This window comes from Panicum virgatum, chromosome 9K (genome assembly GCF_016808335.1).
Source record: "Panicum virgatum strain AP13 chromosome 9K, P.virgatum_v5, whole genome shotgun sequence".
NCBI classification, from domain to species: Eukaryota; Viridiplantae; Streptophyta; class Magnoliopsida; order Poales; family Poaceae; genus Panicum; species Panicum virgatum.
In genome coordinates, this window is record NC_053144.1 from 54960207 (window position 1) to 55023017 (window position 62811).

Consider the following 62811-nt stretch of genomic DNA (forward strand, 5'->3'; position numbering starts at 1 on the left):
TAACGCGCTTACGTGGTTAGTTTCCTGCAGAAGAACGTAGAGACAGATATAAATATCCATTTCTGGACCCTTCATGCCAGCACACACGAACGGCCCCCATGTGTCCTACGCCACACGGGTAACGCATATGCAGTTTCCCACATATTCACACATACATTACCATCCACTATAGAGATGGCACCCAGACGTTCGACGCTGAGTGGGCAGCGCTGCATACGTCATAACAACGTATTCACTTCCCGTACACTCGCCTTACGGGACATCCAAGGGTAGACGTGTCCCAAGGGTCATGGTCATGGCCAACCGCATGACAGGTTTACATCTCGTAACATTGCCTTACGAAATGGCCGTGATCACAATCACACAGCATGAAATCCACACTCCATATCAGGCGGCAGATAGCGACAGGCTCGTTTGAATTGAGCCTTATCACCTCCTCGTATGCTCATCATATGGGACCCGCGCACGTATGAAACACGTGGGCTATTAAAAAGGACTACCAGAATGCTTACCTTGCTTACCTCAGCGTAGGTGCGTCGTTACAGAAGTAAGGTTTAACAAAAAGTAAAAGCTGGAAGTGCTGGAATAAAATAGATACTTAGTTGCCACCTAACTTATATAACATATTTAGGGCATACGAACTATCTATCTTATTCCTTAGCGCATCTAGCGTCAACTTTTCGAAAAACCCGAAATCGTTGCAAGGTAAGAGTTACTTAACGTAATTAAGTACACCAGTAATCACCCCAGTGCAATTTAGAGCTCTGATGCCAGCTGTAGCAGCACCGTCCAAATTAAACCGGCTTAAATGCACTAACCATCATCTTAATACTTAATCAAGTCACTGTGCACTTAAAACGGTGTAACCTGACAGGCTGTCGGGTAAAATCCCGATTAAACTACTGTACTCCAGGATCACAATTGCACTTAGACCCGTACGAAGACGAGCACAGGTGATACCAGCATACAGAAATCTTCAATTTAATTTACAACACTGGTTTTACATAAAAGGTTCGAATACAAACGACAGAGTTTAAAACACAGTGGAAGTTTAAAACTGAGTTCGAAATACAATACGATAACCACGACGACGATACAAGGTGAGCTCCACATCCTGCCCACCGATGTGATGCCAACCTGCCCAATCTTCACTGGGAAGACGGGGCCCAGTCGACGGTCCAACCCGGAGGAAGCGGCTGTCCAATCCAGGACGCACATACCTCCTCGAAGTCAGCGGGAACGCAACCTGCTCAAGAGGGTTACAACAACAACCCTAAGTATGCTAATACTCAGCAAGGCTTACCCGACTTTGGGTATACTTAGCCCCTTACCTCGACATGCAAAGCTTTTTAGCTCTGGAGTTCTTTTGCTGAAAGGCTACTAGCAGTGAGTCCTTACTTTCAATATTTTAGCTCCATTTAGTATAGCGAGTATTAACTATATTCGCCTAACATCTAGAGCACACATAGTAGATCAGATTAAAGTCTTCAAACAACAGGTGCAACATTCCACCGCTACCTTCAATACTTATTCCACTTCTTACTACGATGTGACGCAGTGACCAAGGTTCTCTTAACCGAGAGAGACGGCGAATCGATCCGATTTAACCTTGCAAGGTGGACCTAACTCACACGACACGCGTAAACCCCGTCGGGCCACACACGTCAACTGTTCCCATCATCACCCCGACGTCTGAATCACGCCTGCCAAAACCCGGGTGAAGGGTCCCTCACGGCGAACTCCCAGAGAACCTGGAGGCGACATACAATCCAACACCCGCCATCATCCCACTCCCAGAATAGCAGGTCGCGATTCAAAGTATCGTTGCAAATCAGGTAATTAGCTTACCGGTTTCGACTACCTCCTACTTCCGGCATGTGGTTAGTACTGTTCAAACTCAGTCATCAGGGCCAACAACGGTACGGTCCTCAATCGACACAGGCGGGAGTTCATTTTCTCATCTAATCCATAGCAATATTTCAACTCATTCCTGCCCAGTCTCCAATCTTTTTACTCATCAGCGCATTTCAAAGCCAAAGCTAAGGAATCAAGATCCTAAAACTCGCGAGTGACAGTAATCACTCGACTTCTACCGAAATCCTACTTAGCAGAGCATTTCTATCGACACCTGCATACTAGTATAGGCCCACGGTACCTAGGGAAAACATGCATACTATGGTTCCATTCAACTACTAGAACATAAATGCACAGTACTTAAATAAACATTGAATAATTTAAATTATGGTTATGCTCCGGGGCTTGCCTTGTAGGTCAGCGGGGTTAACGAAAACCTTTGGAGCGGGCTCAACGGCGTCCTCCTGCTGCTCTCCTGCTCGTGACTCCTGGACCGGCTCAGCAACTAGCTCGTGGACAGCTTTGTTCGCGGCGTCTACACGAATAAAATATGCTATGCAACCGTTAGGACACAGAGCAATGCATAAGAGCTTATGATGCGAATCCAAAGTTCAAACATTTAGCCTGAAGTGTTTCCTTCCAAAACAACTACTACTAACTTGCTTAGAGCAGCAAGGAGTGAGACAGAACTAGCTTTGCTAAAGTTACACATGCATGAAATAAACAACTAACAACAACTACATAAAGAAAAGAGTAGCTAGGAGCAAAGATATAAGTAAAAACCTAACTTGTATACAAGCTCTAGCAACAAGAATTTACCAGCTTAACGTGATAACGATAAAGCATGCCACAGAATTTTTCCAACATTAAATGCTGCTAACAAAGCATTAAATAACCCTTAGCATGGTAAAAGGAACATAAAAAGATCTACCCAAAAGTGCATAGCAATAGGTCATGAAACTTTTACATTGGGCTACACATGAAAGGAGAAAGCCACTGCGAATTTTTCATAATTTTTAGAGCCATGGAACTACCGACAATAATTAAACAAGGTTTAAAGCAAACTGAATTTTCATCACAGCAAAAGTGATAATTCATAGGCACAAGTATTTTTCCTCAGAAGCTTGTGATTTTAGAAACCTAGCAAAATTTATTTTGTATTTTTAGCATTTTTCTACGAATTTCTATGCAATTACGACGTTTCAGCCGAGATAAATTAAAGAAAACACAAAAGATAAAAGGGGGGCTGACAGCCGGGCCCCACTTGCCAGTGGGCGCCGGCCCAGCTCGCCCCCTCCTCTGCTCTGCCCCGCGTGGGCTGTGGCCGGCATGGCGGCCTGCATCGCTGCAGCGGCGGCTTCCGGGCCCTCCCGCGGCTCGCCGGCGGCGCGGCCTGGCCCGCCCGCGGCCCAGGCAGCCCGGCAGGGCCGGCGCCCGCGGCGGCGCGGCAGGCCATGCACGCGACGCGGCTCGCGGCGGCGCAGGCGCAAGGCGTCGGCGGTGCGCGGCCGTTCCGGCCCGGCCGGCGGCGGAGGCGGGTTAGGCGGCGGGGGTAGCGGTCTACGGCGGCTTGCGGCTGCGGGGCGCGCGGCGGTGGCCCGCGAGCTGGCGCAGGGAGGCCCGGCGGCGTGCGCGCAGAGGCGGTGGCGCGGCCACGGCGGCGCGGCGGCGCTGCGGCTGCGATAGCGCCGGAATCGGAAGGGGAAACGGACGGGGAGCAAGAGGAGGTCGCGGGGGATCTCACCGGGGGCTCGTTTTGGGTGGGGAAAGGCCGGAGGTGGGTCGTCGACGGAGAGGCGAAGCTCTGGCATGGAGCTTCAAGGGTGGATGGCGTTCTGCAAGCTCGATTCGGTCGGGGTAGGGCACGGTCGCGTTCGTTGAGGGATGGACGATCTTCGGGGCGAGGTGTAGTGGCTTGGAGCGCGATGAATCGAAGCGGGGTGGCGAGGAACGGCCGGTACGACGAGCGACGGCGGCTTCGCTCGGTTCTGCCCGCTCGAGCTCGACCTAGCTCCGAGGAAGGAGAAGGGAGGAACGGAACGAGAAGCTTCGAGGCGTCCGCGTGGCTAAGAGCTGCGCTCCACGCCGAGGTCGGGCGCGATTGCCGACGCGTGGCGTCGCTCGCCGACGGCCAACGGCGGTATGGGCGTCGGGGGCGTCAGAGTGCTGAGCAGGAGTTCCTCTGTTCACTCGTTTAAATGATTTTAGCCCGAGTTTGACCAGTTGAAACTCCAAATTTCATATGGGAACATGAAATTTAGCCAAAATAAAAGTTGTAGAGAAAAAGGAGATCTACAACTTTCGTTTTGGGCGAAAGTTGATTTGGAGCTCGGATCGATGACAAAAACGAGATCGAAAACGGCTAAGACCAAGATTAAAACGCGGACTCGGTTATCGCTAATGACGCGCTTAAGCCAAGATTAGCGATTAAACACGTGGTTAGAGAGTACGATTAACACAGGGGTGTTACAGATATGAGCATTTAAGTTCAATAGAGCATGGCTCAATATGCATGAAGCACAATCTATCTAATCACTCTTATAGAGTTGTTTGTTCATATTGATCGTGAGGAACATTCTCTTAAGAGTGTTAACTCCACGTGAGACTACAAAAGATAGACTTGCAAACATGTTAGTCTCAAAATCGCAAGCCATATGATGAACTCCCCCTAAATGTGTGAATTTAGTGTTTGAATCACCAAGCAAATGTATGCATATTGATTTTGACATAATTGGGAAGTTTACCCTATAGCTTGTATTCATAGTACACATATGAAATACATATCTCATGAAGTTCATGTACCATGAAGGGTGACTTTGTGTAGCTTTCTACACTCTTATCAAACCATGTAGGTTGATTATGGGTTAGAATCATGACACAGCAACCCACCATATATAACACTAGGAGATGCAATATAAGCAAACATTCTAGCAAAAGCAATAGAGCTACATGATACTTGAATTGAAATATAGCTTCCATTACCTTATGGGGGACTTGGGCAACAAATGTCCAAATATTGAGCTTAGCTTGTTTTGGCTTGAACCTTCACTTCAACTAGTAAGCTAAGCCTCCAAATCCCCCGTAGCCGTTCTTGGCTTTAAGTTTCTTTTGGAACCCACACCATTTGAGGCCTTTTCATGTTAGTGATGATGTCCTTGGGCACCCAAATGGAGTGGTTCCAACTCCTTTCGTTCTTCCCAACCTTGTGAGCAACTACCTTGTCATTGGTCTTCTTTTTTATCACATAGGAGGTGCTATTGCTTTTGTTCCTTCGGTTGGGCTTGGTGTAGATGAGAGAACTCTTGATTGTGATCTTCTTCTTGTTCTTCTCATCCGGAAGATTCTTCCTTGATTGATGACACTTGTTGGACTTGTGGCCTTCTTTGTGGCACTTTGAGCAAGTCACGGTTGACCTCTTCTCAAACTTCTTCACCATGTCTTCACGGTTATCTTGAGAAGGTTGGACATTGCTCTCTATGTCTTTGCCCTTCAATCTATACAAGTCTTTCATGAGCCTTTCCACTTCTTACTTAAGCTCATCATTTTCCTTGGCAATAAGATCATCACATGATTCTATAATAATATTCTCATAGAATTTCTCATTGCAAGGGTTAGAGCTAGAATCATCAATTAAATTAATGCAAGAAGTTGAAGCATCTACCCTAGAGATAGGAATTGCACAAGGGATAGTTTGCTTCATTTCCAAAGAGTCATTAGTATCATTAATGCTTTCAAATTTTAATTTGAGCTCTTCATGCTCCTTGCTAAGTAATTTAAATTTGCACATCAAATTTTCAAAATTTGTAGTAAGAGAAGCATTTAGATTATTGAGAGCATTAAGGTTTTTAATAACTTTTGATTGCTTCTTAATGACTTTTTGGTGCTAGTGAACAAGGTCAAAAAATTCATCAATTGAAGGAGAGTCGGAGTCATCATCACTTACATCCCTATCCATACCTTTTGCCATGAAACAAGTGTTGGATGATGATCCTATGCGAGTGGTGAATTTCTTGTTTGATTCATCACTTGAACTTGCACTTGATTCTTCAACACCGCTTACCCATTCACCAAATACGGCATATGTTTCATGCTTGGGCTTCTTCTCCTTCTTTTGCTTGTTCTTCTTGAACTTCTTCTCAACCTTCATAAGTTGATGGTGAGGACCATCTTTGAGGAAGACCATATACCCCATTGAGTTGATTTCCTTCATGCATTTGTCCATCTTCTTTACTTGCTTGTAGAGGTTGGGGTTCATTGGCTCTTTTTCATCATTTGAGGAGTTTCTTGCATCCTCTTCTTCCTCATCACTTAAACTACCTTTAATGGGCATCTTCTTTAACATGTTGAGATGTTTGCATGCAAGTGCGCTATGTGTTGGTGAAGAAGATGACGCTTTTGCCTTGATGTCATTTCGTAGCTCATGGGCGATCACCTTGTTGAGGACTTGATTTGGTGTCATTGTGTCTAGCTCTTTCTCATATAGAATTGTGGTCACCAAATCATTGTCCGGCCTTCGGAGTGAGTGAAGGATCTTGCGAATGGTTCCAAATCTTCAATTTGCTTCACGCCTAAGGAATTAACCTCATTCACAAGAGTATTCAATCGTGAGTACATAGATTCGACATTCTCATCATCAAGTTGCTTAAAGCTATTAAGCTTATCAATAAGAACATGATATTTTTCGTTGGCAACATCCTCCGTGCTCTGATGGTTCTCAATGATAGTCTTCCATACCTTTTGACCATTTTCATAAGAATAAACACGATTGAACACATTGTCACTAAGAGAAGACAAGATTATGCATTTGGCGGTGACATCATTTTGCTTCTCTTGTTGACTATTATTTTTTACCTCTTCACTCACTACTCTCTAAACGTTTAGCCCCGTCGCTTGGAGATGAGCTTGCATCAAAACCTTCCATCGTTGGAAGCCAGTGCCGTCGAACCGTGGAGCACCGCCTACCGACCTAATAAGTCAGTAAACACAAATTTGCCAATGGAATTGGTTTTCTTTGTGAGAGAAGTGAGAACCTGGCTCTGATACCAATTGAAAGCGATCGGATGCTCTAGCCTAAGAGGGAGAGGGGGTGAATTAGGCACAATTAAAACCTTAACCTATAACTCCAACTAGTTTGCACAAAACTTAAACTAAAACAAGCTATTTAGATGTGCAACTACAGTTCACCTTAGTGTGCAACTTTCATCTCAAAAGAGTTTTACAACCTATAGCCAATCCAAACAAGATACTACACTAAGAAAGTAAAGGCATACAAGTTGCAATAAGAAAAATAGAAGCTTAAAAAGAGGGATGAGAGGAAGCAAACTCTCGACACAAGAATTTATCCCGTGGTTCGGTTTACCACAAAGGCGCCCCTACGTCCACGTTGTTGAACCACTCACTAAGAGTATCGCTTCCCGGCAATCAAGTCTCTTCCGTGAACACAATCACGGTCACCTTGACCCCGATCTTCACTAAGGGAGATTGCCCACGAAGGAGGGGTCTCCGTCCCCCGCATAATGTCGTCGACGTCGCTCCACACCAACCCGGAGGGTCGTTGACTTGCCGGCGAGCCACAAATTGCTCCAAGGGGCTGGCGCACCGTAATACAAGTGTGGTTCACTCTAGAACTAACCACAAGGATCTCAACCTTGCTTGTTCACTCACTCAAGAGCTAATCTAGCACTCACACTTTACAAAGCTAGTGCTAAAACTTAAGGATATGATCAATGAGCTCTTGTATGGCTTGGAGATGTTTTTGGATGTGTGTGTATGACTTTTAGCAACTCCAGCAATCTTCAAATAGCCGGGGGAGCACATATATATATAGGCCACCAACTCAAACTAGCCGTTTGTAGCCGTTAGCAGCTTTTCTGCGTGGGCATCGGAAATTCCGGTGCTTCTACATCGGTTCTTCCGGTCACTCACAGGCTGAAACTAGCCGTTGGCTTCTCTGAAGCTTCTACAGCTGAGTTGGCACCCATCGGTTGAACCGATGCTATGGTGTCGGTTCAACCGGTGACTCTTGATTATCTTGTAGTCGTTGTCCTTGCTGACGTCATTACACCGATGCTATGCTCCGAAGCACCATCGGTTCAACCGGTGCTAAAAGCTTGGCTCCTGCGGGCTTGACATTGTCTCTGGAACATAGTACATCCAATGCACCGATGTCTAGCTTGATGCCGTCGGTTCAACCGGTGACCTGGTTATCTTGACTTAGTCTTCGCTTGATCTCCTTTTGGTGCTCAGACTTGCACCGATGTCAGGGCGCCATAACTTTCGACAACCAACGGATGCACCGATGCTATGGGCATCGGTTCTTCCGGTGCTACTGATTTCAGTAGAACTCGTCCAATTCAGCGTTTATTTGAGTTCTTTCTTCGTGTTTTGCTTTGCATGATCTTTTTACTTCATCCCTGGGATATAGAAATGTTCACTTAACTAAATCATTAGTCCCATTAATTGTGTTGTCATACGATCACCACAATCACTCGAAATAATATAAATGGTGTCACTAAAATCACTCGAAATAGCATAAATGGTGTCATATTTTATAAATAGTGACATGTTCTTTGCAAGCGCCCCCGTCGGAGGCCGCCCCGGTCCCGACGGCCAGTGCACGCATCGCCGTCGGCCATCCCGGCCCCGGCGACCACCTTCCACCGCCGGCGGCAGGTCCAGCCCCGGCGTCCACCGCATTCGCCTCCTCGCTCCAGATCCAATGGCTAATCGCGAGCTGGAGAATGAGTCCGAGTGTGACGGCTCCCCACCGACGGATCTGCCTCCGTTGGCAGCGGCCGCGGTGGCGGCGGATCTGGCATTTGCGCAGGCTTCTGGATCCCGGTCACCCGGCGCACAGCATCTGGTGTCGCCCACCCCCCATGCCGGATCTGCTTCGACGGGAGGAGTTTCTGACTCTACTCCTGACTGGCTCCACTTCTCGGCATCTTCGAGTGATGAAGACTCGCCGCGGTCGTTTTTGGCTCACCAGAAAGGCAAGCAGGTCGCGTCCCCGCAGGTGGAGGAGCGTCACACGCTGGGTTCCAGCGGCTTCGTGGCTGACGCCCGGCGTGCTCCATCTAGATTCATGGCAGATGCTCGGCGCTGCTCCTCGCCCTCGGAGGTGGTCGTCGCCCGTACGCCTCCAACCGTCGATACTGCCGCTGAGGTGGACGGCTGGGTCGAGGTTCGCCGACGTTGGCGCCGGCAGGTCCGTCAACCTCGTACCCCTCCCCGACCCTGCCGCTGAGGTGGACGGCTGGGTCGAGGTTCGCCGACGTTGGCGCCGGCAGGTCCGTCAACCTCGTACCCCTCCCCGACCCGTGCTGGCGGATCTGGTTGGTCGCTGCTTCAACTATCTGGCAAGGGACCATGTTGCGGCCGTCTGCAGATTTCCGTCCCGTTGCCTAAAATGTGGCTGGGAGGGGCATCAGGCGAGGTTCTGCAAGCGCGGTCGGGCTCTCAGGGGTGGGGTGCGGTGGCCTCTTCCCGCCCGCCTGGCGGCATCCCATCCCCGTCCTCTACAGCCTTCGGTCGCCGCAATCTCGCATGGTGCGGGACCTTCTCGGCGTGGTCGCTCTCCAGCATCTGACTCTACGCGGTCGGCGCGGTCGCAGTCTACCGGTCGCGCGCTCTCACTGCCGGAGATCTGCGTCCCTTCCCCGTTTCGTGATGAGGGTCCCCCTGCGTGGGAGACACTGCCATCGCCGGCTTCTTCCCCCAAGCCATTGGGAGATCCTTCACGCCGCCCACGGTCCGAACTCTGCTTCATTCCGCATTCGCAGGAGGTCGATGATGCTGAGGCAAGGCTCTCTTCCTGTGCCCTGGTCGCTATCGTGGGGGGGCACCCGCCCTTCGGTCTCGCCACTGCAAGTCGGTATGCTACTTGAAGAATTCTTTTCTGTCCAGCCTGGGGATTATGAGGTCTTTTGCTTTGAACCGGAGGATTTCCTGGTGGAATTCACAATGGCTGCTGCTGCAGATAGAATCCTACATGCTCATTATCCTACGGAAGCTCTGTTTCAGTTGATCTGGAAGAGATGGCGTAGACAGGCTACGACTTCCTTGGAATCTTTGCGATTCAGGATTTTAATCGAGTTTCGCGGGATCCCAGCACATGCCAGAAGCATATCCACTGCCAGAGTTTTGCTGGACACTTCTTGCTCAGACCTGGTCGAGGCACCGCCTGAATTGGTCGGGAATGATGGTAAGAAATTCTTCGTTTGCGCATGGTGTATCCATCCTGATTTGGTGCCACAAGAGAAAAAACTGTTTATTCAGGAACCGCCTGAGCCGTATGTGGAGTCTGGACTGTTTCTTCGCCCACATGAAATCATTCATTCAAAACACGATGGCCTGTGGTATCGAGTTCATATACGCATTGTTGAAATTCAGGACTGGAACCTATCCAGTGACTCCTCTGATGATGGCACACCGCCGGATAATTTTGATAGTGACGAGGATGAGTATCCTGGCTTTGAACAAAGGAGCCGCTACAAGCCTTGGCCGAAAAGAACAAGATTTGATGATGCTGCTGGCTCTGGTGGTGGTCCTCAGCTTGGACCAGGATGGGGACTGCCTTTCTTGGGGCACCCACTCAGTCAGCTATTCATTTGGTCGCGGAGGATTTTAACAGGACTACTTTTTGGGAACAACTGGCTTACTCCACTGAGCCACTAAGGTTGCCACTTCGCTTTGGTCGTGGGAAATCGGAGCGCCATGGCTGCTTGTGCAAACACACCCACAGCCTCCCCCCCCCCCCCCCCGCTCTTGCTGGATCCTGCGGCCACGCGCATCACCTCTAATGATCCTGGCCCTTCGCTGAGAGCATTTGAGCCAATGTTACTTGATGTCTTTGGACAGAGGGTTCCGCTGACTTCTAGAGTTGGACAGGATGGTGACGACAACGTCTGGTCGCACCCCCCCCCCTCCTTGCCTGTGTTTGAGGATCGATGGGATCCAATGCTGACTGAAGCGGCCATGAATGTCGCGGGGGCGCTGCGAGGCTCTGCATCGCCTCGGCTTTCTCCTAATGGTCATTCTGCATCAATTGACGTGGTGGACCAGGCTGTGGGTTCACTTCATCTTTCTGGAACATCGGTCGCATTGGAGTCGGTACGTTTTGATGTACATGGCTCTGTCCCTGGTATACGCTCCCCTTCCCCTGAATTTCGCAATGTTACGATCACTAGGGGGACGCGGGCAACCTTGCCGCTTCACATATTCGCTGACGCCTCAATAAACGATAATGCCGCTGAATTTGCATGATGTGTGCAGGGCTGCGCCGCCTCCGGTGATCGCGGCCTCACCACCAAGACATCGATCAAAGCAGCCACAACAGGGGACCGCCATCAGGTGCAACGAAAGGCTGGCGAAAAAGTCGCGTCACCGTGCTACAAAGCCGGCATTACAAGCACAAAATGTGATGATGAAGAAGCTTGGCCTAACGTCGGACAGTCATCCGCCAGATGCCTCTTGATATCAACAGTTCACGGATACCTTCTCTTCCACCCTAACTATCTCGCATTGCCAAGCCCTTGATGCTTTGCTACCCAAGGGTATGGGCTCTTTGGCAACGGAGGTGGCCGCACCAGTGATGGTGCCCTGAGCCTTTTATTGGTCGGTTCCCTGGTCTCTAACTAGTTAACCATGTCTAGTGAAAACTGTTTGATTTGGAATGTGCGGGGTCTAAACTCTCGGGCCCGACGCTGCGTGGTTCGTGAACTAATTGGCCAAGAAAATGGCTCCCTAATTGCTCTTCAAGAAACCAAACTTGATGCTTGCACTGATCGCTTGGCACTGGAAACGTGTGGTGCAGATTTTGATTTCTTTTCTCTGCCGGCGCATAATACTTGCGGAGGTATCCTCCTTGCCTGGAGAAGGGACGTTTGGTCGGTGACAAGCCCGATTATTCGGTCGTTCAGTCTAACTGCTAAGGTCACTCTAGCACATAATGGTGAATCATGGTGGCAAACCTGTGTATATGGTCCACAGACGGATCCCGAGAAAATTCTCTTTCTGGAGGAACTCAAGCAGGTTCGTACCATTTGCTCAGGTACCTGGCTACTATGCGGCGATTTTAACCTCATATATCAAGCACAAGACAAAAATAATGCTAGGCTTAACCGGTGCTTGATGACTAGTTTCCGCCAATTCATCAATGACGTTGAAATTCAAGAACTGCACCTTTATGGTCGTAGCTTTACTTGGTCGAACGAACGTGATAACCCGACTCTTGAGCGCCTGGACCGGGTCTTTGCTTCTGAGGATTGGGTGTCAACATTCCCTGATCATTATCTTTCGGCCCTGGGTTCTGAGTGCTCAGATCATGCGCCGTTGCTCCTCAAAACTGACTGCGCTCTGCCGCACTTCAAACGGTTCCGCTTTGAGAACTTCTGGCCTCACTGTGATGGTTACATGCAAGTTGTTGAGGAGGCCTGGAACGCCCCTTTGCCGTGGCAGGCGACAGATGTTGACGCCTTCAGGTGTCTGGACCAAAAATTTCGCAACACAGCCAAGGCACTAAAGAGCTGGAGTGCCAAACATGTTGGATCCGTCAGGTTGCAGTTAGCCATCGCTAAGGAAATAGTGTACCGATTGGACTGCGCTCAAGATTTCAGAATTCTTGCGCCTCATGAGCTGACCCTTAGACGCAAGGCCAAGTTGTGCTCTTTGGAGCTTGCCTCTCTGCAAAGAACTATGATTCGGCAGAGATCACGTATCTCCTATCTCCTACTTAGCTGAGGGTGATGCAAACACTCGGTTCTTTCATCTCCAAGCTTGTCACAGAAATCGCAAAAATCACATATGCAAGTTGGCAACAAATGAAGCGGTCCTTTTCAAAAATGAAGAAATGGCCGAGGCAGTGTTCAATCACTTTGTTAACATCATGGGGACAGCGGGCGAGCAAAGGAACTCAGTTAACTTTGAGGCACTGAATCTCCCATCAGTACACAATGTGAACCTTGACTTTTGTTTCAATGAACATGAAATTTGGCAAGCAATTGTTGACATGCCCACAGATAAGGCTCCGGGTCCGGACGGATTGGGATGTTTTTCAGAACAGCCTGGCCGATCATCAAGCATGACATCATGAGGGCCTTTCATGCTCTTTGGTCGCTAGATGGTCGCAGCTTCTATCTTGTTAACCAAGCTTACATGGTGCTGTTACGAAAGAAGCAGGACGCGTCTGCTATTGGCGACTATCGCCCCATCAGTTTAATTCACAGCTTCGCTAAACTTTTCACCAAGGTCCTTGCCCGCCGTCTCGCGCCTCTTATGAAGGACATTGTCAAGAACAATCAGAGTGCCTTCATCAGGACCAGGCTCATACACGAGAATTACAAAGCGGTGCAATCAACGACGAAGCTGTTACACCGCAACAAAGTGCCAAGCTCGCTGATCAAAATTGACATCGCCAAAGCATTCGACACGATAAACTGGAGTTTTCTTCTTAGTTTATTGCACCACCTTGGTTTCTCCAGGCGTTGGATTGATTGGATATCGATCATGCTGCCTTCGGCCAGTACCAAAGTGGTCCTGAATGGTTTGCCGGGCAGAAGAATATGTCATGCCAGGGGTTTGCGTCAGGGGGATCCTCTATCACCGCTACTTTTCGTCATTGTCATGGAGGTGATGAATGCCCTTGTGAAATTGGCTGATGATAGGGCTATCTTGCGGCCGCTCCACCACAAGATTAAAGAAAGAATGTGGCTATATGCTGTTGACGTCGTCATCTTTCTTACACCAGACCGGCAGGATCTGGGTCTACTAAGGATGATATTGAGTATCTTCGCAGGGGCCTCGGGGCTCACTACTAATTTAGCTAAGTGCTTGATTTCACCTATCCACTGTGACCTGGAGGCAACCGTCGCCCTACTCATTTCCCAGGCAAGATTGATCCATTTCCCATATGTTATTTGGGCATTCCACTCAGTCCGAGGAAACTCAGCAAATCTACACTTCAACCACTCATTGACAAGGTCGCGAATAGGCTGCCCACATGGAAGGCAAATATGTTATCAAAGGCAGGAAGAGCTGTCCTCATAAAAACTACACTTTCTTCGATACCCACTCATGTGGCTCTTGCTGTCAACTTATCTCCATGGGTAATTAAATGCATTGATGGCATTAGAAGGGGATTCTTATGGCAGGGAACTGGCTCAGCCAAGGGGGGGGGGGGGGGGGCACTGTTTAATTGCATGGCCACGAGTCTGCAGACCCACAGAGTTGGGAGGCCTTGGGATCTTGGATCTGCGTTTGTTTGGTTATGCTCTACGCATGAGGTGGCTTTGGTTGCAAAGGACTGATATCTCGAGGTGGTGGCTGCACCTCTCTACTGATGAAGACCAAATTGTTTAGGCAATGTTTCAGGAATCCATTTTTGTTGAGCTAGGGGATGGACACAAGGCGCTGTTCTGGTCTGATCGTTGGCTGCAAGGGCAGTCGTTGATGGATATTGCTCCCTGCCTATGTAATGCTGTTACTAGTAGGGTGAGAAAGGTGCGGACAGTGGCTCAGGCTTTACAAGGAGATCAGTGGATTGGAGACATCACTGGGGCACTGACGGTTCAGGTTCTGCTGGAATACCTCCAAGTTTGGGATCGAACGAGAGAGGTCGCTCTGACAGCAGATCGTGAGGATCAGAATTGTTGGAGGTGGACGTCCGACAAGATTTTCTCTACCTCTTCGGCCTATAGGGCTTTTTTCGTGGGTCAGCATCCTACAGAGGGGGCTCCACTACTTTGCAAATCGCGTGCCCCAGCAAAATGCAAGTTCTTCATCTGGCTTGTCATTCATGATAGGTGTTGGACAGCAGCCAGACGCAAAAGGCTTGGTTTGCAGGACGATGATTCATGTGTGTTTTGCACACAAATGGCCGAAACGATTGATCACCTGTTGATTGGGTGCTCTCTCTCACGCGAGGTCTGGTTTAAGGTGTTCCATAAGATAGGTTGGGACTTGATTACACCAACTTTTCAATCTGACAGGTTAGTGGTCTGGTGGGCCGATGCAAGGAAGCAAATTCAGAAAGATGACAGATGGGGCTTTGACTCTCTTGTGGTGTTAGTTTGCTGGATACTCTGGAAAGAGAGGAACGACAGAACATTTGATCACCGTACGAGGACGGTCCAGGAGCTGTTTGTCTCTATAGTAGAGGAGCTTGGCGCTTGGCTACAAGCGGGATTTAAACATCTTGAGTCGCTGCTAGTAGTTTTTGGTGGGCACGGGGGTCGCACAACATTTACAATGTAATCGTGTCCAAGCGCTTTTGGCCTTCCGAGGGGTTCTTATCTATGGAACCCCTTAACTGTTGTATTTTAACTCTCTCTCCTCTTAATGAAATATCTGCTCAGGCACGGTCGCGAAAAAAAAGGACTGGCGACCGCAATGAACCTCGTGCCTTATGTCGTGGCCCCACCTTCTCTATATTTGGCACTGCGCCACAGGAGCCCACCAGCTGTTTATCGGGCTGGGCGTCTCCGATCATGACGCGAGTTAAGGGCCCAGTTCGCTGTTGGGCCGACTGGTGGAGATCAATAGTAACATGAGCATCCTTAGCCTTAAGATGATGTTCAATCCATGTTTACTTAGCAAAACTTTGGGGGGATTATTGCAGCTAGTTTGGCAACTCCAGTCTGGGCGATCGAGTTGTACTCGATGCTAGATGAGAAGGACGAGACAGCAGCGTCCCTGAAAATTTTGGTTCGCGAGCCCTATGGATGCAATCACCACATCATGCTAAACCACTAACACTAGTGCAACAATACAACAGTGCTGATCTCTCTTAGGCTCGAGGTTTTGCTAGCTCAGCTCGCTTACGGCTCACCGATCACTCGAGATCAATCGAGTTGGTCTTCCTGGGCCTTGATCGATCGAACCAGATCTTCTCTGGTTCCTGTGCCACAACACATTTCCGTTCCTGTGTGCGGCTTCCGGCCGGCGACGAGCTGCTGACATGGCGGTGCGGGAGAGGGGCGAGCGGAAGGGGAGACCATGCCGGCAGCCGACGGATGCGTGCCGTTGGGCGGGCGCGAGAGCCCTGTGGGCGCGCGTACGCCGGAGCGGCGCCGAGAACGGGACGGAATGAAGGAAGCGGAGGCGGCGTGGAAGACGACGACGGGGCAGTGCTCGGTTCTACGGGAGGAGGCAAGGACGACGCCCATGGCTGGTACGGTGCCCGTTTTCCACCGCACGAGTCGAGCGCAGCTGCGACGCGCACTCCGTGGGCGACATGGTGTCGACCTCCCATTCGCGAACAGTGGCAAACAGCAAGTAGAGTCCCCTGTTGGCCACTCTCTCTCTCTCTCTAGGGGCCGGACTGTCCGTGCCCGACCCGGACTGGAAGTACGAGGGCACTCAGGCCAGAAAGTCCGATCCCTCTCGCACTTCTCGCTCTGCAAGCTCGGTACGGTACGGTGAATGGACACGAGCATGGCGTCGGACACCTACAAATACTGGGACCATGTGGGGCATCCCAAGACACAAGCTAAGCTATCCTGCATCGGACAACGTAGGGTAGCCAGAGAAATGGCGCCCAGGAGCCTTGCCCTCCTCGCCGCCCTCCTCGTCGCCGCCACCTCCGCCGCTGGCCAGGTGCGCGGCCTCATGCTGGCGCCGCTGGGCCCTGGGCGTGAGTCCCCTGGTTGGCTACGAAATCATCCACGGCAGAGTGCCGTGCCGCAACGGGAGCTCCATCGACGGAAAAGCGGGCCCGCCGTTCCCTTGTATGTGGACTTGCTATATATATGTATATATACATCTCTTTACATATATATATATAGAGAGAGAGAATAGAGAGAGAGAGAAGATTTATCTTCTCCTGGCCAACGATCTTATCATCTTTCCTCTACCTCACGGCCAGACGCCACCGTGGAGCTGGTGTGCCGCACCGTCAGGGTGCTCAACATGACGACGGACGCCGCCGGCCGCTTCGGCGTCTACACGGTCAAGATCCCCAACATCAACAACGTGCTCCACGACGCGCTCCACCGCCGGTGCAAGGTGGTGGTGCTCGCCCCGCTGGCCGCCTGCAACGAGTCCCTGGCCGGCGTCGCCGGGAGGCTGACCGCGACGCTGGAGCACCCGTCGCCACCGCCCGTCGGCCTCGGGATCGGCTACACGCTCGTCTTCACCGCCGGGCCCTTCTCCGTAGTCTAGATCGTGATCCTCGATCGGCTGGATCGGAGATGCTGCATGCACGCATGTCTGGCCATAGCTACGAATAAATTCGATCGAAGTAGTACCTTTGAATTATCGCAACTCAGGACATGTACAAAGTACGTAATAAATAACCTATCCGGCCGTACTGTGTGGCGTGCTACCAAGCACAGCACGTGTACTGCTCGAAGGATAGATGTTCGAGACAATGATAAGAACTATTTGAAAAGCTAGCAACTCATAGCTCAGATCGAATAAGAATGGTGATGAGGGTTTGAGCATCCCTGGCCTTAGTAGGATGATGTTCAATCTATGTTTAGTTAGCAGAACTTTGGGAGGATTATTGCAGCTAGTTTGGCAACTCCGATCCAGTCTGGGCGATCGAGTTGTACTCGATGCTAGATGAGAAGGCCGAGACAACGGTGTCCCTGAAAATTTGGGTTCGCGCGAGCCCCATGGATGCAATCACCATCATGCTAAACCACTAGTGCAACAATACAACGGTGGTGCTCAAAAAGAAGGACCAGAAAATGGGGCGGCAACGCCTGCTGTCACGGTGGAGCAAGCACTTGCCGACATCGCTTACTCTGGCCTCAAAATTAGAGGCACCGTTCTCGCGATTTCCGTGGTGCAGAGCTAGTCCAGATCGGCGCGACCGGTTCCAAAAGGCGCAAAAAAGTTCAGATTCACTGAAGAGGTCTTGATCACAAAAACAGGTTTTTGCCGTAGTGCAGTGACACTATTGTTGTTCACATTAACTTTTGATGATGCCGACAAGCTGAGAATTTCCTAGCCAAACAGCTGGTTTCATTCACCTGATCAAGCGGAGGTAGGGTCGATCTCTAGCATATAAATAAGGTGCCTCTGAAGCTCAGGTGCTGCAACAAGCAGTCGAGCAAGCAAGCTCTCAAAGGCAGCCAAAACCATCGCGCGCGCCACATTCCAGCTCCGATCCGGCTAGCGCAATGGCACCTAGAGCGGCCGTTCTCCTCCTCGCCGTCGCCTTGGCCGCCGCGGCGTGCGTGGCCGCCTCCGCCCAGACCAGGCCCGGCAGGCTCGTCGTTTCCGGCGTCGTGCCGTGCAACACCGGCATGCTGATCGACGTCGCTACTTCCCCGGCATTCCCAGGTAACCCTCTGAGCAGATGTTGTGTATAACGAAGTACTCGTACCTGACGGCGTTTTCCTCCCGTGCAGACGCGAAGGTGGAGCTGCGGTGCGGCGGCGGCGTGGTGGCGCGGGCGACGACGCGCCGCGACGGGTCGTTCGAGATGGAGGCGGACGCCGTTGCCGGCGCGCTGGGGGCGCTCGTGGGCGCCTGCCAGCTGGTGGTCGACACGCCGCTGGCCAAGTGCAACGCGACGCTGCTGGCGGCCGGGGCGCTGGTGTCCAGCCTGCAGGGCCCGCTGGCAGGGATGCTCGGCGGCGTCTTCCGCTTTGCCCCCGCCGGCTTCTCCTTCCGCATGAACTGATGTGACCACGATGACCTCGCTCGAGGAAACCGGATGATGGATGATGCATGTGCATCTATAAAAGACTAAAACAAATAAGAATAAGTAAAAACAAACTTTTACTTGTGTGCTAGTGGAATGGTGGTTATTGATCAGTATAGATACCTTAACTCTTAAACTGAAAATAAACGAACACCTACAAGCAATACGAGTGAAATGGAATCATCTGCTCAGGCACCCGTACTTCTGTTTCCTTTTTTTGGGGGGGGGGGGGGGGGGGGGGGGGTGGGGGGATTGGTTAATTCCATTAACTCATTGACTCAGTGATATCACTGGCTACCAGGTTCTCAACGCCTGGAGGCATGCCTTCCCAGTGTAGGACGGCATCCGGAGAACACTTACAACCTTGCGTCGCCAATGCGCGCACCACCTTATTACATTCTCTAGGACATGAACTTAAAGCAAAAGACAAATTCACGAGACATTTAGCTTCATAAGCTAGACCTCCTATGTGGGCTAAAGCAAACGAGTTTGTCTCCAGCGCCGTCTTGGCCAGCAATGAGTCTGTCTCCACAATCACCCTGCTCATACCCTTTTCAGCTGCCTTCCTGATGCCCGCCTGGCAAGCAAGGAGCTCAGCATGGAGCGCGTCCATCAGGTGCAGGCAGGACCCTGCTCCGGCGAGGACTACCTCTCCTTCCTCATTCCTGATTACATATCCCCAACCACCTTGAGCTGTGTTTGGGTGAAAAGCCCCATCACAGTTTATCTTGTACTCCCTCCGTTTCAAATTATAAGTCATTTCAAAAATCTTGGAGAGTCAAAAATTTTTAAGTTTGACTAAATTTATATAACAAGATAATAACATTTATGATACCAATTAAGTATAATTATATTCTTTGTTAGCTATATTTTCATATTGCACCTATTTGATGTCATAAATCTTTATATTTTTCTCTATAATTTTGGTCAAACTTTGAGATAGTTTGACTCTTCAAGATTCTTGGAATGACTTATAATTTGAAACAGAAGAGGTAGGTACCTTCTGTTTCTGATGCTTTGTCAGCAATCTTCAAGAACGTTAATAGGGACTTGAGTTCAGTCGATATTTCATTTACCCTTTTTTTTTCTTTTTTGAGAGGAATTAATAAATTCCATAAAACCGAAGATGCGGCGATACCAGTTTTGGGTGGGCTAGTTTTACCATATGGATTCGGCCCAACGGCTTCAGTCTGGGCCCAGCAGGATAGAACCCATGTTAGACCTCCACGTGAAATGGAACAGCGTTAAGCGGCAGAGAGAAAGAGAGAGATTGAGAGAGAGCTCTGCAGTGTGAAACAGAGTCCGGCCAGAGGAGAAATCTCTGTTCCATCTGATGTAAACTTTCTACGGGCGCACTACTATCTTTATTTTGAATCGTACATGTGTTATCTTAATTGTTTATCGAAGTTATATTTCTATAAATCTATTTTTAAATAGAGTAGCCTGCTTTAAATTATTTTTATGTAGGAAAAAGTCATGTCACATAGATTTCTTAATCATTTTCATGCCAGTTACTATCGATTGCATGAAATCAATCCACCAGTAACCTACTATCCACTATATTTTACTCCCTCCGTTTTAGAAGGTTGGTAGTTTTGACTTTTTCTAGGTTCACGGCTTTTCTACGGTAAATAAATGGAGGAAATATTTAGTAACCTTTGAGGGAGAAAATTGGAATAATCATTACGAGGGTGACAATCTTCTCCAATTGCTTGACAGTCATATGTTAGTTTTCTATGATAACTATTTGTAATTAATATGTTCATTTGGAATGATATTGTTAGCAATTTGCGAAAACTGGCGTGAAAAATAAAAGGTATACTTTTCAAACTATTGATTACCGCTTGAGGAAGCCATTCATTTCTCCTGGACCCAAGCATAACTTTCTTGTTTGGTCTGAGAAATAAAATAAAAGTTATTCTATTGTGTCAAGAGAAGTCTGTTTGAATCCACCAGCTAATTGTTACATAACTAATTTTAGCCGGTGGATCCAAATAGGATGGGTTAATACACAGTTAAAGTTCTTATAACTAACTAGATATTAACTATAACCTTTATAAAGTTAGCTGGACACCATCCAGTATAAATTCCAGCTAGCTAACTAGTGAATTAGCTGGGTGGATCCAGATACATCAAAACTAATTTGAATATTGAATGAATTGAAGTTGCTCCACGAAGCTTACTCGATTCCTGGAATCAAACATTTCACTAGATCGATCAATGGTACACCAACTATTAGTTTTCTAACGATTCCTTGATGCATTATTTGCACAGACGACTACCAGCACGTTCTCGAATAGGATTGAACTAATAATCTTTCACCATCGCGGACCTGACTTTTCAGCATCTATTCTTTAGGATCTATGCTTTGGGTTCCCTGTACGCACCGAGAGTAGTGGTGAAGGAAGGTGACAAAGGTTTGAGCATGCCGGAGATAACGCCATACGAAATTATTGGCCCAAGTGGGAGCTTCTCTCTCACCCGAAACGGTACGGCGGCTCTAGAGCGTGACCAAACTATTCGCGACATCAGACAGGGACGTCGGCCTCCGCCGCTCCCATCTTCTTGGCACTGTACGGCACGTGAACTGGACGGATTCCCCGGGGACGCCGGGCGTCGAGGTGGACGGAGCGGTCGGCGTGCCGCCACTGCTAGTAGCACACCACGCACGCCCTCCCCAATTAGTATCTCCATGACCACCCATTATCATCAAGACCATGCCTGCGGCCTGCCCACCTCATCCTTTTTTTTTCCCCACAACGAGGGATAACCCGGATTTCATTAATGAAAACGAAATCACAGAATATATGGTAAAACATCAGAGTATGGATCTGTTTGGAGGAGCTAAAATCAAATGCTAAACTTTAGCATATATTAGTATTTGTACAATGGTAAAAATTTTAAGTCTTGGCTAAAGTTTAACGTCCACCCTATTCAACATTTCTGTTTGGAGAAGCTAGTACTAAAATTTAGTATTTTTTTCTTCAGAAAAATAGATTTTTTTACCCATCAGCATTTGGATCCGACCTTAACACGTAAAGGACCCACGTACTACTACGGCCTATCGAAGCTCCTGTTAGCAGCTCAGCACAGAGGGCCGCAGCTGTACCGGAGCTGTTAGAAGCGACGGCGAACAAAACAATGAAAAATAGAAAGATCAAACCGTAGAAAAACACGAAGATTTAACGTGGAAAACCCCTCCAATGCGAAGGGTAAAAACCACGGGCGCCAGCCAGCAAGAACTTCACTATATCGGGTGTTTGTGTACAACGCCTAGCGGCGGCTTACAAGAGGAATAATAGGATTGATATTCTCCGGTGAAGCCTATGAGTTAGATATATAGGAGAGTCACGTGGTCTCCTCAACTTCTACTAGCAATGTGGGATTAAAAGTTTGCACCACATGGGCCTTAATGGGGCAAGCCCAAATTCCAACACTCTCCCATCAGAATTTGGATCACAATATAACATACTCCACCTTGAGACAAATTCCTTCTTGTAGCATATCAAAATCATCACCTGAACACAACAAAGAACAGAACTTCTGGCGCCAAATAGCCTCTTGGGCTAAACTGTCAAACCAACTAAGCTTGAGCAAAGCTCAAACTTAGCTACAGGAACTGGTTTAGTCATCATATCAGCTGGATTATCATGAGTACTGATCTTGCATACCTTCAATTTACCTTGTGAAATAACATCACGAACATAATGGTACTTGACATCAATATGATTTGTCCTTTCATAAAACATCTGATCTTTAGTGAGGCAAATAGCACTTTGACTGTCACAGAATAGATCAATGCAAGAACCAACTCCACACAGCTCAGTAAACAAACCTTTCAGCCAAACTGCCTCCTTGCACGCTTCAGCAATAGCCATATATTCTGCTTCTGTGGTAGACATAGTAACAACAGGCTGCAAAGTAGCCTTCCAACTCACAGCACAACTGCTAACAGTGAACACATAACCTGTGAGTGACCTGCGCCTATCCAAATCAGCAGCATAATCTGAATCCACATAACCAATGAGTCCCTGATCAGTTCTCCCAAACTTCAAACAAGAATCTGCTGTTCCTCTGAGGTACCTGAAAATCCACTGAACTGCCTTCCAGTGTTCTTTACCAGGATTAGACATGTATCTGCTAACCAAACTCATAGCATATGATAAATCTGGGCGAGAGCAAACCATGGCATACATCAAAGAACCAACAGCACTAGAATATGGAACTTTTGACATGTATCCAACATCCTCCTCAGAACTAGGGCACTGAACAGCTGACAATTTAAAGTGAGGTGCAATAGGAGTACTAACTGGCTTTGAATCATGCATATTGAAACGCTGAAGAACCTTGTTAATGTAATTATGCTGACTAAGAAATAATAAACCAGATTTTCTGTCTCTAGTAATCTCCATACCTAGAATTTTCTTAGCAACACCAAGATCCTTCATATCAAATTCACTACTCAACAATTTCTTTACTGTAGTGATTTCTTTTCTGCTCTTGGCAGCAATAAGCATGTCATCAACATATAACAGCAAGTATATAGGTGATTCCTCAACAATCTTAATGTAAACACAGCTATCATATTCAGATCTTTTAAAACCATGTAACAACATAAATAAATCAAACCTCTTATACCACTGACGAGGAGACTGTTTCAAACCATACAAGGATTTCTTTAATTTGCAAACATAATTCTCTTTGTTTGGCACTATGAATCCTTCTTGCTGATCCATGTAAATTTCCTCCTCAAGCTCTCCATGTAAAAATGCAGTCTTCACATCTAACTGCTCAAGCTCAAGATCATGCATAGCAACAATACTAAAGAAAGTCCGAATTGAGCTATGCTTCACAACTGGAGAGAACACATCATTATAGTCAACACCAGGAATCTGACTGAAACCTTTTGCAACTAACCTTGCCTTAAATCTTGGAGGCTCACTAGAAGACAAACCCTCCTTTCTCTTGAAGATCCATTTGCAGCGAACAGTCTTCTTTTTCTCAGGCAAGCTTACAATCTCCCATGTGCCATTCTTCTCAAGAGACTGCATCTCCTCATGCATAGCTGAGATCCACTTCTCCTTATCAACTGAATCAATGGCTTCAGAATATGTTGCTGGCTCACTAGCATCCTCCACCTGTTCAGCACAACTCAAAGCATAATAAGTCAGATTACACTCCTCAATTAAACGGTTTGGAGGTCCACAACTCCTCTTTGATCTGCGAAGAGCAATAGGTAAATCTACATCCTCCTCATGCTGCAAATCAGACTGTGAAACTGGAGGTGAGTGCTGAACAGTATCAGGAACACTATCTGAAACATCATTACCAACAACTTCATTTTCCTGGTCATCCATAAGCTCCACCTGCACACTAACTTGTGACTGCAATTTCTCAACTAAAGCATCATCTGTGGACAAACTGTCAGTAAACATCACAGATTCATTGAAAACAACACTTCTGCTCATAAAAGTCTTTCTAGTTTCAGGATTCCACAATTTATATCCTTTGACTCCCGAACCATAACCAAGAAACAGACATTTAATAGCTCTAGGCTCTAATTTTCCATTATCAACATGAGCATAAGCAGTGCAGCCAAAAACTCTCAAGTGTGAATAATCTGCAGGTGTACCAGACCATACCTCAATAGGAGTCTTCTTGTTGAGTGGAATAGAAGGCGATCTGTTGATCAAATAACATGCTGTATTAGCAGCCTCAGCCCAAAAACGCTTGTTCATATGGGCATTGGACAGCATGCAACGAGCCTTCGAGATGATAGTCCTGTTCATACGCTCGGCCACACCATTCTGCTGAGGAGTGTATGGTATGGTGTGATGCCTAACAATGCCTTCTTTTCTGCAATAATCATCAAAAGCATCCGAACAGAACTCTCCACCATTATCAGTTCGAAGCACCTTGACCTTCTTCTCAGTTTGCCTTTCTATCATAACTTTCCATTCTATAAAAGCAGCAAAAGTATCATCTTTGCTTTTCAGAAAATAAGGCTAGACTCTTCTAGAGTAATCATCAATAATGGTAAGCATATAACGAGCACCACCATATGAAGGCTTACGTGAAGAACCCCACAAATCAGCATGAACATAATCAAGTGTACCTTTTGTGGTATGAACAGAGGTATTGAATTTGACCCTCTTATGCTTACCAAAAACACAATGCTCACAGAACTTCTTGCCACTCAGAATGCAGCCATCCAGCAGGTTTCTCTTCATCAATTCTGCCATACCGAGTTCACTCATGTGTCCAAGACGCATATGCCAAAGGTCAGTCTTACTAGGTTCAGCATTAGCAACATTAGCAGCAGAAACAGAACCATGCAAAGTACAACCTCTGAGAACATATAAATTTGAAGGATTGAGATCACCCAGCAAACATACAAGAGAACCTTTAGATACCTTCACAACTCCACCTGAACCGGTGTATTTGAGTCCTTCTTTATCAAGTGTGCTCAACGAGATCAGATTTCTTTTCATCCCTGGTATGTGCCTTACATTCTTCAGTATGCGAATCATGCCATCATGGGTCTTGATCTGAACAGAGCCAATGCCAATAATCTCACACGGGTTATCATCTCCCATGCGCACAAAATCACCGTTCTGCAAAGACTCATAGGAACTGAACCAATCTCTATTAGTGCAGATATGAAAAGAACATGCAGAATCAAGAATCCACTCATCATGACCAGCAACACAACCAGCAAAGACAACCAAACAATCTGACTCAGAGTTTTCACCAGCAGAAGCAACACTAGCCTTACCATCAGATTTATTTTTCTTCTTCTCCTTATTCTGCAATTTCCAGCAATCCTCAATCATATGAGATTTCTTCTTGCAATACTTACAGAATTTCTTCTTGGGACCTTTGGACTGGGAGCGGCCTCTACCGTCATTGCTCTTGCCACGATCGTTGTTATCACTTGAGGATCTTTGCTCTGATCTGCCTCTGACATGCAAAGCGTCGCCCCTAGAGGGCGAGCCATATGTCTGCACCATGCCTTTCATCTTCTCCTTAGACTGGAGTGCCTCACAAACTTCCGCAAGGGTTAGTTCATCACGGCTTAATAGTATGGTGTCACGGAAACTTGCATAAGAACTTGGCAAAGAGCATAATAAAAGAAGACCTAAGTCCTCATCTTCATACTTAACCTCCATCGACCCTAGGTCAGCAACGATCTCCTTGAAGACAGATAGGTGACCCATCACCGAATCACCCTCCTGCATCTTAAGCGTGTACAGCTTCAACTTCATATGCAATTTACTGGTAAGATCCTTCGACATGCAGATCGATTCCAGTTTTAGCCACAATTCTGCAGCAGTCTTTTCCTGCAGCACTTCTTGTAGAATATCATTAGATAGATGAAGCTGAATAAGAGAAAGAGCCTTACGGTCCTTGCGCTTCTCCTCATCGGTCCACTCATCCTTCTTTTTCTTCCCGAATTTTTCCAGCGCCTCATCAAGATCATTGGTTTGCGCCAGAATAGCTCTCATCTTGACTTGCCACAGCGAGAACCTTGTCTTGTAGTCCAACATCGGTAGATCATACTCCATCGACGCCATCACGAAACCCAAACTTGAAACCACGGCTCTGGTACCACTTGTTAGAAGCGACGGCGAACAAAACGATGAAAAATAGAAAGATCAAACCGCAGAAAGACATGAAGATTTAACGTGGAAAACCCCTCCAATGCGAAGGGTAAAAACCACGGGCGCCAGCCAGCAAGAACTTCACTATATCGGGTGTTTGTGTACAACGCCTAGCGGCGGCTTACAAGAGGAATAATAGGATTGATATTCTCCGGTGAAGTCTATGGGTTAGATATATAGGAGAGTCACGTGGTCTCCTCAACTTCTACTAGCAATGTGGGATTAAAAGTTTGCACCACATGGGCCTTAATGGGCCAAGCCCAAATTCCAACACTCTCCCATCAGAATTTGGATCACAATATAACAGGAGCCACAACGCGAGCCACGGGAGTTCACTCCCCCACCACCAGGCCACCAGCTCGGCTCTACGGCCAGAAAATCTCACTCTCGAGCATGCCCCTCGGCCAGTCGGCCGTCGCCGCCCGTAGTTTGCTCGAGATTTTCTCGGTTAGGCCAATGCAAGTTGGCCGCGGCCGGGCCGGTCGCTTGCATGCACGCCCGACGCGGGCAGCAGCGTGTGCCGTTCGACCACTGAAAGCACGCGCGCGCCCGGCGAAGCTGACCCCTACGTGCAGTGAACCTGAACCTACTGCTAGCTAGCTACTCCTACGGTGAGGAACCACGCCCGCACGCAGCAGCAGCAGCAATTTGCTGGCCTCGCGCGCCTATAAATTGCGGATCCGTGCAGCAGCTTGAGCTACACCTCCTCGATCGGCTCAGCGCAGCATCAACAACAGCCTGTCGCTCCGTACACAGCCGGCCGAGAGACGTCGAGTGTACTAGCGAAGTGCAGCCCGCAACACAATGGCGCCGAAGAGCCCTGTCCTCGCCGCGCTGCTCCTCGTCGCCGTCGCCGCCGGCCAGGTGCCCCGCTGCGCGGGGTTGGGGTTGGGGGCGAGCGGCTCCACCAACGCCAGCGTCGTCATCTCCGGCGTGGTGCCATGCTCCACGGGGAAAAACATCAACGTGGCAACGACACCGGCGCCGTTCCCTAGTGAGGCCGCCTACCGATCTCGAACGATCATCTCTTTCTAGCTCGTGTGCACTAACGATCTTATATATATTTCCCTTGTTTCTTGGTCCTAGCGCAGACGCAGCCATGCAGCTCGTGTGCAACGGCAGGGCGGTGACCGGCGTGACCACGGACGGGAGCGGGAGCTTCGTCATGAGCATCCCCGATGCCAGCAAGGACATGCTCACCGCTCTAATGGGCAACCAGTGCAACGTGGTCGTGACCACCCCGCTGGTCGCCTGCGACGCTTCCTTGGCCGGCGTCGCCGGGACGCTGACGTCGCCGCTGAAGTTCCTGGGCATCAGCACCAGTAGCGGCAGCGGCCTCGATCTCGGCGGGATCATCGGCCTCATCGGCCAGATCATCTCCGGCCTCGTTGGCGGCATCCTCAACCTCGCCCCCCAGGCCTTCTCGCTCGTCTAGACGACCTTAATTAATTCGATCAGCTGGAGCTGCAGGTCTGGGCGTCTCTGGCCGTGGCCATGTCCATCTATCGACGCCGCGAAATAATTATCGTAAATCACTAAGCATAAATTAAATCAATACGTGCAGCAGGCATGATATATACGTTCAGCTCGCCTGCTTTACATACTTTGTGTCGCCACAGCATCGATCACATGTAGTGTTACGTGCTATATATATACAGTAGCCACGCCTACCCGCACCACGCAATGCAAGCATGCTTCTAAGAAGCACTTAATTACATCCATATATATATTGTGAAACTTGTATTTGTCGCCTCGTCTCGTGTACGTGAGAATCAAACCTATGTTTGTTCCCAAGTAATTATATATATATATATATATATATATATATATATATATATATATATATATATATATATATATATCTGTGTTGCTTTCTGCATCGAGATGGTATTGTTGAAGCTTTTCCTTTGAGAATGAGAGGGCATTGTTGACCTTGGTCGGGGAACCCAAATTTGGAACCGTGGTCTATTTCTTTTGTAGTCGGCATTCTTGCCAGTCTCAGTTCCGTAAGGGACCTGTATCAACCTCCTCTAGGATGGGGATAGCGTTTTTGAAGCTGCACCGGCGTCCGGGCTCGCGGCCGCCAAATCGAGCGGAGTAGCAAGAGTCCGCTAAGCCCGAGCCAGCCCCACCTCGCCATCGCCATGAGTCCCCCTGCGTGCGCGCTCCATCCCGCTGCAGCCGGGCCGCCGCACCTCCGCTAAGTTGTGCCACCTCCGCCCCGCCGAGCTCGAGGCTGCTGGAGCTCGAGGCATGATGGTGAGGGAGGAGGAGGAAGGACCCACGCCCCGCCAGAAAGGCATGGCCAACGAGAGAGAAAGAGGGGGGAGGTGGATCCGGCTGCCACTAGAGTGTTTGCATTGGGGCGGAGCTGAGGCGGTAGCGGCGGAGGACCCGGAGAGAGAGAGAGAGAGAGAGAGAGAGGCGACACTGCGTGGAGGAGCCGTGGAGTAGCGGAGAAGCAGGGGAGGGAGGGGAGGAGGGAGGCGTGAAGAGAGAGGGCGAGCGAGAGAGACAACCGGAGGCGGAGGGGAAAAGAAAAGGAGAGAAGAAAAGAGAGAAAAAAGGAAAGAAAAAAAGAAGAAGAAAAGGACAGGAAGAGAAAAAAGAAATGCGTTTGATGAATGAGACGATAGCTGGAGATGGTTGAATAAAATATATGATAGTTGGTATAGAAGATGAGATATAAAGTATGGATGAGTGCGGAAGAACTTGGTATACAGGAAAGAATCTCAACGAGAGAACAGAATACATTCCTTCTAGAAGATGGAAATTGCGGACAACCTAAAGAGCCGAGGTGCCACGTAAGCACACATGATGATGAGGCATTGGATCTAATTAATAATGAATAGAGGTGAAATATTAGCTTCTTCGTGACCACCGATGCATAGACCGACATGGCACTCACAAACCGAACCCTCACTACTGGAGAAGCCGATTCAGGAAGGAGAGAGAGGAATTGAATCGTAATTGAGAGTCGACTCTCAGTTGAATAAAGAACTGGCGTTGTGAGGAGAGACTCCGAGCAAATCAAGAAAACAATCATTTTTTATGCTGTAGTGGGTCCTATTGCCGATTACTTAATCGACGAAACAAGCGGAGAGAGAAGAACTGCATGAGTCGAATCATGCCAGTTTCATCATCATGCAACTCTCTCGGTCCGTACGGCTTCCAACATGATAAAAATCTTCGGGACATACCTATCGAGGGCTGTAATTAATTTTAATTCATCTAATCATGTGCCCAATTAAACGCTCGCACACCAATGCATGAATTAAATAATATGGCTACATATGAAAAAAAATCTTGCATTGGGAGGGATATTCGATTAATCAAATGATAACACTCTAAATTTATATGGTGTGGCATTCTTGGGCCTTGCTACGGTACACCCTCTTACCTCTCAGGAGGTAGGATGTAAATTAAATCTAGACCGTTAATTTTATAGAGAAAAATTCAATTAAAAAATAAAGAAAAAGCTGTTACGGCGTTAGCCTTCCTAAAATCGCGGCGTTTGTAAAACAAACTGCATGTATGCATGCATTTGAGGGGGATCTCGGTAAGTATGTTAGGTTGGCTTCCATATAATATTCGTTGTTTGCCAAAACCCACACATGCCTGCCTAGTTAAGGAGCTTATTAATTTTTTTCTATTCTACACATTGTCACAGCTAATAAATTGTCACGTTACACATCGTGAGATCTAAATGTTAAAACTCATTCATGTCGCATTACGAAATAACACCACCTATGTCTCGTTACGAAAAATAATGTTACAACACAACCATGTCATATTTAGAAGAAAAAAATGCAAACGTTACATGCAATCTGCTTATGGGTATATGTGACGGCACATCACGTGAAAAAAACAGAAATCTATAGATTTCAACTAAACATGCATGCAAGATAGATCTAATTTTATATTTTCTAATTTGAAATAATCTGCTTATGGGTATATGTGACGACGTGGAAAAAAACAGAAATCTATAGATTTCAACTAAACATGCATGCAAGATAGATCTAATTTTATATTTTCTAATTATAAATATATAAAATAGATAATAAAACTATTACCTCTTAAAGGGTAATATAACATTAAATCAACGGTCCACAGTTATTTCGGTGTACCATAGCAAAACCCGGCATTCTTAGGTCAATCTCAGTGGAAGTTTCATGGATACGATTACATAGAGTGACACATCATCTAAAACTATTTGAAACTAGGATGAAACATCCCTCCCTCAATGCATAGTTTCACGGATTGTTGTTTCCTAGGTTACATGCAAGACACAACCTATCTAGATAACCGTGTACACACGATAAACTCATTTCACCTCTCTCTTTATTAATACACTGACACATCATCAAAAATGCTGATATGGCAGCCTATTTAATGCTCATGAAACTTCCAATAAGAATGACCTTAGAGAAACAACGCACGTCTTCCACGCGTATGCTTCAACTTGCATTGTCAGAGTACCGGTGCTACTCTACATTCCGGCACGCGCCACGGCCACGGGCCACGCCCGCAGGCAGCAGCGTGCTGGGCGTGGACCATCTGGCCGGAACGGACGCATGGTCGTCAGCCCGCACGCGCGCCGGCGAGCAAGGCAGGCGGTTTGGCGGATTGCGGACGCGAGAGAGACGAGTGAGGGCGACGGGTCGGGGCCTCCGGCGACACACGGGAACGGGATATGGGGCGGCAACTTGCATCGTTGCGCGTGGGGATCGTGCCGATCGAGTGATAGATTGCTCAGCTGTGATGAGCACAGCAACCTTCCGCCGCCGTTCCACGCACGGGCACGGCGACGGACCCCCTCCATGCATGGGCTCAAAATTAATCCAAGTTAGGTCAGCGGGCCCAGGCTGCTGGGCATACGAGATTTTTTTTATTAAAAAAAACAGGATTTCCAGGTGAGGCAAGTAAACTAATTTAGAGCTTCATTCACGACACCCGAATTCACTCCATTCCAACAGCTACTGATCTGAATTTCTCCAGGTAACATACTATACACACACACGCTGGCGCCTGCAGGACCGCCCGTCACTCGTTGGCTTCGACGTCGTCGTCCTTCTTGACGGGCTCGAACCGGCCGTGGCCGCGCCCGTGGCCGTGCTGGTGCAGGACGGAGTGTAGCTCGACGGGTGTGGCGGAAATGGACTTGATGATGCTCCCGAGCCCGTCCCGCGGCGACGACGACGGCGGCGCGCCCGACGGCTTGGGCAGGCTGAGCCCCTTGTGCAGCCGCCCCCGCCGCTGCGCCATCTCCACCTGCCCCGTCGTCACCAGCTGCGCCAACCCTTCCTCCTCGTCCCCGGCCTCGCCGTCGCCGCCGCCCTTGCGCGGCGCCGGCGTCGCCTTCCGGTACGCCATGTACAGCACCAGCTGCGCCGTGCCCAGGACGAAGCCGATGGCGTTGGGGATCTGCATGCATGCCGCGCGGTGTCAGGTTCAGATCAGGTGTTATTTGCGGACCTGGAAATGTGAATTATGTATAGGGACCGAGACGGGGTGGTGGCACGTACGCCGATGAAGTAGTCCTTGACGAGCACGGAGTAGACGCTCCAGACGCCGCCGTTGAGGAAGAGGAAGAAGGAGAGGGAGAAGGGCATGTACTCCACGCTCCGGGTCTTCACCACTGTCCGCTGCACACGCATCACCCGAAGCCATGATCAGTTCGTTCCCCCCCCCCCCCCCACGGGCCATGCACCCGACTGAAAAACTACGCACTACCCCTGTACATTTCACATGCCAGTCGATCGTCGTCACAACTCTGTAGTCTGTATATGTCTGCTAATAATCCCTGCTGCATAATGGTCCTGTTTGGTTACTCGTGCTAATGAACAGTGATTCGTGCTAATCTCTATATATGGGCAACTAAATGAAGTCTATTTGCAAAAATTTTTCACGAATGAGTACAACTTTTCGCGATGAATCTACAGTAATGCTGCAGTAACCATCCTCTAATCACGCGGTCAAAGACCTCATTAGATTCTTCAGGGTTCCTAGCGCGGTTGTGAAGTTAGTTTTGCAAATTGACTTTATTTAATATATTTAATTAATGGTCAAAGTTGCTACAATTTCTAGCGTAGCACAAACCAAAGACAGCATTGCTGCACATAATCCGGTACGGCTGGGCAGAGAGGAGCCAGTGGAATTTCCGGGTCCCATAAAGTCACCAAGGCATATCAAGGAAACCGGACACATCATACTCCTACAGACTGGAGTAGTTTCCTACTGGCCTTGAGGGTAGGTGGATTATAAGCAAGAGGTCAGGTTCAAGGAGTCAAGGACGTCTGAATTCGTGCTAGATAGGCATTACTGCTTGTGGTGCGGCTATAAATCGAAGAAAATGACATCGGACCAAACACTCCACAATGACAGACAAGTCAGGAAAGTCGGTGCAAAGTGTTTCAGTGGTATTTGGGTGAAAGCTTAGCATTCTAAGGTAGGCATGCTCTAGAAAAGGTGTCTACGTGTGCCATCTCACCAGAGACAGAGAAAAGATAAGCTTGCAGTTCTTACCAAGAGAGAGTCATCTCCAGTCAAAAGAAACAGTGACACCGGAGCACGTTGCTACCAAAAGTGTGAAACAAGTTCGTGCGTGCGGGTAGTGCAGCATTGAACTTGCTCGCTTCTCAGCTAAAAGCTAAGCTTTCCCCCAAGAATTAGAAACTAGTAAAAGGGAGTTGGCTAGTGCGATGCTACACTCTCTATTTGACAATCGAGTAGTAGTTGGGCAGGAAGCGATGAGGAGTGATGATCTCGGTCTGAGCAACTGACCATTGCGCCCAGCGGCGCGGCGTACATCCCGATGGTGAGCGCGGCGCACAGCACCCCCACGGCGAGCAGCCGGGCGCCGCCGTGCAGCGCCGCCAGCGTCACCACGACGACCGCCGCGAGGAAGCCGACGTTCACAGCCAGCACCAGCTTCACCATCTTGGCCTAAAAAAAGAAGTCAGTGACCCAACCGCAGGGTGAAGTATGGGCGAATGATGAAACGAACCTTGGTCTCCCTGGGCGCGTAGATGAGGTAGAGCGTGACGTAGGCGGCCTCGAGCGCAGCGCCGGCGCCGTTGACGGTGACGACGAGGAGGCCGCCGGGCTTGAGCAGGCCGTAGAAGGTCCAGAGCGAGGTGCTGAGCAGGGTGGTGACGTAGGGCAGCCACCGGAAGTCCTCCGTGCTCCCGTTCCTCACGATCCGCCGGAACGTCGCGCTGAAGGAATATGATCCAGCAGTTCATCGGAACACAAGCGAAAACCCCCTGATCAGTATTCATCCAGTGTGTGCGCTGCTGCCTCCACGCATATATGCATCTTGCACTAAACAGATACTAGAACAGAGCCGCATGGAATTCACTCACATCGGCGACGCGAAGACGAGGATGGAGATCACGTTCCCTGCGAAGAAAGCACGAGACGAGACCATCAGGCATCAGAGTGGACGAACGGAACTGCTGGTTGGTTGATGCCAACAAAGGACGCGGCGATCGATCCGGTTGGAGGAGATGAATAGAGAAAGCCAGAACGCGATGCCCTGGTGACGGCGATGAGCGGCGAACTGACCTATGATCCCGACGACGAAGCTCGGATCCGCGGCCATTGCACCCTCCAACCCTATTCTTCCGCTACGACTGACGGGGGAGGGACTGGACGAGAGGTTCTCGAGGATCGCCAAGACCAAGACGACGCCGGACACCGCCCTCAGGGTATGTATGTGCAACCGCCACACGGTTTGCGCAGGGTATATGTAACTGCTCCTCCACGGTTGCGCTGCGCTCTCCACGCCGGAGGCTCAAGAGATATTCTGGCGGCGAAAAGGCGTGTCCGCGAGGGGCCAACCGGCAGGCAGCCGGACCGGACCCAAGGGGCGGGCGCCCGTGCCCGTGCCGTGGGCGGCGAAATCCATCTCGAACACTCGCTCGGGATTTCCACCTGCTCCCAAACCTCGCACCGACCACGTGCTCGTTCGCTGCTCATACGTGCCAGCCGCAGGGACTAGTGGCTCGCCGCAGCTGGTAGCCTGATGGCGGATGCGATGCTGATGGCTCCGGCTCGTGGTTCAGCAGCAGCAGCAGCAGCAGGAGGAGGAGGTACGGCGTCCGGTGAGGCGAAGCGAGCCGCGGTGTCCAGGTAGAATCCGAGCACTGGTGAGATGAACAGGCCGGATCGGAGCTTAGCTAACCGAAAGGCGATAGATGGACAGCGACGCCCGCCGTGGCCCGCGGTGGAGGCGGATCTCGTGGCCGGGGGGTGGGGCCGGACGGGGAGACGGAGACGCCCCCGACGCCATGCCGGCCACCGTGAGGCGGTCTAGAGCCGACACGTCGCGCCGCGCTGGTGGTGACGCGGAGGCAGCTCGTGCGCTGGCGGCACGGCGCAAGAAAAAAAAAGGAATCGCTGGAAATTCTTGCGATCGCTGCTGGTCGGGGAGAAAGCGAGACCTGGTGACGTCGCCGCCGTCGTGGTCCGCGACGCGACGCCGTCGATTGGTGCGGCAGCGGCAGCAGCGCGTGCCCCGTTGCGGCTGCTGCGGATGCGGATTTACTGCACCTATCGGTACGTACCCATAGGAAATCAACGGACTGCGTATGGATCCTGTTTTAGGATTGGTGAACAAAACAATCACTAATTTCGGCTGTAGGTGAAACAGAGGACAGCAATTAGGGACTATGAAGTCAACCTCTGACTTCAACCAGTTTTGCAAACAGTAGGTTAGTAACTCGATGTGGGGTCCTTCAGTGTAAAAGCTTCACGTTCCTCCTTCCATCGGAAGGAAACGATTGCAAGAACAACAAGCGTTGCCGGACATCAATGAGGTTATGAAAGACTCTGCTAATTTAGAAGCTACACAACAACGGATTAAAACACCAGCCAATATAGAATCCTACTAAGTCCAAAAATCTAATACCATAAATCTTAAACCCTAAACATTAAAATCTAAATTCAAAATTCTAAACCATAAACCCAAAACACTAAATTCCAAGCCAATCCTAACCCTAAACTTTAACTCCTAAATCCAAAACCCAAAACCCAAAACCCCCTAACTCCAAAATACTAAATCCTAACTCTAAACTCTAAATCCTAGACCCTAAATCTAACCCATAAAATCCTGAACCCTAAATCCTAAACACTAAATCATAAGCCATAAAATCTAATTCTAAATTGTAAATTCTAAATCCTAGACCCTAGAATCCTGAACCATAAACACTAAATGCTAAACCCAAAATCCAACCCTAAAACCCGAACCCTAAGAGCTAAATCCCAAATCCTAAACCCTAAACTCTAACCCAAAATCCTAAATCTAAATTCTAAACGCTAAATGTTAAATTTCTAACTCTAAACCCTAAACTAAATAGTAGAATTTACATAGACCCGTACAAGGAAAAAACTACAACCTACCAAACCAAACCAACCATACCACCTAACAATAACCATGACGGAATTGAAACTGACCTGAGCCATTGAACGGAAGCGAGTGTGAACAGATGTGAAATGGGATACACATAACCCACCAACAAAATCTAAATATATAGGTGCAAACAGTAATCCAATGGTGCCCCGAGACATGCTCCAAGATTCGCAATGTATATCCAACGGCCGTCCCGTTGGGTGGCTAGGAACCTCTAGGTTCAGCAGAACGTTTGGCGCTGCCGGAGCAGGGACAGGGCCAGGCCCAGGGCAGTTGGAATGTTGGATGGAAGGGGCGGCGTATCAGGCGAGCGGTTTCTCGCTGTTCTGTTTTGTTTCTTGCCTCCGCTCGGCGCCTCCGCGGATGACACCGGGTGAGGTGATGGAAGTCGAGGTGGTGTTCTGTTCTCGGCTCGTCTCTGTTGGATCTTGCATCCGGGCAGGGCCTTTCCCGTGCCTCGGTGTCCCTGCTTCCATTGGGCACTTACGTGTCGTCGGCGTCGGCGATCGACACGGTAGCGGCACTTGAATAACTAGCCACAGCCCACGGCAGCAGTGTTTGCTAGTAGTAGTGCCTGTCCTCTTCTCGATGGAGACGCTCCGTTTAAAGTGGCCGGGGTGTGCGTCTGACGTGACGTTTCGTTCCTTCCATTTCTATAGTCCCCGGACCTTGATTCATGGGGACTGAGGCCCTGTTCGGGACCGTGGCCTGAGTAAGCGCGATGCGTACAAGCGAAACGCGGCTCCAACCTCGCTTGTCGCTTTTTGGTGGCCGCACGTTGAAACCGCAGTTTTTTCTGCGACGCGTGACTCTGCAACGCGCGTTGGACGCCGGGAGTTTGGCGGGTGTATTCCGCATTTTTTTTGGCTCAAACCCTAAATTCTCTGCGGTAGCGAGGTGATTTTAGTCACTGACGTGTGTAGGTCCGGCCTCTGCACCTCTGAAATGCTGAATTGCTGATGCCACAAAAGAACCTAAGATTCTGTTTGGTTCCAACAATTTATTTTTAGCCCATGTCACATTAAAAGAAATCTTACTATTTAAAAGTATAAAATAATATTTATTTATAAAATTTTTTGGGTGTAATTCACGAGACGAATCTAATAAACCTAATTAATTCATGATTTACTATAGTGATGCTACAGTACCCATTCACTAATTATGATTAGTATACTCATTAGACTCGTCTCGCAGTTAGCTCTAGGATTCTGCAATTAGTTTTGTGATTAGACTTTATTTTGTACTTCTAAATACTAAGATTTCCTTTGACATGATATAGCCTAAAGTTTAATCTCAGGATCCAAATAACCTCTAACTCAAGTGGGCAAGTAGCACATAGCACGAGAAGATCGACGGCACACTACTGACTAGTGAGCGGTGAGTAGTGACCAACTGACTTCTCTCGTAAGGGATTGTTTGTTAACGGCAATGGAAATTATGTCGGAGCAGGAGGAGAAAAACAGTGTGATGACTGATGACTGCCACTCACGCTCACGAGTCACGAACGATGTCACGGTGAAAAAGCGTCAAGTTTTTTTTGGTTGTGTTTTTGTCTTTTGAGCACCACAAGCGTCAAGTATGGAAGCCCCAAACAAAATACAATGTATGTTCTTTTTTTTGACGTCAAATACAATGTATGTTCTACTTTTGACTTTTTTTTGAGAAATGTTCTACTTTTGACTTGAAAAAAAACGCCCGGCTCGGACCGTTAAGGCCCACAGTCCACATGGACATGGGCCAGCCCATTTCCTGGGCAAGCCCATTTCCCGGTTCCCCGTTCCGCTCGAACATCCGAACCGCCCGCCGCCATCCTCCGGCGATGGCGGCGACCACGGCCCCCGCCAGCCAGCCCTCCTCGCAGCAACCGCCGCCGCCGACCGCTGAGGCCGTCCTGAGGCAGGCCTCCCGGGACCCCTCCGCCGCAGCGGCCCACCTCCCGGAGCTCCCGCCCGACGCCCTCGCCGACATCCTCTCCTCGCTCTCCGCCGCCTCCCTCGCGGACCACCTCGCCCTCCTCCCGCTCTCGCCCTCCCCCTCAGCCGCGTCCGCCGCGCTCGCCGCCCTCCTCTCCGCGCCCACCTGGCCCTCCGCCACGCTCCTCGCCGTCGCCTCCCTCCTCCGCGACCTCCCGCCGGCCTACCGCAGCCGCGTCCCGGCCTTCCTCGGGAAGATCCTCTCCCTCCTCCCCGGTGCCGATGCCCAGGACCTCCCGGCCATCGCGTACCAGCTCCTCCTCCTCGCGTCCAAGCCGCTCCACCCGCGCGCCGTCCTCGCGGGCCTCCTGCGCTTCTTCGGCGGCCGCCGCGGCGCCCGCGTTCGCGCGCCGCCGTCCATCGCGCGGCAGGTCGAGGGAACCGTGCTGCTGAATTTCGCCTTCGTGGTCAAGCAGGACCCCGTGCTGACGAGGGAGGTCCTGGCCGCCGTCAAGGCCGACGCCGCGGGCGCTCTCAGTGGATTCGCGGTGGCCGTGCTGCTGTCCGTGGCGCGGGTGCGGAGGTTCAATGAGGGTGCCGTGGGCGTGCTCCGGGATGCGGCCGCGGTGTCCCGCCGGGATTACCGAATGTCAAGGTGACGGATTGCTCATTATGGTACCTATTGCTCTTGTTTGCTCTAGAAATGTGTTCTGACCGGAGGTGGGTGTCTCTCAGACGGTGCAAGTGGTTGCCGGATTGCATGGAAGAGGAATTAGCACGGGGCACGCAGTGTGTCGAGAAGGGATTGCTGAAAGCTGTGAGGGATTCAAATCTTGTACTCCTGCAATTTCAATTGTGAAGGCTGCTTGGGTTCAATAGTTCTTTTGGTGGTGTAAACTGGTGCTTATATGCAGGTCGATGAGAGCATTGCTGGGAGGGAGCATGTCTTGCCGAGCATTGTTCAGGTGGGGTTTCTCCTGTTAGAAGTCCTGGATGGTGATCGAACAGAGGAAGCTGGCTTAGGTGAAGGGGCTATGGGCACTGAAGAAATAGGCATTACTATGCTCAGCTCATTGTTTGAGATTCATGAAATGGCACGGACTGAGGTATGTAGCAAAACACTGTGACCTTATTTCAATGAATCAGATCATATTTACAAATTGTTTCATTTGATATGATATGACATGGCGTGTTTCAATTTTCTCTACCTTTTTTTTTTTGCGACTTCAATTTTCTCTACCTGAGGTCAGATAATTGAACAATGCAAGTTCCGGATTCTCTCGGCAAAGCCTCAGCAAAGTGCCCCGGTTCTCAGGTCAAATAAGATAGCAACCATAGTTAAAATTTACAAACCACAAATTATTGTCTATGATTCAGTACATTTTATGTTTTTCAAGGAAATGTCGGACCATCTTTCCTTTACAGGTTGCTTGGATGCTTGATTCGGGGTCATCCATTTCCAATTCTGGAATACATTGCACACTTGAAGGAGCTGCTTGATTATTTTTCTTTTATGAATGACAAGATATCAACTGGTCTAATCAGTTGCATCTTGCCACTCACAAAGTTCAGCCGTGATCTGAAGGTCTTCAACCTTAACAGTATTCTGGGTGTTTACGGTTGTAAAAGGCTTTGTTTGATTGTTCTAGAGTTCAATTTTACAGGATTACATAATACTTGTTGTGAGAAAGGCGATGTTCAAGAAGGAGGACATGGTCCGAATTGCTGCTACAAATGCAATAGTTGAACTGATTATCGCAGAAAGCAGGAGAAACGAAGCCAATTCTTTTGAAGACTCATCCAGCCAGCCAAGCTCTAGCCAACAGCCTGAAACACGTCTAGAGTTTGGTAGGGGTCTCTTTCAGGAACTAAGTGGATTGCTTCGGAGATGTCTCTCACAACAGGTATCACTGCTTTCATTCTACCATGCAATTGTTCTTATCCTTCATCTCTAGTAAGTCATATGGTTATCAGCACAGTTAATTTGCTCTTGCAGACGAGTGTCAAAGAGGTCTTGTATGAGGGTCTTATACGCATTGCTACATCTGATCCAGCTATTGCTGGTAATGTACTTGATTTCCTCTGGCCTCACTTCCTAAACTATTACACAGAGGTAACACTCCTTGACAGGCTCTTATTTCCATTCTGTTTGTTGGTCAATGTAGACCCTTATTTCTCAAATATGTTGTAGATCCTCTTAACTGCATCCTTGCAAAATGAAGTTGGTCTCATGAGTTCTTGTTGCTGACTTGCTTTAGGATGGAGAATGCCCTCTTAAAATTAGTTTGTGCTTTAAACTGGAGAATGCCAAACTATGTCTTGTGGAACCTTTGGATAGCCTGCTGTCATGTATCTCAAGAATTTTACAAATCCAGCAAAATAGTAAATGTGAACGGCCACATGATGCATATAAGTGCTTTGGTTTTGCTGCTTCACAAGATATTGAGGTTTGATCTTTCTCACCCTGAGTTCTGTTGATAAACACCTAAAGCTTTTTACATTATGCTCCTCATTGTAGTCTTTATTCTACCTTTGTATAACCTAAGCTATTTTTAGGCTGGACGAACATCATCAAGTGACTTGTTTGTGAAGGCCTTATCAAGCATCCAAAAGTATTTGAGGATATCCCTCACAGAATGTATGTATACATAATAGATAAAGCAGATCAATTTGAGCTCAGTGATGCTATTCAAGAGGACATTGTTTCGTGCTTACAATTTCTACATGCTGACAGACCAGCGAGGACAAAGCCAAGATACTGGATCTCTTGCTTCACCATCTGAGATGGCTCACTGTCATAGCTTGGCAATGCTTGGAATCATTGAGGTTTTTGTTGATTTTGCCGCTTCAAAACTGGAGAAAGCCTCTGATGAATCAAAGGAAATGATAGAAAAGGAAATACTGGGGCTTGTCGATGCTCACAGTGGCTTTGAGAGAAAAACAAGCAATTGTAGGGAAAAGATTGCACGGAAAAGAGGGAATGCAGGTGATGCCATAGATAAGCACACCAATGAACCCAAGGAGAATTCAAATGCTTCCTTGCAGAAACTTCATGAAAAGAGGGGTAAATTTGTGGATTCGAGTTTATACGAACTTTCAGTAATGTGTGTCAAGCAGTGCAATGCTGATAGCTACAACAACTGTAGTCAGCGTCCTAGCCAAACTAAATCAAGCCAGAGCTCATATCTGGTATCTTTTGTACTGAAAGCCTTTCTTGAATTGTTCAAATCACTTGCAACAAAGGATAGTGGCAACTTCAGAATAAAGCTGTATGAAAACTTAAAAAAGCTAATGCAGCCAATAATGCAGCTCATATGGCGTCTTCTGTTAGATTCAAATCAAGAAAATGGTGGAACTAAGAGGAACATGACCCAAGGAAAGAAAAACACTGAGTGCAAAAAGGATCAGTTATATTTGGCTTTGGCGTGCCTAAAAGAACTCCTCAAGCCAAGTGTATCAGATCAATCTAGTGATATTATTGAGGTTATAATATCTTCAGCTCCGCCAAATATAGAGGATATGCTGCAGGCAAGCGAGCTTGACAAGAATGACACCACTATGGTTGAAGATCGAAGCATAAAAAATGTTCATGTGCTTCTGAGCATATTGAAGATGTTATATGCTCGAGTTCTTTCTCAATCACTTTTACGTGAGTCCGAGGTAAAATTATTTGCGATCTGCTCTGGAAAGCAACAGTGGATAGTTTGAGATTTTACTGGATTACATGTAGAATCAGGATGATCAACTTCTCTTAATCAGCAAAGTAAAGACAGTGGACACCGCATGGCAGCACACTGATGCTTCTTTATTATCTATTTATTATTGATATCTGCACATCGGCGCGTGCACCTAATTTCACAAATACCCGCTTACGCTTGGGGTCACCAGCTACCTCAAAAATCAAAATTAATATATTTTCAAGAAAGAATGTTAAAGGAACAAAAGAAGAGGCTGATAGAACTTTGATCTCTTTACTTGCCTTTTATTTGTTGTACTGTGGAATATGTTTTTGTTTCTGTTTAGAATAAACTATCTTTAAGTCGAGTATCATGAAACAGACTATAAATTGATTTAACTGTTTTTTGTAGATATACTAAAGTTCTTCATTTCTGTAGGTTGTAACTGAATTGATTTTGGATATATCAAGAAAACTGCATCTTGAACAAAGGCATCTTCTCGGAAATTGGGCTACAGATCTATGTAGAAAAAAAACGATGCAAAGTCCCAGTATGGCACGGGAGGTGGTAAAACTCGCTATCCATCTTACAGCAGCTCCAGATGACATGATTCTTGTATGTGAGATAGCCGCTGAGTTGAAGAAATTAATGACCTCGGAAAAAGACAATTCTAGAGATTCTTCTGATACATTCCATATCGTTAACTGTAAAACAAAGAGCTCTCTTGCTGCTGTCTGTCTTCAGATGGTGGAGTTATCTCTTACTGAATTGGACTGGGGTCTTGGTAAGCTTAAAGCAATGCTTATATTAGGTTACAGTTCTGCTAATATCGACGAAGATCAGCCAGCAGATGAAAGAACACAAAGGTTGGCTCTGGAAGAAGCACTCTACTCAAGATCAACGTTAGTAGTTCATGCCCTCTCGTCGTTTGCACACATGAGCCTTAAGGGTAGGTTGTGAGGTACCATAAAACATCCATTTTGTTCCATTTCTACACGTGGCTTGATTTTAGCTTTGCATTCTCAGATACTCAATCAGATCACTTTCTGAAATTGACTGCCAAGTTCTACAAGCTCTTAACTCGCATGTCAAAGTCCCAGATTGCACCTAAAGGCTACACACAGTCTATTCCAAGCCTCAAGTTTCAGAAACTGGCAGAAGTAACTAGCAGGATGCTCACTTCCCCACTTTATGACTTCGTGTCTTCAGTTCAAGAGGTCTCTTTCGTTTTATAAACACATCATTAATGTGTATGGCTTCTATAACTGAGGTTTAACTTGTTTTCTTTTTTCCTTTCCTCTCGTGTTGTAGAATCAGGAAACACCCAGAAAGGTGAACCTTGCTAAAATTCGAAGAGAGAGCAAATGTATCCCTGATCTTATTTATCAGATTGAAGATTATGAGAAGTATCTGATACAGCTAAGCAAGCTCACTAAGGTGAACCTTTTGAGACATGCCAAGCGTAGCGTAGCAAGAGATTTCTGGATAGAAGATAAATCTGGAGAACAACAACAGGAAGAGGATCATACTGCAGCCAATGCTGTACCATCTGATGATGAGCCTGACGAGGATGCAGGAGGTTCAAACAGTCCAGGTGAACCATATGCTGACGAAAATGCTTCTGAAAGTGAGCATGATGAGGACGCAGGAGGTCTGAAAGCTCCAGTTGAAGCAAATGCTGATGAAAACACTAGGTCTAGCATTCCATGTGGCAGTCCCACCCAGGAGTCTGAATCTGATGAAGAGGAAGAAATGTTAGCTCAGAGGAAGAGAGCTAAGACAAAACAAATAGTGCAGGATTCCGATGAAGAAGTGGAAGATGAATAGAGGTTTCTGTAGATAGTAGTTCAAAGCGTGTGTTACAAGTAGGCAACATGAACTCAAGGAGGATATATCAGTTATAAAATGTAAATATATGGTTTTGCAAAAGTTTTTTATGGGTCATCAACTCATCATATCGATTATAGGCGTTTCAGAGAACAGATGTAAAATAGGAGTAGATGCTTACGCTCTTCCTTGGTTCTACAATTTTCGTTGTGATTTTGAACATTAGGAGTTACATCACAGTTCACAACTGTGTGCGTACGCATGTTGTGGTGCATGTAAACGTTAATGTTTGTACTGTATGAGTGCATGTGTTTAAACTTACATCACAAGTCATGTTAACTTCAGTTTTTGTAGGTTACAATAGCTGTTATGAATTTAAGCATGACGGTTCATGCTATTCCAATTATTTATACCGTACTAATTCATTGGTTAATAGTCATATAATTTAACAAACGAATCGACTGCCTTTTGTGATGTCTGAACTGGAAGCCATGTACCAGAATAAGAAAACCGTGGATCTTATTTCTGCGAGTAAGAACAAATGCGAACTAGAGTATTCAAATTTTGAAAGAATCTGTGGCATAACCCAGGAAATCCCAGAACAGCACTTACAGACAACAGAACGCAACAGAGCATTCAAATTATTATTTTTAACGGAACAGAAAATCCATTTTGAGATAGTTTGATTTCACTTTCCGAAGCACAAATCTTGAGGAACTGAAGACAGGAGGAGCCTCGGCTCGGTCGGGCCGAACCCAACTTCATCTGACCGTACATCCGTGCCGCGCCCAGAGCTGGTGGAACCCATTCGGGTTGGCACGACCCCGTCCCCCTATATAAGCCTCACTCTCTCGAATCGCCTCCAAAACCCTAGAACCCGCCCCTCATCCTCCGCCGCCGCCGCAGCCGCAGGCCGCTCGCCGCTCGCCGCTCGCGCCATGGTAACCTCTAGCTTCCTCGCGAGCTTCTCGTCTCCAATACAGTCAATGGACTGTAACTGACACGTGGACCCCCTTCTCCTCGCAGGGTATCGACCTCGTCGCCGGCGGCCGGAATAAGAAGACCAAGCGCACCGCTCCCAAGTCCGACGATGTCTACCTCAAGCTCCTCGTCAAGGTACGCCCAACCTCCGCCCCGATCTGGACGCACCAGCAGCCTTCTCGCCGTTCCGGGGCTCGGATTTTGATTCCGCCGGCATCGCGCGCGTCCCGTCTCCTGATCTGTTCGTGTGCTCGCAGCTGTACCGCTTCCTGGTTCGCAGGACCAAGAGCGACTTCAACGCCGTGATCCTGAAGCGTCTCTTCATGAGCAAGACCAACCAACCGCCGCTCTCGCTCCGCCGCCTCGTCAAGTTCATGGAGGGCAAGGTTTACCACTCTCCCTTGGATCCCCATTCTGAGATTTGGTTTGTTCCTGTGGTTTTGTATGACATTGTGTTTGTTTGCGGGCGTGCAGGAGAACCAGATTGCTGTGATCGTGGGCACCGTGACCGACGACAAGAGGGTCTACGAGGTGCCGGCGATGAAGGTGGCTGCGCTCAGGTTCACTGAGACGGCGAGGGCCCGGATCGTGAATGCTGGCGGCGAGTGCCTCACCTTTGACCAGCTGGCGCTCCGTGCGCCTCTGGGCCAGAACACGGTAATTTTCACAGCCCAATCTTGATTCTAACGTTCACTCCTCAGATAAGCCATGGAGATGAAAAACACCTTGGACTTCGTTTCATCACTGGGGTAGTTTACTTTGTTCAACTTTAGTTAACTGCTGGTTGGTTGAAATGATTTATGATCTAAACTTTGCTCTCTAAGCGTTTGTTGTTGAGCTATGTGTGATGTCTGATTGTCATTTATGCTGTACTCTGTGTCTGAGTGTGCAGAGTTGATAGTTTGTATGGAAACTTTCAATACCTTTCAATTCAAACAACTCAGAAACATTGGCATTTTCCTTGTTATCTCTCAATGATGAGAACAAAGCAGACGGGCGGTCAGAACCTGATGCTATGTTGAGTATCTGCATGTTAGTGCATTCCTTTTGGGGAAATGCATCTGAGAGTGAGAACAAGTTATTTTACATGCATACCCTATTGCTTACCCTATTGCTTGTCAATATGCTACATGAGCAATAACTTAGTTTGCTCAAGTAAACATCTGATCTAGTCATGTGATGTATATCCTTGTAAGCTGTTGCTGACATTCTTCTGATTTACAGTCATTGAGTTGTTTAATTATGAAAATGCACCTTTGTTAATTATTTTCTTCTTGGATTTCCGAGGGCCAAGGAGGTACAACGGGTGCATATATCTATATGGTTGTCTTACCAGCCCATTGCATTACTATATTGGTTGCGTTGGTGCCAAATGGTCTAACCGAAATATTTTGTATCACCTTTCCTTTTTTGTGCTTTCCTTAATGTAAGTTCTTTTTTTGGGTTATCATTATCAAATGAAGGTTCCTTTATTAATACTTTCCTATTTCCTATTTCTATTTTTTTACTTGTCTACTATGTCATAATTGAAGAATGGCAGATGATGTATAATCTTATCCTACACACTGAATGTAATGTGTAGACCAATACTCCGCTTATTATCTGATGCCATTATTTAACAAGCTCTCTGCTGATTATTTCTTAGACATTTCAAATAATTATGTCCTAAAAAGGAATGAGTTGAGGCTTGATTGTTTCATTTATCGGTTCTAATGTTTGATTGTTTGAATCGTTAGTGTATGGTTTTACTTTCACAATGGAAAGTGGTATGCTGGATGCTCTCATGTTTTATAATCTTTTAAAATATTTGGATGACCAATACCTTTCTTTACCTAGAGAGCAATACTATTTTGTTAAGTTACTACTGCATGTAAGCCTAATCTTATAATTTGCAACAATCCTCAGGTTCTGCTGAGGGGACCTAAGAATGCTAGGGAAGCTGTGAAACACTTTGGCCCAGCGCCTGGTGTGCCTCACAGCCACACCAAGCCATATGTCCGCTCTAAGGGAAGGAAGTTTGAGAAGGCAAGAGGAAGGAGGAACAGCAGAGGCTTCAAGGTTTAAGTTGCCGTGTCTTATCCATTTGGTCTCACCTAGTGGGCTAAATAGGTCTTGCTTGAGCCTGAGTTCTATGTTAATGTTATTACCTCAGTTCAAGTCTTTTGAGGGCTATGTTATTTGTATACCAGTTCCAGGATCTGGTCAATTTTGTCCTGAATCTGCGTTTTGTATTGGAATTTGCAAGTGTCTTTTGGCAGCATTATGCACTAGTTGCTAAGTATAATCTTTCCTAATGTCATCCAACGGCAGCCAATTGACACTCGATTGCTAAGTAATTTCATTCGAGTGCTCAAATCTGTGCATGAAAAATGCAGGAAGCCAACCGCTGTTCAGTGTCCTGTAATCTCGGTTTCTGGGCGCGTCCTGTCACTCTCAGTCTAGCTGCAGTACTAATGTGGCTTTGCCACTGCTGACATAGTGACACGTGCGCTATTATTACCTTAACGAAACGCGTTCTTAGATATACGCTATGTTTAGGTGTAATGAAATTATGCATCTAGATTTGTCAAAACAATATGAGAATGAGTTAAGAGGCAGGGACAAACCTTGCTCTTGAATGCCTCCAAGAGGCCAGACGAATTGTCGATCGGAATACTGAGAAAAAGCGGTATGACATGCTTAACAAACCTTGCTCTTGAATGCCTCCAAGAGGCCAGACGAATTGTCGATCGGAATACTGAGAAAAAGCGGTATGACATGCTTCCACGTGCATCGTGCTATCGATCGAAGTGAATATTGGTGTGACGGAACCGCTAAATTAAAATGTTAAATTAAAACTCTAAATTAAACATATTTGCTGTTATTTGAACACATCGGGTGCATGAGTTTAATGATTTAATTTGACAGTTTTTTTTTCAGCCCACGTCCCGATCGAAACAACACCGATAGTCTCACGCGAAGGTGGGCGTAGATGGTACAAACACGACATACATTTGACAATATCACAATATACACAAGACTCAACTGTAAGTTTTACAAACCAAGTTTAAAACATACATAATTTACAAATTTTACATTACTGAAATTAAGGTTCGAACAGAGGTAAAAGTCTACGACTACCACACTTGTACGTCGAGGCGACCCCTAACTAAGTGTTTGGCTCCACAACCTCTCATCCCTCTGCGCCCCGACGGACGAACTTAACGCAGCAGGGACAGAAATCTACGTCTGCGTGTCCTGAAATGATATTTCAACAAAAGCCCTGAGCAACTAATACTCAGCAAAACTTACCCGACTATTGGGTATACTTAGCCCACATATCTAGACATGCAAAGCTTTTGGCTGGTGATTTATTTTGCAGAAAAACATCTAAAAGTGGATCCTTATTTTCAAGATTTTTGCTCCAGGTTCTACATAGATTAACCATGATCTAATATTTGCATAAACCATCTAGATCAAACATAGTAGAACATTAAGCACAAATCAAGTAGAATCAACATATATAAAATAATCCATGTTCCATCTCATATTACTATGCTGCGACTCGGTGATTAAGATGCCCATGTCCGAGAGCGGCTGCCGGCGAATCGATTCGATTTAACCTTGCAAGGTGGACCTAACCAACATGGCACACAAAAAGCCCCGTCGGACCCCACATACCAACATTTCCCCTCCCCGCCTCGAACTACAGGACCGCCCCACCATCATATGGTCAGCCGAGCTCAACGTGAGACCACTAAAAATAAACATATGCATTCCCATTTCTCCGCGACTACTCAACTACCCCAGGAGGTGAGATGGAGTCATGTACTTTCGAGGTGAGGCAGTACTCGGCTTACCGGTTTCGACTACCTCCTACTCCCGGCATGCGGTTAGTACAATTCAAACATGAACAGCAGAGCCGACAACAGTACGGTCCTTAACCGACACAGACGGAGCTACACTTTTCTCCGCCCGGTCTCAACTTCTATTTTTTGTTTCCTTCCAAGATTAGTAACTCATATATATAGAAACATGAAATAACCTATATCTCGCGAGTAACTGAAAAATTACCCGACTTCTACCGAACCCTATTTAGCGTAGCACGACTATCGTCCGACATATACTAGTGTATAACTCATGGTACCTAAGAGTTATGCATCTAAGGTTCCATTCAACTCCTATGACTTTAATGCACAAGAATAGATACACACACACACACACACACACACACACACACACACACACATACACACACACACACACACACATAATGTTGCATAATTTGAAATAGGGGTTATGCACCGGGGCTTGCCTTGTGGCTGTTGCTCAGAACTAGGGTCAGACAGGCCTTGAGCTGGGTTCTCACGCCTCTCCTCCTAGGCTTGCTCCGGCTGCTCCTGCGGTGTCGCAATCACCTCAGACACGGTGTCCTCAACTGCGGATACTACACGAATGCATATGAGATGATTGAGTGCAACTCAAACTATACAGTCACTATACTGTAAAAAGAAATGTCTTGCGGACTGTCCGCGCCCAAATGGAGGACCGTCCGCAGTACAATTCCACAGACCCACCAGGCCCAACTACGCCTCTGGGCAAACTTCAAAACTATAGGGCGGACTGTCCGCTCCAAAATAGCCGACCGTCCACGGTTCAACTCCGCACAACCACTAGAAGCAACGACGCCTCTGTACAAATTTTAAACTCTATTGCGGACTGTCCGGCCCTCCTTGGCGGACCGTTCGCAGTTCACTCTGCCAATTCCACCAGAGACGATAACGTCTCTGGACAAAATTCTAGACTCTACGGCGGACTGTCTGCTCTCCAATAGCGGACCATCCGTAGTTCAACCTTGCGAAACCACCAGAGACAACATCGTCTCTGGACAAATTTCGAACTCTACGACGGACTGTCCGCTCTCCAATAGCGGACCGTCCGTAGTTCAATTCTACGAAACACCAGAGACAACATCCTCTCTGGACAACTTCTAACTTGACCTGCGGACTGTCCGGCCCTCCTTGGTGGACCGTCCGCAGTTCACTCTGTGAAACCGTCAGAGACAACAACGTCTCTGGACAACTTCCAACCCGACCGGTGGACTGTCCGACCCTCCTAGGCGGACCGTCTGCGATTCCTATCTTTTGACACCGCGCGCCGCCATCAGTGAGCCCGGCGCGGCGCCGCGGCGCGCCGTTCCCGCCGACGGTGGCCCGACCGACGGCGAGGCTGTAAGCATCTAGGCCCTCAAGGTATGTAAGCATCTAGGCCCTCAAGGTATGTTTCGGTGATTAATGACAACCATTAATGTGACTAATGAGTTTGTGCAGCTTAATAGATCATTATCGCTCATTTGGTCATATGTCAAAAGAGGCCCCTCAATTTCGTTATCCAAAAAGGCGATCTCGGTATTCAACTCAAAAATATGTCAAGACTAAGGATCTTTCTAGTCCTAAGTGTCATAAGGCTGAGAAGGACACTTAGGTTAGTATAGGTTTTATAGTTTTGTAGTGATCGCACTATTAAGAGGGGTTAAGGTCAAGTAACTTGAGCATGGACATGGTCATTTGAAAATGGATGCACACTATGGTCACTCAGGTTTCTAGAAGTTCAAATAAGTGGTTTTCAACTTATATCTCAAGAATATTTGGATTTCACTCAAGACTCAAATCAGAAAAGGCAAAATCAGAAAAAAGTCTATACACCGGTTTAACCGACGCTTCCACTTTTCTATACGTCGGTTAAACGAAGTCAGCAGAATCTGGACAAGTTCTATACACTAGTTAAACCGATGTTGTTTGAATTAACGTCGGTGCATTAGTCCAGAGTTGGTTTTTCCAGGGCATTTCAAGTTTAATACACCGGTTAAACCGACGCTGTTTGAAATGAGACGTCGGTGCAATTGACCAGTGAGATGGTTTTTCCAAGGATTTCAGAAGTTGTACTCACCGGTTAAACCGACGATGGTTTTGAGTTAACGTCGGTACAGTTGTCCAGAGACTTGGTTTTTCAGTTGATCAGTGGACAACTACACTCACCGGTTAAACCGATGATACGTCGGTTAATCTGCCCAAGTTGTAACGGCTAGTTTTCAGAATGGGCAGTTTACATTCATCGGTTAAACCGACACTAACTATTGGATGTACGTCGGATTAACCGACGCTACGCAGTTTTCTGGCAGCTTTTCTCCAACGGCTCTATTCGTGTGAGCTGCCTATATATACCTCTCCAATGGGTCATTTTGCACTCTCTTGACACCAGGCTATATTCATACACTATACTCTTGTTGAGAGCCACCTTGAGCTTCACCATTCACATATTTGTTCATTCAATCAATCAAGAAGCAAGACTAAGGACTTGAGTAGAGAGAAGCTTGTGTGCATCCGTTCTTGGTGATCGGTTCTTGCTCAAGTGAAGACCCTAGCTTGTTACTCTTGGTGATTGGCAGCACCTAGGCGATATTGGTGATTGAAGGTGTTTCTTCCGGAGCTTGCCAACGATTGTGGGAGCCCGAAGAAGGTTGTACGTGGCTTGAGCTCCACCACGCCGGGATGGTGAACGGAGACTCTTAGTGAGCGCCCTCGTCTCGGTGACTTGGGAGGTGACAAGACTCTTAGTGAGTGTCACAACGTGGATTAGGGGTGTGTGCCAACACATCGACACCACGGGAAAAAATCCGGTTGTCTCTTGCCCACTCTTTACTTTCAAGCACTTACTTTCATGCAATTATTCATGTGCTTGACCTTAGAGATCATAGCTTAGCTCTACCTTGCTTAGTTTCTTATCTAGTTGTATCTTCATAAGCTTGTGTAGTTTGCTTAGCTAGCCGATTGGTGAATTGAGCCTCACTAGTATTGCATAAGTTAAGGTTGCTTTATTTTGTTTTAGAATTTTTGAAAAAAGGCCCAATTCACCCCCCCTCTTGGTCTATCGATCCTTACAATTGGTATCAGAGCCTCGTTGCTCATTTGGATCATTAGGCTTCACCGCCTAGAGCTATGGCCAAGATGGGTGGTTCGCCGCCTCACTTCGAGGGTAAGAAGTTTGCATATTGAAAAGTTCGCATGGCCGCATACCTTGATGCGATTGCCCCCGAAGTGTGGTTGGCAACTAAGACCGGGTTCACCGGAACTCCCACCACGGAATAATTAAAATGGAATGCAAATGCTAGAAATGCAATTTTCGAAGCCATTAGTGGGGAAGTCTTTGCTAGAGTAAATGGCATGGACTTAGCAAGTGATATTGGGAAAGAGCTAATTGAAATTCATGAAGGCTCTACAAAAGTTCGTGAGCAAAAGTATCACTTGTTTAGAGCTAAATATGATTCCTTTAAGATGCTAGCTCATGAAAATTGCAATGATATGTATTCTCGTTTGAATGTCATTGTCAAGGACATTAATGCGCTTGAAGTTTCTAAAATTGACAGTGGCTCCATCAACTGCAAGATTCTCATGCTCCTACCAAAACCCAAATACAACATCATAAATGCTATACTTCAAAAGGAGAATCTTGATACAATGGAAGTGGGAGAGCTTGTGGGTGAAATCCGTGCTCATGAAATGGGGATCCTTGGTATGTCCGAAGAGCCAACTACAAGCAAAATAATTGCTCTCAAAACCAAGGCCAATAAGCACCGCAAGCTCAAGATGGTCAAGCAAGAATCAAGCTCAAGCAATGAAGAAGAAGATCATCATGAAAACTCATCCGATGAAGAAGATGATGGAGAACTTGCTCTCATGATGAGAAAGTTCACACGCTTGAATGACAAGATCAACAAGAAGGGTTTCAACTTTGACCCTAAAAGAAGAATGTTCCGGCATGGGGAGATGTCAAGAACAAAAATTGTTACAATTGTGGAGAAAAAGGTCACATTGCTCCAAATTGCCCCAAGCCGGACAAAAGAAAGAAGGACAACAAGAGCAAGCATCGCCATGACTCAAGCGATGATGATGAAGATGAGAAGAAGAACAAAAACAAGAAACTTGGGAAGAAGAAGAGCCATGACAAGAAGACCAAGCTCTTCCCAAAGAAAAAGGGCAACACCAAGAGAAGCTTCTTGGTAGAAAAACAAGAATGAGTGACCGATGTCTCATCAAGCGAAGAGTCAAGTGATGAGAAAGAAGATATCGTCACCATCGCCCTCACCAATGAAGAATCATCACTACCTCCACCTCCCATGTGCCTCATGGCAAATGGTAAAACAAAGGTATGTGAGGTGGATAGTGACAATGATAGTGATGAAGAGCTTGACCCTTATGAATTCACTAACCGCATTAATGAGTATACATCCGTTATCAAGAGGGAAAAGGGCAAAGTCAAGACTCTTGAGAGCACTCATGCCAAGTTAGAGCTTGCCCACTCCGATTTGCTTGGCAAGTACAATGACTTGCTCAAAAAGCACAATGAGTCACTTGTACTTGCTAAGCAAGTTGAAGAGAGCCATAAAAAGCTTAAACAAGAGTATAGGGAGTTAGCTCACAAATATCAAGAACTTAAATTTGCCTATGAAGCAATTGACCCAAGTCTTGAGAACTTTATCAATGAAACTATTGAAAAGGTCAATGCTTCTACTTCATGTGATGACCTACTCATTAATGCAAATGCCACTAATATTGTGCCCGAGCTTGCTCCTTCTAGGGAAAAGGAATTGATGGATCAAGTGGCAAGCCTCAAGAGTAGCGTGGAGAAGCTCTCAAGAGGAGAATACATCCACAAGGAAATTCTCTTCAACAATGCTCGTGACTATGGCAAGAGAGGTCTTGGTTCATTTCTGTAGCCAAATCAAGGCACTACTCCTTCTCCGGAGATCAAGACAAGCTTCATCAAAGAAGTTGGTTCATATTGCCAACATTGCCAAGTCACCGGGCACCACACTAGGGAGTGCACCTTACCATCACGCCCTCTTCCCACTTTACCTAAGAATTACTCATTAATGTTTTAAAATAACCATTTTCTCTTGAGTAAAGTGAAGGGCAAGGTGAAGGCCAAATTCATTGGCAAAATTGCTAAGGAGTCAAAGAAGAAGCTCCCCAAGAAACTTTGGGTCCCAAAAGCTCTTGTCACACATGTGCAAGACCCAAAGCTTGTTTGGGGTTCCTAAAACTCAAAAGTGAATTCTCATGTGTGTAGGTGAACTACAAAGCCGGTGGAAAATATTGGGTACTTGATAGCGGTTGCTCTCAACACAAGACCGGCAATGATAGCATGTTCACCTCTCTTGAAGACCCCGGCGATCATGAACATGTCACCTATGGTGATAACTCAAGGGGGAAAGTCTTAGGTTTGGGTAGAATAGAAATCTCAAAAGATTTATCTATTTCTAATGTCTTGTTTGTAGAAGCACTTAGTTTTAATCTCATTTCTACTGCTCAATTATGTGATCTTGGACTAACGTGTACCTTTGACAAGAATGGAGTTATAGTAACTCATGAAGAAGACAAGTCATTGGTATTCACGGGGTTTAGGCATGACAACATTTACTTGGTGGATTTCTCTTCAAAGCAAACAAGCACCATGACATGCCTCTTCACCAAGTCGTCTCTTGGGTGGCTTTGGCATAGAAGAATTGCTCATATTGGCATGAGCAACCTCAAGAAAGCCCACAAGAGAGGGATGATCACCGGCTTGAGGGACGTTACTTTTGACAAGAACAAATTATGTAAAGCATGTCAAGCCGGAAAGCAAGTTGCAACACATTATCCCATCAAGACGATGTTGTCCACCTCCAAGCCGCTCGAGCTACTACACATGGATCTTTTTGGTCCAACTACATACAAGAGCATTGGTGGTAACCTCTATTGCCTAGTAATCATTGATGATTTTTCACGTTACACTTAGGTCATGTTTCTAGGTGATAAGGGTGAAACTCCGAAAATCTTCAAGACATTTGCAAGAAGAGCTCAAAGGGAGTACAACTCCCCAATTGTGAAGATCCGGAGTGACAACAGCACCGAGTTCAAGAATATGAAGATTGAAGAATGGTGCGATGAAGAGGGCATCAAGCATGAGTTCTCCGCCACCTACACGCCTCAACAAAATGGAGTAGTGGAAAGAAAGAACAAGACACTCATCACCCGAGCAAGAGCAATGTTGGATGATTATGGCACGTCCGAGAAGTTTTGGGCGGAAGCAATCAACACGGCGTGTCATGCATCCAACCAAGTGTATCCTCACCGACTCCTCAAGAAAACTCCATATGAGCTCATCACCGGGAAGAAACCAAATATATCCTACTTTCGAGTTTTTGGTTGCAAATGCTTCATCTATAAGATGAAAAGGCTCGGTAAATTTGAAAGTAGATGTGATGAGGGTTTCTTTCTTGGTTATGCATCAAACTCCAAAGCATATAGAGTATTCAATCAAACCTCTGGGTTAGTTGAAGAAACATGTGATGTGGAGTTTGATGAATCTAATGGCTCCCAAGAGGAGGTTGTTGGCTATGACAATGTAGGTGATGAGGAGATTGATGAAGCTTTGAAGAAAATGTCCATTGGGGATATAAAGCCGGAAGAGGTGCATGAAGGCAATGATCAAGGGGGAGGACCTTCCTCATCTACACCAAGCATCTCTACGGCACGCCAAGTGGATGAAGATCAATAAAAAGATGATCCACAACCTCAAGAAAATGTGCCAACGCCAACACCCAAAGTCCAAGAACAAGAAGAGCAAAATATTCCACCACAAGCACAAGTCACCCATGATCCACCCCAACAAATATCCACGCAAGTACCGCTAGTGAAGCATGGTCGCACTCCAAGGATCATCCAATTGGTCAAATCATTGGTAGTCCTTCTAAGGGAGTAAGAACTCGCTCTAAGCATGCTTCATTTTGCGAATATTACTCGTTTGTTTTTTGTATTGAACCCACTAGCATAGAGGAAGCACTTGAGGACTCGGATTGGGTGATTGCCATGCAAGAAGAATTGAACAACTTCACCCGCAATGAAGTTTGGGTCCTCAAAGCTCCTCCAAAAGACAAGAACATCATCGGCACTAAGTGGGTCTTTCGGAACAAGCAAGATGAACATGGGGTGGTGATACGCAACAAAGCAAGACTTGTGGCAAAAGGGTTTTCTCAAGTCGAAGGTTTGGATTTTGGTGAAACTTTTGCTCCGGTCGTAAGACTTGAAGCTATCCCCATCCTTCTTGCTTACTCTTCACATCATAATATTAAGTTATATCAAATGGATGTGAAAAGTGCATTCTTAAATGGCGTTATTAACGAACTTGTTTATGTTGAGCAACCTCCCGGGGTTGAAGATCCGAGGAATCCTAACCATGTTTATAGGTTGCACAAGGCACTCTATGGGATCAAACAAGCTCCAAGGGCTTGGTATGAGAGGCTTCATGACTTCCTAATCATGCAAGGCTTCAAGATCGGGAGGGTGGACACCACATTGTTCACAAAAAACGTCAACGGGGATCTTTTCATTTGTCAAATTTATGTTGACGATATTATCTTTGGCTCAACTAATGATTCACTAAGCCATGAGTTTGCTACCATGATGTCTAGGGAATTCGAGATGTCCATGATTGGCGAATTGACCTTATTCCTTGGTTTTCAAGTCAAACAATTGAAGGAAGGGACATTCATCCATCAAGAAAAGTATACTAAAGATATCTTGAAGAAGTTCAAGATGGATGAGTGCAAGCCAATCAAGACACCCATGACAACCAATGGGCATCTCGACTTGGATGTGGACGGTAAACCGGTTGATCAATCCCTCTATTGTTCTATGATAGGGTCTGTAACACCCCTGTGTCAATCGTGCTCGCTAATCACGAGTTAACTCGCTAGTTGTGGACTCGAGTTCGTCGTTAGCGTTAATCGGGTTCGCATAGAAACCTTTGTTTTAGCGATGTTCGATCTCGTTTTTGTCCTTGATTTGAGCTCCAAATCAACTTTCGCCCGAAACGAAAGTTGTAGATCTTTTAATCCTCTACAATTTCTATTTTGACTAAATTTCAAGTTACTATATGAAATTTGGAATTTCAACTGGTCAAAACTCGAGTCAGAAATCGTCAAACGAGTGAACAGAGGAACTGCAGTGCTCGGCACTGTGCACGCACGCGCCCATACCGGCGTCTGAACGCCGGCGAGCCACTCCACGCGTCGTTCATCTCGGCGATCCTCGTCGTCTGAGCGCTGCTCTTCTCCTCGCTAGGCCGAGAGGCTTCCAGTGCAATCCATTCCGTTCCCCTTCCTCGCACCGCAGCGGAGCTGTGCAACCCTAGGACCGCCGCTCGCTGCGCCGGTGTTCGCGCCGACCATCCGTCGTCACCATGCCCCGATTCCTCGCGCTCGGAGCTGCGCGACCTCGCCCCGAAGCTCCTCCATCCCTCCACGAGCGCGGCCGTGCCCTACCCCGACCGAAGTCAAGCCCAGACGTCGTCCGCCATTGCTGTTCTCGTCAAGCTCCGCCCTGAGCTTCGCCCCTCCCGTTGATGACCCCCTTCCGGCCTTCCTTCACGCAAAACGAATCCCCGGTGAGCTTCCCCGCGGCCTACTCTTACTCCCCGACCCCTTCCCCAATCGATTTCGGTGCCGCCGCTGCCGAATCGCCGCCGCGCCGCCGCGAATGCGCCGCCCGCTGCGCGCGCATGCCGCCAGCCCCCTCTCCGCCTCCCCGTGCCCCGCCTCCATGCGCCCTAGGGCCTCCTGGCCTCACTGGAGCTTGCGCCGCCCCATCCCGCGGCCGCCGCAAGCCGCCGCCGCCGGAACGCCGCAAGCCGCCGCCGCCCTTGGTCCGGCATGCCGCCGCAGCGTCGCCCCGCCTTGCGCCGCCTCCGCGTGGGCTGCGGGTGCGCGGGCCCCTGCGCGCGGGCCCCCCAGCGCTGCGCCGCCGGCCGGCTGGCCCGCAGCCGCCGCGCGCGCGCCTAGCGCGCCCCGGGGTGCGCCGGCCATGTGGGCAAAGCAGAGCAGGGGAGGGGGGCGATTGGAGCTGGGCCGGGCTCCCTGGCGGGCGGGCCCCGGCTGTCAGCCCCCCTTTTTATGTTTTCAATTTTGTGTATTTATCCCATTTTCGGCTGATAGTTCTAAATTGCGTAGAAAATCACAGAAAAATGTGAAAAATACCAAACAAATTTTGTTGGGTTTCTAAAATCATGATCTTCAATGGAAAAATATTTAAGTATCCATTTTGTCACTTTTGCTCTGATGAAAATTCAGTTTGATTTAAACCTAGTTTATTTGTTATCGGTTGTTCTATGGCTCTAAAAATTATGGAAAATTCGCAGTGGCTTACTCATTTCATGTGTAGCCCACTATAAAAGTTTCATGGCCTGTTGCTATGCACTTTTGGGTAGATCTATTTATACTTCGTTTACCTTGCTAGGGTTAATTCAATGTTTTGTTAGCAGCATTAAATATTGGGAGGGTTTGGGTGTCATGCCTTATTGCTTTCACGTTGAGCTGGTACCTGGTGTTGCTAGATCGTGTATGCAAGTTAGGGTTTTGCTTATAGTTTGCCCTAGCCATGCTCTTTTCTTTATAGAAGGTTGTTAGTAGTGGTTCTTGGAAGGAAACACTTCAGGCTAATTTGAGTTAATCTTTTCATCGCATTAGGTGCTCATGCATTGCACCGTATTCTAACTGTTGCATGGCATATTTTATTCGTGTAGACGCCGCGAACGAAGTCGCCTACGAGCTGATCGCTGAGCCGGTCCAGGAGCCACGAGCAGAAGAGCCGCAGAAGGACGCCGTTGAGCCCGCTCCAGAGGTTTTCATTAACCCCGCTGACCTGCAAGGCAAGCCCCGGAGCATAACCATAATTTAAATTATTCAATGTTTATTTAAGTATTGTGCATTTATGTTCTAGGAGTTGAACGGAACCATAGTATGCATATTTTCCCTAGGTACCGTGGGCCTATACTAGTATGCAGGTGCCTTTAGAAATGCTTTGCTAAATAGGATTTCGGTAGAAGTCGAGTGATTACTGTCACTCGCGAGTTTAGGATCTTGATCCCTTAGCTTTGGCTTGGAAATACGTTGATGAGTATAAAGAATTGGAGACCGGGCGGGAATGAGTTGGAATAGATGAGAAAATGAACTTCCGCCTGTGTCGATTGAGGACCGTACCGTTGTTGGCCCTGATGACCGAGTTTGAACAGTACTAACCACATACCGGAAGTAGGAGGTAGTCGAAACCGGTGAGCTGTGTACCACTTTACAGTGGTGATTTGAATTCCGTCATGCTACGCTGGGCGTGGGAGTTGGCGGGTGTTGGATAGGATGCCGCCTCCGGGTTCTCCGGGAGTTCACCGCGAGGGGCCCATCACCTGGGTTTTAGCAGGCGTAGTTCAGATGCCGTGGTAATGATGGAAACAGTTGACGCGCGTGACCCGACGGGGTTTACATGCGTCGTGTGAGTTAGGTCCACCTTGCAAGGTTAAATCGGATCGATTCGCCGTCTCTCTCGGTTAAGAGAACCTTGGTCACTGCGTCACATTGTAGTAAGAAGTGGAATAAGTATTGAAGGTAGCGATGGAATGTTGTACCAATTGTTTGAAGACTTTAATCTGAACTACCATGTGTGCTCTAGATGATTAGGCAAATTTAGTTAATACTTGGTATACTAAATGGAGCTAAAATATTGAAAGTAAGGATTCACTTCTAGCAGCCTTTCAGCAAAAGAACTCCAGAGCCAAAAAAGCTTTGCATGTCTAGGTAATGGGCTAAGTATACTCAAAGTCGGGTAAGCCTTGCTGAGTATTAGTATACTCAGGGTTGTTGTTGTACCCTTGTTAGCAGGTTACGTCCCCGCTGACTTCGAGGAGGTCTGTGCGTCCTGGATTGGACAGCCGCTTCCTCCGGGTTGGACCGTCGAGTGGGCCCCGTCTTCCCCGTGAAGATTGGGCAAGTTGGCATCACATCGGTGGGCAGGATGTGTAGCTCACCTTGTATCGTCGTCGTGGTTATCGTATTGTATTTCGAACTCAGTTTTAAACTTCCGCTGTGTTTTAAACTCTGTCGTTTGTATTCGAACCTTTTATGTAAAACCTGTGTTGTAAATTAATTTGAAGATTTCTGTATGCTGGTAACACCTGTGCTCGTCTTCGTACGGGTCTAAGTGCAATTGGGATCCTGGAGTACAGTAGTTTAATCGGGATTTTACCCGACAGCCTGTCAGGTTACACCGTTTTAAGTGCACAGTAACTTGATTAAGTATTAAGATGATGGTTAGTACATTTAAGCCGGTTTAATTTGGATGGTGCTGCTACAGGGTCTTTGCTTTACCTTACCGCATCTAGGCCCGATATAATGTTTAGTGTGTGCTTGTGTGCCCGCTTTCAAGCAAACCCAAAGGAATCACACCTCTCGGCTGTGAATAGGATCCTTCGGTATCTCAAGCACACCCCTAGCATAGGCTTGTGGTACCCCAAAGACGCTAGCTTAGATCTCTTGGGATACTCGGATTCGGATTTTGCCGGAAGCCGTGTGGATCGCTAGAGTACCTCCGGGGGTTGCCAGTTGCTTGGGCATTCTCTAGTTTCTTGGTCGAGTAAGAAGCAAAATTCCGTGGCTTTGTCCCCCGCGGAAGCGGAATATATAGCGGCCGGTGCATGTTGTGCCCAAATCCTATATATGAAGCAAACCCTTTTGGACTTTGGTGTGAAACTAGATAGGATCCCACTCCTTTGTGACAATGAAAGTGCCGTAAAAATTGCCAAAAATCCAGTTCAACACTCTCGCACAAAGCACATTGATATTCGCCATCACTTCTTGCGTGATCACGAAGCCAAAGGAGACATATCTCTTCAAGGTGTGAGATCCGAGGAGCAATTGGCGGATATTTTCACAAAACCATTAGACGAGATGACTTTTGTTGGACTAAGGAATGAGCTCAATGTGCTAGATGCGGCAAACGTCATGTAAGTTGCCATGTCATATAGATAAATGCATACATATAGGACACTTGTCTAACCATGGTAAGATAGTGATGAGTAAGGGTTTAGCTAGAGGTGGTGGTCCACTTGTTTTCCTCTAGGCTTGTAGAAAGGCTCATCATGAAGAAGCTTCCCGTGGGCTCAAACTTGACAAGTAGATTTTAATTTCTTGTTATGCATTTCTTGTCATATAGATGTGCACTTCATGTTTACTCGTCTTTCGCATGTGGTTGTAGCTTGCACCATCATTACATGCGTAAGGGTCACAAAGGAGATCACTTGATGAAAATGAGACTTGTTTCATATACAAGATCTTAATTCATGAAAAGTGAAAAGAGCAAAGTGTTAGGTGCGTTATTGCCTAGTGAGTCATGTCATAATGAATTTGAAGCTCTCTATCTTCAATATTCCTATGACAAGGCTCATACATTTTATTTGGCGCTTTGTCTCGCTTTGCGGCTTTTCCTTGTGTTCGAAAAAGAAAAATTATTAAGCTAGTGTGCTATCCTAAATATTTTGAGGGGTAAAGTCGCCTATGCAAGTCCATTAACTTGTGTTTAGTTGAATTTTATAAGTTTATTGGACTTAGCATAGAAGAGTGAGCTGAGTGAGGGGTTTTTGGGTTCACCGGTTAAACCGACGTCTTCTGGATCTACCCTCATCGGTTTAACCGGCGTTACTAAGTTTCTGTCTCAGCTCAGTCGAATCAGGCGTTCAACCGGCGTATGCAAAAGTCAGAACATCGGATCAACCGGTGAACGTAACACTGATCTGACCTGTCAATCAACCGGTGATAGCAGCGTTCAACCGGCGAGTTCAAAATGATTAACATCGGTTCAACCGGCGTTCAGATGTGTTCCTGCTGGAGTCTCGGGTAAACTGCACTAATGCAATCAACCGACGCTCAAGACCTAGTCATCGGTTTAACCGGCGTTAAGGAAAAGCGCGGGGCCCACTTGTCATATATGGCTCTTGCTCGGGCCGCCTTCCTCTCTTTCCTCTGTTTCGCCCGGTTTCATCCCGACTCACGCCGCCGTCGCTCCGCTTGCCCTAGCAACCGCCGCCGTCTCGCATCCACGCCGCCTGCACTCAGCCGGCCCGGCCGACACCACCGTGCGCCATACTCGCCACCACGCGTCTTCCACGACCGCCCGCACCGCCGCTCGCCCACGCTGTCCGCGCTCCACGCAGCCGCCGCCACCACCGCGCGACGCCCATGCACCACAGCCGCCAACGCCACCCACTGCTTGCACGCCGACTCCCACGCATCGCCGCCGCTCGCATCGCCTGTGATCCATTTGCGCAGTCACACCACGTACGCCAACTGCTCGTCGTTTTGCCCGAGCCGCTCTTCGCACTGCTTTCGCGCCTTGTACGCATTCCCACACTCCCGTGCCACGCTCTAGCCACCGCCAGTCAAGATGGGTCGCGAGAAGAGGAAAGGGAAGGAAGTTGTGGTCGAGAAGCCTGCTCGCAAGCGGATTCGTGCAGAGAAGGAGGCTGAGAGGGCCGAGATGGTGGACAAGGCCGCCGAGGAGCAGGCGTCAGGCCGTGCTCGCCCGTTCGCGATCAGAGAGCAGCTAGCCAGGGGCAGGGGCAGAGGCCGAGGCATGGGCAGGGTCAGAGGTGCGAGGGCCACCAGGGCCACTACACAGCAGACCGAGGGTGATACGTCTGAGGGGGAGCCAACAGCTGCAGAGTCAGATCACTCAGTTTCAGACGTAGATTCAGATGCAGCGCAGTCAGAGCAGACTCAGGGGCAGAGCACATAGGGGTCACCGACTCTACGACATTCTAGCCGCACTCGGCAGACGTCCCTAGTAGGAGAGTCTTCACCAGCGACCGAGCATCGCACTGGATCGAGGACGCAAGGAGGTCACCAGTCACAGGAGCCTCGCAGGTCCGCAGCAGCAGCTCGCAGAGCCGAGGCCCTAGAGGCCGAGCGCGCAGTGTTCCGTATGGACACTGTTGTGCGTCTGGAGCCAGGAGTGATGCTCCAGAACTTGACCAGAGCCAATGCGGCCAAGGTCAAGAGGCTCAGGTGGAGTGTTGAGGAGGAGGTCTGGTTCCCAGTGACACGTGACAGCAGGGTCGACAGGAGGTTTTGGACCTTGTTACAGGCCAGCTTCTACGAGACCTATCAGAGGAGGGGCCACCGGATCTTTCCACACAGAGTGCTCGATTGGGTTTCACTGAGGACAGCTGCAGGGGGAGCAGATGTCAGAGCACACTTTGCACACTTCAGAGGTCTGCCCAGGCTGCTAGAGATGGAGCAGAACAGATATATCGAGGACTGGGTCAGAGTGTTCTACGCTACAGCTTGGATAGTTCCCGAGCGCAGAGCCGTGCACTTCATGTTTGGAGGGCAGGATTTTGGTCTATCGAGGGCGACGATTGCAGGCATCCTTTGAGTTGACCTGGTTGACGTCTCACTGCACGAGAGGGTTTACGGGGACTCAGATCCACCCCGAAGGGCGATGGTTGGCAGGATTGCACCTTCTCACGAGGCGATCTCTCAGTGCTTCCGCCAGCCGTTCCCAGCCTCTTACGCCAGAGTTCCGAGCTTGCTGACCCCAGAGGCGTACGCAGTACACATGGCACTCCGGAGGACTCTGTTACCGTGGAGTGGCTACCCAGAGGGGTTTACTGGTCTGCAGCAGCTACTGCTTCTACACATCCTCACTCACGAGCCGTTTGACATAGTAGATTTTATTCTGGCTGAGATAGAGGATGTGATCACAGACGGGATGGGTGTGGTGCGACAGTTTCCCTATGCACGCTGGATCAGCTATATATGTTCTATGATTGTGCCAGCAGAGTCACTCATCAGCGCTCCCTACCGTCACGATGAGGCTCCCAGGTTTCCAGTGTACCGACCCACTGCACCGCAGGATAGGAGAAGAGGCAGACCGGCAGACAGAGCTGCTATGGCATGACTTTCACCAGAGGTGCAGGCCCGAGTGGCAGAGGAGGA

At 47.8% G+C, this 62811-nt stretch overlaps 7 protein-coding genes and 1 non-coding gene across 9 annotated transcripts; 7 read left to right on the top strand and 1 right to left on the bottom strand.

The window, feature by feature from the left end:
- Nucleotides 1-8450: 8450 nt before the first annotated feature.
- On the top strand, nucleotides 8451-10199 carry LOC120652413. The gene is made up of 2 exons (XM_039930227.1): nucleotides 8451-9019; nucleotides 9102-10199. The coding sequence occupies exons 1-2, from the start codon at nucleotides 8573-8575 to the stop codon at nucleotides 9738-9740; spliced, it is 1086 nt and encodes a 361-aa protein (XP_039786161.1). The 5' UTR covers nucleotides 8451-8572; the 3' UTR covers nucleotides 9741-10199.
- A 413-nt stretch (nucleotides 10200-10612) lies between these two features.
- Nucleotides 10613-11637, top strand: LOC120652414. The gene is made up of 2 exons (XM_039930228.1): nucleotides 10613-10996; nucleotides 11128-11637. Exons 1-2 carry the CDS (start codon nucleotides 10690-10692, stop codon nucleotides 11145-11147), a joined length of 327 nt encoding a protein of 108 aa, XP_039786162.1. The 5' UTR covers nucleotides 10613-10689; the 3' UTR covers nucleotides 11148-11637.
- A 6262-nt stretch (nucleotides 11638-17899) lies between these two features.
- On the top strand, nucleotides 17900-18693 carry LOC120648809 (phylloplanin-like). Its single transcript, XM_039925459.1, has 2 exons — nucleotides 17900-18138; nucleotides 18207-18693. Exons 1-2 carry the CDS (start codon nucleotides 17976-17978, stop codon nucleotides 18479-18481), a joined length of 438 nt encoding a protein of 145 aa, XP_039781393.1. The 5' UTR covers nucleotides 17900-17975; the 3' UTR covers nucleotides 18482-18693.
- An 8169-nt stretch (nucleotides 18694-26862) lies between these two features.
- LOC120652415 (phylloplanin-like) lies at nucleotides 26863-27944 on the top strand. The gene is made up of 2 exons (XM_039930229.1): nucleotides 26863-27157; nucleotides 27255-27944. Exons 1-2 carry the CDS (start codon nucleotides 26968-26970, stop codon nucleotides 27596-27598), a joined length of 534 nt encoding a protein of 177 aa, XP_039786163.1. The 5' UTR covers nucleotides 26863-26967; the 3' UTR covers nucleotides 27599-27944.
- A 3070-nt stretch (nucleotides 27945-31014) lies between these two features.
- Nucleotides 31015-34050, bottom strand: LOC120652418 (bidirectional sugar transporter SWEET16-like). The gene is made up of 6 exons (XM_039930232.1): nucleotides 33730-34050; nucleotides 33528-33564; nucleotides 33170-33380; nucleotides 32947-33108; nucleotides 31689-31808; nucleotides 31015-31587 (listed from the first exon to the last, which is right to left on the bottom strand). The coding sequence occupies exons 1-6, from the start codon at nucleotides 33764-33766 to the stop codon at nucleotides 31207-31209; spliced, it is 948 nt and encodes a 315-aa protein (XP_039786166.1). The 5' UTR covers nucleotides 33767-34050; the 3' UTR covers nucleotides 31015-31206.
- A 3299-nt stretch (nucleotides 34051-37349) lies between these two features.
- Nucleotides 37350-43318, top strand: LOC120652417 (Fanconi anemia group I protein homolog). 2 transcript variants are annotated; one of them, XM_039930230.1, is made up of 13 exons: nucleotides 37350-38143; nucleotides 38224-38305; nucleotides 38403-38594; nucleotides 38739-38803; nucleotides 38914-39073; nucleotides 39153-39392; nucleotides 39485-39601; nucleotides 39747-39935; nucleotides 40045-40126; nucleotides 40223-41148; nucleotides 41604-42114; nucleotides 42192-42382; nucleotides 42477-43318. In XM_039930230.1, exons 1-13 carry the CDS (start codon nucleotides 37395-37397, stop codon nucleotides 42990-42992), a joined length of 4020 nt encoding a protein of 1339 aa, XP_039786164.1. In that variant the 5' UTR covers nucleotides 37350-37394; the 3' UTR covers nucleotides 42993-43318. The 2 variants fall into 2 exon arrangements, with proteins under 2 accessions (XP_039786164.1, XP_039786165.1); XM_039930231.1 differs by lacking the exons at nucleotides 40045-40126; nucleotides 40223-41148 and having other exon boundaries at nucleotides 37351-38143.
- A 485-nt stretch (nucleotides 43319-43803) lies between these two features.
- LOC120652419 (60S ribosomal protein L18-2) lies at nucleotides 43804-46272 on the top strand. The gene is made up of 5 exons (XM_039930234.1): nucleotides 43804-43933; nucleotides 44019-44108; nucleotides 44231-44359; nucleotides 44448-44630; nucleotides 45879-46272. The coding sequence occupies exons 1-5, from the start codon at nucleotides 43931-43933 to the stop codon at nucleotides 46035-46037; spliced, it is 564 nt and encodes a 187-aa protein (XP_039786168.1). The 5' UTR covers nucleotides 43804-43930; the 3' UTR covers nucleotides 46038-46272.
- Nucleotides 45506-45586, top strand: LOC120653054. Its single transcript, XR_005666745.1, has one exon. It is a non-coding gene; the product is annotated as a small nucleolar RNA R16 (small nucleolar RNA).
- Nucleotides 46273-62811: the final 16539 nt, after the last annotated feature.

What these genes read in the sequence shown, in the direction of transcription:
- LOC120652419 (XM_039930234.1), top strand. An exon ending in ACCTCAAGCTCCTCGTCAAG is followed by an intron (nt 44,109 to 44,230) that starts GTACGCCCAACC and finishes GTGTGCTCGCAG; the next exon opens with CTGTACCGCTTCCTGGTTCG. An exon ending in TCAAGTTCATGGAGGGCAAG is followed by an intron (nt 44,360 to 44,447) that starts GTTTACCACTCT and finishes GCGGGCGTGCAG; the next exon opens with GAGAACCAGATTGCTGTGAT.
- LOC120652418 (XM_039930232.1), bottom strand. Translation starts at nt 33,766, where the DNA reads ATGGCCGCGGATCCGAGCTTCGTCGTCGGGATCATAG. An exon ending in CCGCGCCGCTGGGCGCAATG is followed by an intron (nt 31,809 to 32,946) that starts GTCAGTTGCTCA and finishes ATGCGTGTGCAG; the next exon opens with CGGACAGTGGTGAAGACCCG. An exon ending in TCAAGGACTACTTCATCGGC is followed by an intron (nt 31,588 to 31,688) that starts GTACGTGCCACC and finishes GCATGCATGCAG; the next exon opens with ATCCCCAACGCCATCGGCTT.
- LOC120652415 (XM_039930229.1), top strand. Translation starts at nt 26,968, where the DNA reads ATGGCGCCGAAGAGCCCTGTCCTCGCCGCGCTGCTCCTCGTCGCCGTC. An exon ending in GACACCGGCGCCGTTCCCTA is followed by an intron (nt 27,158 to 27,254) that starts GTGAGGCCGCCT and finishes GTCCTAGCGCAG; the next exon opens with ACGCAGCCATGCAGCTCGTG.
- LOC120652417 (XM_039930230.1), top strand. Translation starts at nt 37,395, where the DNA reads ATGGCGGCGACCACGGCCCCCGCCAGCCAGCCCTCCTCGCAGCAACCG. An exon ending in CAAAGTGCCCCGGTTCTCAG is followed by an intron (nt 38,804 to 38,913) that starts GTCAAATAAGAT and finishes TTTCCTTTACAG; the next exon opens with GTTGCTTGGATGCTTGATTC. An exon ending in TGCACACATGAGCCTTAAGG is followed by an intron (nt 42,115 to 42,191) that starts GTAGGTTGTGAG and finishes TTGCATTCTCAG; the next exon opens with ATACTCAATCAGATCACTTT.
- LOC120652413 (XM_039930227.1), top strand. Translation starts at nt 8,573, where the DNA reads ATGGCTAATCGCGAGCTGGAGAATGAGTCCGAGTGTGACGGCTCCCCA. An exon ending in CCGTCGATACTGCCGCTGAG is followed by an intron (nt 9,020 to 9,101) that starts GTGGACGGCTGG and finishes CCTGCCGCTGAG; the next exon opens with GTGGACGGCTGGGTCGAGGT.
- LOC120648809 (XM_039925459.1), top strand. Translation starts at nt 17,976, where the DNA reads ATGGCACCTAGAGCGGCCGTTCTCCTCCTCGCCGTCGCCTTGGCCGCC. An exon ending in TACTTCCCCGGCATTCCCAG is followed by an intron (nt 18,139 to 18,206) that starts GTAACCCTCTGA and finishes CCTCCCGTGCAG; the next exon opens with ACGCGAAGGTGGAGCTGCGG.
- LOC120652414 (XM_039930228.1), top strand. Translation starts at nt 10,690, where the DNA reads ATGTTACTTGATGTCTTTGGACAGAGGGTTCCGCTGACTTCTAGAGTT. An exon ending in TGTACATGGCTCTGTCCCTG is followed by an intron (nt 10,997 to 11,127) that starts GTATACGCTCCC and finishes TGATGTGTGCAG; the next exon opens with GGCTGCGCCGCCTCCGGTGA.